The following is a 71,270-nucleotide window of genomic DNA, read 5'->3' as shown; positions in this document are numbered from 1 at the left end:
ATTGGCTGTTTGTATCAAGGAAAAGGATGATGAAAATGTAATAGGCCTGCTGTAATGGAGAACACAGTGTGCATACAAGGTGTTTGCTAAAATGTAGAAGAGAAAATCACAAGTGTATTGTATTGCTACGGGATCTGAAAATGTAGCAGAAATAGAACACGGTTAGCCTCTGTGTCGCTAGAGGAGACGAAGGTGTGTGGGTTTCAACCGTGCGAACTCCAGCTGTGCGAGAGAGGGGTGCCGTGCGAGAGGGGGTGCAAAGGTAGAGAGGGAGTGCGAAGGGTGCAAAGGGTTTCTACTAATCTATTATAATCAGATGTAGTGCAACACATGATAGATTAGATGAAAGCCTAGATGTCAGCTAATTAGTGGTGGGCTGCTCTTCTATGTTTATTAGCCCGACCGATCCTTAGGTTTTCTCTTCTCTTTTAATATTAAATTTTAATATTAATACAAAATATTAAATATTAAATACAAGTGTATTTGTCAAGATCATTTGGATCAATTGGCAACATCTTAATTTTTCATATTGGTTTCACAATTCATCTCATATCATTTCTGAAAACAAACGAAGCCTAAAAAATCGAAGGATCAAATCTTTCTTTCCTCTATATATATATATATATATATATATATATAAATAAAGGATACAAGTGTATTTGCAATATATAAGTATATTTATAAAATATTAATTTTTTTAAAATATTATAAATATATAATATTATATTAATATTTTGATTTTAGGATAACTAATCCATCGAAACCTCATATTAACTTGAACTTGACAATGGTTCAATGGCATTTAGGCTCCCTCCAATCAAAAGAATTAGCAAACACAGAGCCACCGACAATTTTCAAATAAATGAACCTCCTTTGCGGCGGGCATTGTGGTGGAACCAAGCCGCAACAAACAACGTTATTTCAAGAGAGTTAAAAGCTTTACACTATACATTATCAATTTAAATCTTATAAATCATATTATATCACTTGAATAGTATATAGTGTAAAGATTTTTAAATAAACCTTAAAATATATATACTTATTTATTAAGAAAATATGATATTAGATATTAGATATTAGATAAGGAATTAGAAAATATTTTAGCCGCAAATGAATTACATAAAAGTAAACTTACAATCTGATGTAGTTTAATGTAGTATGTTAGATTGTAAAATTACTTTTATTATAAAGTAGATCTAACGGATTCTATAAAATTACCTCAGTTTTTGAGTTTATTTTGTATAATCTATTTGTATCTATAGCAGTTTTCAAATTAGAAATATCTAAGGCTATTTTGGTTACACAAAACTAAATTATCTCATTTTATCTCATCTTATATAATTATTACGATTTTCTCAAATTTTCATATAAAATATAATAAATAATTTAATTTTTTTAAATTTTAAAATAAAAATAATTTTAAAAAAATAATATTATAATAATATTTTATTTAACTTTCAATAAAATATCTTATCTTATCTCATCTACACTGCTTAACGAAATGAAATCCTAATATTGTGGGCCTCAACACGGTGTCGTTTTGATGTAAGAACCAAATTAAATACCGTTCCACGTAAACATAACTGCAAATGAAGTCGCATCCTGCAACCTTCTCCTCATTTCGTATACCCTAATCTCCTCTCTCGAGCTGGACCAACCGTACACCGTCTCATCTGCAGCCGACTCTCTTCGCTGGAGCCTCCAGTTTGCTCACTGTGTGGATTTCTTGGGCATGTACCAATCATTTCTTCTATTTCTGTCGTGCTGAATGTTGATTGCTGTTGCTGGTTCAATGGTTATTGGGCTTCTGGAATCTAAATTGGATGTTGTTGTGTATGTATGGTTGGCGTTTGGGCATTTTCCTAGCAATGATTGGGGGAGGTTTAATTTATTAATCAAAGGAGGTCGAAGCACATTTTTCCATGACTGAGTGACCCGACTTGAAATGGGTTGTAAGAAAACATTGTGTTTGAGGAGATGAAGCCAAACTATGGGGGTTTTTTTTTCGTTATGGTTCTCATAAAATGAAGTCAAACCTTGGGTTTTCTGTGTGCAAAATGAAGTCACTGTGCTTTTCTTCTTTTATGTGTGGTTTGGTTGGAGTTTTGCTGGTTTGTGATACACTCTCATGAATTTAACCAAGAAAATCAGATGGAACAAATAAAATCAGATGGAAAATGAGAGAAAAAAATGAAGAATCGAAGGAAAAATCTGGAACTTGTATTGACTGAACTCTTTGAGGGAGCTCAAACCTGCTGAAACAAGAATGCAATTCAAGAAACTTCTTACTTGCCCTTCCATTTTCCGCCCAAGCCTTATTTATACTACAATCAGAAACTCAATTACTTGTAAACAGTTACAACTACCATTGGCAGACGCCTGGGTCTAACTTCTATGTACAAGAAGGAAAATGCTATTTATAATTACAATTTTACACAGAATCATACGTGCTGATTGCGAGAAAATAAAAGATTTGAGAAAGTATTCTGTTGAGTTTGACATCATGTTTTACTTTGCCATGTCCCACACAAGATGTCATCACTTTCTTTGGGTCCATCACACTCCATGGCTTCTTTGTGGATTTTCAATATCCTGAAACAAAAAGGAAAAAAATTCCACTTTTTTAGAAGTTAACAGTTCCTCACTTTTGGAGAATAGGACTATAGGAGCCATTCTGCTCAAGTTGAAGTTTAAGGGCTAATTTGACCCTTCTCTCACATTCCGAAACCATTTTAATTCTACAACATTAGTGGCACATCGAACTCTAGGCATTCTCTTAGTCAAGAATCATAAGATGTTGCATATTGCAAACATAGTAATATATAACAGTATGTTTATATGCCCCACAATCCCTTTCATGCTCATAGGCATCCGTTCATTCTTTTCTGCTGTAAAGTATTCAATTTATAGTACATGCCAGTTAGGATCTTCCCATCAGACAACCATCATTTTGATATTGCAGTTCAAAACATTTCGAAAGTCAAAAGTATCTTTGAACCTCCAATAACAATCATATACCCTGGTAAAAAAAAAAAATAACAGTAACATACCAAACTCCAACTACTCATGAGCTGTTATGAGCTGTTTGGTGATTCTTGGGCAAACTCCAACCACCCCACATATATACCTTAATAGTCTTCTCCATTTCCTTCCACTGTGTAAACTCAGTGAATTAAATCTTTCTTATTAGCCTTCATAATATCTCAACCTACTCTTTAAATATAATAAAATGCTACAGAGTACAAAAAAGCTGTAAATTATACAAATATAAGTACCTTTTCAAGCCATACTCCCGGTATCCTTATCTCAAGGGTTCAATCCCTTGCACGTGGCCTTGGTGTCCTCAAAGAAAATAATTGCCTATGAAAAAAAATGTTGTGCCTTTTCTTGAGCACATCTGCTCATTGTCAACGCCAAATCAAATAGACAACTTTTTTGGTTGGAAGGATAAGTTAAATGCTATATTCTCTTTGGTGTACATATTTAGTTATGCTTTGTCCCTTGTGATTATCTTACTTTATGAGAGAAAATGTTTCCAATGTTGTTGGTCAAGTTTCAAATCTCCTGACTCTTGGGTTTACCGTTAGCACAATACACTACTTAATTCATTAGTTGTGTGGATGACTTTTTTTTCCTTTGTACAAAAAAAAAGATAGTCACTTTGTGGGAGCTTCTAAAAGGTTCAAAGTATATATACTGTCAAACTCATGTTTTAAAAGCTACACTATCAACATCTCAAAATAAGCTATACTACCCAACTCAAGCTTCTTTATTTTTTGACCGTTGGAATTTTCTCCAGTTTACATGGTAGACCTTTTTGTTTTTCAACTTCACGTCAATAACATTTTCGTATATAGTGTTCTTAGGCACCGCTTGAAAAGGAAACGCCCAATTGAGTATGGGCTTGCAAATTACACATAGATTTTTAATTTTTTTCCTGATTTATTTTAATATTTTTTGAATGCCATTTCAGCTTCTTGTATTTTTTTTTTTTTTTTTTTGTTAAATTGTGATAAGTTGTTATGTGTTGATCTTTTGGTGGTTGGTTATGTTATTATGCAATAACAGATGGAAGGTACGTTGGGTTATAGTATTGGTAAGACACACGGGAGTGGTGATGACTCTAATTCTGGTCCTATAGATGTGGAGGAGCATGAGAGTCTTCCAATGCATTCCTTCTCAAATACACAAAGCCCTCTCTCTTTCCTCCCACAACGATCAGTGGAGTATGATCCAGAAGAAGCAAGGGTGGCAATGGCTAAGTTCTTTATTACATCTGAATTGCCTTTTAGGATTGTGGAGCATGAAGCGTTTGTGGAGCTTGTGGAGAACTTGGAACCTAGGTTCACATTGCCATCACAGGCCACCTTACGAAAAGATTGTATGAACTTGTACAAGGACGAGAAGAGAAAGTTAAAGAATTTGTTGAGGGGCCAAGGGATTTGTCTTACCATTGAAACATGGACATCGGAAGAAACTTTGAACTATTTGTGCATCACTGCACATTTCATTGATTGCAATTGAGAATTTCATAAGAAAATCCTTAAGTTTTGCGTAGTTCTTGACCAGAAGGGTGATACCATTGGGACTATGTTGGAGTCGGTATTGGTAGAGTGGGGATTGATAAAATTTAATAACCATAGTTGATAATGCTTGTTCTAATGACGTTGCCATTAATTATGTGAGAAGGGAGATGCAAGAGAAGAATCGCACCATTTTGGGTGGTGAATTTCTTCAGTTGCGGTGTGCTTCCCATATATTGAATCATATTGTAACCAATAGTTTGAGAGATGTCAATGATTCGGTAACAAGTATTAGGGATGCAGGTAGATATGTGATATCTTCACCGGAATGGTTTGCCAAATTTATGGATTATGCAGATAGGGAAAATATTAACAGGAGGGTGGTCTTAGATGTTCTCACTAGATGGAACTCCATATACTTGATGTTGAATATTTCACAAAAATATCAAAAAGCATTTGAACTATTTGCGTCTGAGGATTCTCAATTCACTAACCCTACATGTGATGATTGGGTAAATACTTGAACTTTTGCGAAGTTGCTGAAAATTTTTTATGATGTTACATTGAATATTTCTGGTTCTCTGTATGTTACTGCCAATACATATTTTCCAAAGTTTTGCATTCTTGAAGACGTATTGAATGATATGTGTAAAAGTAATGATCCTATCATGAATGTCATGGCAACTAATTTGAAAATTAAATATGACAAATATTGGGGAAGCATTGATAGGATCAATTTGATGATATATGTTGCTTTTGTTCTTGACCCATGATACAAGATAATGGCCATGACATTTTGGTTAAAAAGGTACAAAGGAGACGAGTTGGCAGACAAAATAGAGGCGGAGGTGAGACTCCTTTTGAGCCGTTTGATTGAGGAATACAATACATTTCATGGGGTTACTTATGGGAGTTCTGATATGGCTAAAAAAAGGTTCAATGCTACTTCCTTAAATGTTGTTGATGACTCAAGTCCAGTCTCATCTCAGTTTGATTCTCTTTTAAACCAATTCCTTGAGGAGGAGAATCATATGGAGTTCAAATCAGAGTTGGATTGGTATTTGCTAGATGGGCTTGAAGCAAGATCACCTAATTTTGATATTTTAGCTTGGCGGAAGATGAATGCAGTTAGATATCCTATACTTGGAAAGATAGCACGTGATGTGTTAGCCACCCCATTTCCACCTTTGCCTTGGAGTTTGCGTTTAGTGCCAAGGGACTCATCTTGGATCCCTTTAGAAGTTCATTGGATCCAAAGACTGTTGAAGCCCTCATTTGCACCCAAAGTTGGTTAAGAGAGAAGCTAATCAACGCTCGAGAGCTGAAGGAATACTTTGAAGACATTTACCTTGGAGGTTAATTTATATACAAATTTAGTTGAAACTTGAATTTTTTTTTTTTTATTATTCACTTATTCATTTAACTCAATTTCTTCATATTTTTTAGATGATCGTCCTCCTTCATCTTCAGCTTAAGCATTTATTGGCTAAAATTTTGATCAGGACCAAGCAACTGGTGTGAGTACAGTTGATTTGTGTGGTAAAACCAAATATATATTAGTATTTTAAATTGTTTATTATAGTATAGTTGATTTATGCTTTAATTTATTTAAAATAAGTCACAATAACAATATCACATATTGCGTTATAAACTTTGATTTTACATTGCATGTGACCATTGGTAGAAACGAGTGTCTCAAGAAGTAATACACGTGGGCAGATCATGGAGCTGTGGGTGGAATTGAATGTCTCAAGAACGAATATTTCCAATATGAAAAACAGGTATATGAGTATTTCATTTACTCTTTCCATAAACATATGCTGTATGAGTATCTAACAATGTTTTGATTGACAGGATGAAGCTAGAGTGGAATGCTGAACTTTTGGATTTCACTGAGAAACCAGAGGCTGCTTGTGTTGGAGCCATGGAATCTGGGAAGTGACCAAGATCTGCTCGTGTTAGGAGTACCCATTTAATGATTTTGCTAGATTATAGATTTGGATGAGACTTTGGCAAAGTTCGGTAAATTGAGCGTACATAAAATCATTGAAAGAGCCCCACTGCCCTTGTGAAAGGAAACTGTATAGCAATGCTGTTAGATTTGTGACTTCAAGTTGGTTGACAAATTTCCACCAGTTTACTTCTGAAAGAATACTTGGAGAATGCTCCTTTTGACAGGCCAATGCATGGTGCAGTAGTTATGACTGGCCAGTGTACAAAGATTGCCAGCAGCATCCTACTAAAAAATTTCTTATACACAGAGCCTAGGCATGGATACGTGGTAATAGAATTCTTTTGGAAACTTGTTAGTACCACATCTACTGAATCACTTCCATTCGTTAGGCAACTTGAAATTTTAGCATTAATTCGTGTTACTAGCTGCATTATTGTCAATTCGATATGGATGCTTTTAAGTACCAAAGGTCCCTCAGGGTACCAATTATAATGCTACAAACATTTATTGCCCATTCCCTGCATGCATTTTGCATGGTGTTTTGAAACTGGAGAAGCGATGGATCTCAGCTTTAAGAATCGGCCTTAGGAAATGGAGCAACTCAGAAGCCACTGCCTCAAATCATCAGATACCCTGCCAAATTTATTTGATTTTCGTTTGCGATGGTATTTTTGTATATTTCCTGAAAAATCCCTTTATTTAAGAAGAAAAAGTTTCCAAAAAATTAAGGGTTAATTTGGTCTAGTCTGGTCGGTCCCTAGAGGATTTTTGGGATTGGACCGGACCGAATTCATATACGGACTAGACCGGATTGTTGACTATCGGTTCGGTCCGACCATTAGCAAATGCGCCAATTTTTTCACATTCAATCCATTTGGCCCAAGTCCTTACTTTTATCCTATCTTCAGCCTAAATTATTATTAACATACAAAAAATAGGAAAAAAAAAACTTGAAAAATATGCAATATGCCAATAACATCCAAACTCTAAATAATAGAAAATATAGAAAAAAGAGAAAAATAAAATAAAAATTATCCATATCCATTCATAAAAGGTTATCAATTATATTAATAAAATTAAAAACAAAAAATAGAGAAAAAGAAATTTAAAAAAATCTCTAATCATCCAAACTCCAAATAAAAGAAAAAAAAAAGTTAAAAAACCAAGTAAAGTAAATGACACATAAAAATTATTACAATTTACAATCCATTCATCTAGCTATAATCCACCTACTTATAAAGTGATATTACAAATTACAAATGACTAAATAATAATAAAAAAATGTCATAACAGTCTCCAAGTCCAAAACTCCAAGTTTTCCCAACTTTACTGCAAAAACATAGCAAACAAATAATAAATGTCTTAGTTTAAAATTTTATTTTATGCTAACAAAAATAACTAGTATAATAATATATTCTTCTCACTCCATTCATCTACATTGGGTGTAGACATTATATTCGACGCATTCATAGAATTTTCAACATCCCTAACAAGTTCTATACATAAAAGATAAAACAAAAAAAATTATATAAATTTATATAACATATAAATCAATGAATCATTAAAAGATATAAAAGGAAATAAATTTGTTACATATCCATATTTAGCTGCTTCTCAAAATCCTCCACATCATCCATTAAAGTCTTAAGGATAAATGGAGTAGAAGGAAAATGAAGCCAATTCTGTGCACAAATGAGGCCCTTTACATCATCGGAGATAAATTACTTCAAAATGATCAAGTGCACGACCCGCCGTGCTAAATGCAGATTCATAGACCACTGTAGATACCGGTACTACAAGAACATTACGTGCAGCTTTTGAAAGTACGCAATATCTAACGGAATTAACCTTTCACCAATTTAGAATGTCAAAGCTTGCATCTTGTTCCTCATAAGTTTCAACTAGGTATCTATCAACCTCTAACTTGTTTTCCAAAGAGTTTCTCAATTGTAACCGTTGTTTAAATTAGGGGTGTTATCCGCATATTACGAGGTGGGGTAGCCCCTTCCCCGCCCCTGCCCCCACATGGGCAAGGGTGGGGGTTTACCCCCCGGCACCCGCCCCCGCACATGAGGGCAAGGTATCCCATCCGAATGTTAGGGTGTAGGGGCGGACCAAAACACATTTCTAGGCCCAAAATGATCCAAAAACACATGTAATGGGTCAAAACTGGCCCAGAACCTGTTTTTGGAAAATAATAATTTACAATAATACAAATTATATACTACTAAGTTGCAACTAATGATCATAAGTAAACTATTACAATAATACAAATTAAGATAAAACTATTACAAAATTACAAATCCATCTAAAAAATATTACAAGTTATCACATAATTTAAATAAAAGATGATAATACAATAAACTATAACTATTAAGGGACAAGTTGTAGCAACATTACAATTAAGTGAATTAATACAAGAATATCATTTCAATTGGAGGATTGACTTTGACTGTTTGACATTGGAATTTAGGGTGGCCTTGGTGTTGGAGAAGTTAATAAGCTATGCGGTGAGATTGTGAGAACATAAAACTTGAAACATTAATAGGAAAAAAAATTAGAATTAAAAAAATAAACTAAAATACAAAATACAAAAATAAATTAGAAATGTCAAAATTACAAACATTGAAAGTACTAACCAAGATGAGATTGGAATGAAGATGACAATGAGAATGAGATATTCGGACCTTGAGATTAGAATTGAGCATATGACAGTGAGACTATAAAAGCTAAAAAAAGTACAAGAAAAATAATTAGAATTACTAAAAATTATATAAATACAAAAAATAATTAAGGGACAAATTGTACAAACCAATGACAAATGGCAATGGTGGCCAGTGGGTTTAATAGACACGAAGTCATATTGAAATGGAGGTAGACGACGTTTCATGTATCGCTACAACAATTAAATTCGAAATTTATACCAGTTAAATGAATATAAATAAATTAAAATGACAAAATGAAATCCACGATTACCAAATCCAGACTGATCACCACCATCCTCTTTGTTGGCCTCCTCAAAGTCAAGAATATCAAGAACATGAAGGAAGGTCTTGTTGATCCAATTCTGCGTACAAATCAATGCATCTACAGTGGTAGCAGACAATGAACTCCAGAATGGATTCAATATGCGCCTTCCGGTGCTAAAGGCCGACTCTGAGGCTACGGTGCTAATAGAGATGGTCAAAATACTGCAGGCTATCTCTCCAAAGACAGGATACTTCCCGACATTGGTCTTCTACCAAGATAATATATCAAAGACTCGTATAAGTGGGTGAAGGTCCGTTGCCAAGTATCTATCTACCTCTAATTGAGCCTCTACAAGATGATGGACTAGAGGGCTTTGCTCCAATCTCTTACTCCACTCCAACTTACGCCTTTTCCCAACCTCAGATTCTCAAAGAGGGTGTAGGGGGGGGGGGGGTAGGTTCTTAAATATTACCACCCATAAACATGGTAAACTCATCAAACAATCTAGCAATGATTTCCTTAACTCTTGCCGCAATATGCGTTCCCGTGCTCCAATCCCAAGCCATATGCCATGCCATCAATCTTGTACTGGGGGTCAAGAACAACAACCACATATAACAAAATATTCACCCTACTTAAATCTCCCTAATATTTGTCATACTTAACTCTCATCATCAATGTCATCTCCTGCATATGGTCACTTGCTCACATGTTATCCAATTCTTTCTTTACCTTACATATTTGCTGACAGAAATTATTGGATGTAGGGTACAAAGAACCGGATAGCTTCATTGTGACTTTGTAGAAAAACCTCAAAAAGTCTACAAAAGTAACGACAACCTCCCAATCATCATCAGTAGACTTACCTAATCCCTTGTGATCATCAAAATATTTGACATATTGAATGTCTTCATCACCTAGTAATGCAAAGGCCTACTTATATTTCTAGGCCGCCTCCAACATCAAGAAAGTCGAGTTCCATCTTGTAGGAACATCTTGACAAAGGCCATTCTTGGATGTTATACCTATAGCCCTCACAACAATATTAAATTTCTCCAATTTCGCAGGTGAAAATCTCACAAATCTCACAGCAGTTTTAACTTGTGCAACCGAGTCATCAAGATCTTTCAAACCATCATTGACAATTAAATTTAGAATATGTGCAATACATCTCACATGCAAATACTCACCACCTAAGATTATTTTATTTGCATCTCTAAGATAGGTCTTACGATGCTCCAATGTGATATCATTAGATGAGGCATTGCCAACTACAACTGTCACAACCCATGGCAACCCTTACCCCTTTATTGCGGCCTCCAAGGCCTTCTCAACTATCTCACACTTGTGATCGAAATTTGACAAAACTTTTAAAAAATTTTGTTTAATTTCCAATCACAATTAGGGGTGTAACCAGTCCGGTCTAGTTCGGTTTTGGACAAAATCTATGAATGAACCGGTATGTACCGGTTTTGTATTTTTCAAAATCGATTATGCACCGATTACCCTCCTAAACCGGTACTTCCGGTCCGGTCCGGTTTTTCAATTTTTTTAAAATGTAAGTTTCACAATTTGTCATTAAAAATTTGTTTATAAAAAAAATGATTTAAAAAAAATGTTTTATACTTTTATTAATATATTAGACTATATAATAGTATTAATATTAGACTATTGGTATAGTTATAAGTTATATATTAGTATTAGTTATAAACTATATATTTAATATTAGTATTAGTTATAAACTTTTAGTAAAAAACTTGTAGTATTAATTATAAGTATAACTATAGTCATTAGTCTATATTAGACTATTAGTATTAGTTATAAATTTTTAGTGATTTATTATTAACATTTTATGTAATAATTTAAAAATTATAATAAGAAATTATTTCATATATGAATATATATAATTATATATTATATATAAAAATTTCACATAAAAATTTATAATTATACATAATATATAAAACTTATATATATATATATAATATTTTGTATAAAACTTATACATACAATAATACAAATATTATTTTATATATATATTTTTTACCAACCGGTCCGGTCTGGACCGGTTTTCCGATTTTCCAGTTTGAATTTATACCCATAATCACAATCAATAAAATGCATAGTCAAAGACATATAATTATGATTTTGGACGAATGTTCATGTATTGGCGGTGAGACAAACTCTTTAACCCATCGATTGGCCCCTCAACAAATCTTTTATGTTCTATAACTTTTTTCATATCATTTGTCACCGTGTGGTATGAAGATTAAACTTAGGTTCCAAGTACTTACAATATGCTTGGAACTATTTTTCCTCCACAAACTGAAACGATAGCTCATCTATGATGACCGTACAAGCTAAGTGTCTCCTACACTCATCTGAATCATACTTAGTATACCCCTTTAATGTTTCACCCCCACTACTCCTGTAACACCCCGTATTTTAGTGTATTTTTACTGAAGGAATTATTTTTATGGATTCAAAATTTTATTCTCTTATTTTAAAATTATTGGATTTTTAATTGGGTTATTTTTATGATTTTTAGTTTACGAAAATTATTTTCGAAGTGCTTTCTTTAAATTAATTATTGTTATGTGTTTAAATTTCTTCTCGAATTAAATTAACTTATTATTGGGTTTAATTATTTATTTTCATGTTAATCACTGTGTTTGAAATATTTTATTTCACTAGCTGTTTTAAAATCGTTTCCGTTGGATCATTTTCGTGACCCAAGTTATGAGGATCGGATCTCATTTCTTTTCCCTCTATTTTTTCTTTCCTCTCCTTTTCTTTTCTCCTTCTTTTCTTTTCCTTATTTCTCCTTCGGTTTCCTTCCCGCGCGCGAGGCCCGTTCCCCCTCCCTCTCTCTTCCGTCCTTTCCTTCTTCACCACCCAGCGCCGCCGTGCGTCGGCGGTGGTCGACACCGCCCAGCCCGCTAGCTTCCCCAACCACCGGCGACGCTACCCCTTCGATCTCAACTCCATTCGCGCTGCCGTTAGCCACCACGAGCCCACTGAAGCCGCGGCACTCTTTCTGCCGCTGTGCCGCCGTCGCACCACCATTGGCCACCATCTTCTCACCACATCATCCTCGACCTCTTGGCAACCCATTGGACCCAACCCCAGCTCCGATCCGCCACCGGTGAAGCTCCACCATCTACATTTTTTATTTAGGTATTTTGGTCTTCTACCGCCCATTGCGCCGCCACCCACGGCCAACCTTCACCACCACTAGCTTCACCGACCTCCTTAGGCCCTACCCTATCAATCTTGAGTCTTCGTTTGCACCCGTTGAAAAGTTGGATATTATGACCCACGGCCACAGTGTATTTTACACTGTGGTGTTGCTCAGACGTCGCCTTTTTCAGCTTTGTGATCCTTCGAAAATTGCTATATAGCGCTGTAAGTATTTCTCCAAAGAATTCTTGTGAATTTAATGTATTTTTGCACTAACGCATTTCACTGTATTTAATCTGCTGATTGGTTTTACTGGACTGAGTCCGAGGAGTACGGGAGTCAGATGGATTGTTGATTGGAGTTGTTTGGTTGGATTTGATTGGTTTGGTTATTGGTGGTTGTGGATTAGTGTTGGTACATGTACATCTCATTATTTCATGCATGATCATGTTTGTAAGGAAAACTGGGTTTTCGTGTATTGCATTTATGTTCATGTGTTTATGAAAACTGGGTTTTCATGTGAGAATGGAATTTGGGTGCGTATGTATCACGACCCCAAGCCGAGATGGGACATTATCTCGGTGAAGCTCCTCTGGTTACTCGGGAGCGGAATATACTGAGTAACGTCCCCTGGATTGTCGCCGGGCGACAATGGGATTGGACGAGAGATTCGTGCCGACTCCGTGGTCCTTCTGCTGGCGGGGACTAGAGGATGTCTGGCCACGTACGCGCTGGGCGCAGAACTGGGCATCGCTCGTTGCGTAGTGTGGGTGCTTGGCCATGTACGCGCCGGGCGCGGAACTGAGCACCGCTACGAAGCCAGGATGTGCGGATGGTCCATAGGGGAGGCCATGGTGCATAGGGTAATAACGGATTAATTGGCTATTTTCTGAGAAAATAGTGTGCGTTAGATTTTGTGTAAATCATTTTCTGGGAAAATATTTTACAGATTATTTTTGGGCCAAATGGGATTTTGGCGTGTGTTGGAGAAATTATCATTTTCGGAGAAAATGATGTTTTGAGGAAAATGCATATTTCATCATATGCATGCATGTTGGTTGCATTAAATGCATTTTATTTCCTGAGAATTATTTGAGTTATACTTACCTGCGGTACCATTATGTGGTAACGCAGATTTTGATGCAGAGGAGGAGGAGGAGGAGGAGGGCGAGCCTGAGGAAACGGCTCCGCCCGAGGAGTGATCTGGGATCACTGGCTTTGTTATTTTATTTTACTCATTTGTATTTGGGACATGTGTTAAACTTTATTTTGGGATGACTGTATAAATGCTTTTAAACCTCTTCTGATATTTAGATTGTATTTTAAATTCTGGTACTTAGTTGACTATCCGCTGCGTTATTTTATTTGTATAATGTTGCATGTACACACACTGGCACTTCGTTGGGATGTGTGACCGTGTTGTCACCATCCTGGCGTCTCGATCCCTGTGTATTTATGTAAGGGGGATTGGGGGCGCCACAACTCTCATCCGATTTTTTTTTTTAAGTCTAATCTTTAGTCTAGATTGACTCTTCTCTTGTAAAGATTTCAATATTGGACTCTATTTGCATTGTTCTTCTAAGTGAGCCTTTAATTGGGATGTACCATGCCTCCTATAGTGATTTCTATACACTTTACCATAATAGTTACACTTAACTTGTGGGTTATTGGGATCACCACCCTCTAGTTTGGTGAAGTGAGTCCAAACTATTGAAACCGATTTCTTGCTTTGTTGGGGCAAGGGGGCAGTGGTACTGGTAGGCCCAGTAGGGTTAGTGGCAGGTGTAGGGGTAGGGTCCATAAGGTTAATGGCAGGTGTAGGAGTAGGATTAGGAGTTGGGGTAGGGGTATGATAGCTAGCACTAAAATTTGACTGATTTTTCATTCCTCAAAACTCACAAAAATCTGAAATGAAGCAAAGATCATTACAACAATTAAAACCATGCACAAATCATCCAAAACAATTTGGAGTTTCGAAAATAGGTCAAGGTTTCGATATGAAACCCCAAAACAGAACGGGGTTTCAATATCGAAACCCAAAAATAGATCGTGAAACAACATCGTTTCACATAACTCAATTTATATTTTGCTTGCCATTGGACCTAAACGGTGCTATTTAGGTCCAATTTACACTAAATGACGCCGTTTCTTTAATGAGTAAGAGCCATTTTTTTAATTCTTCTCTCTTTTTGACACATAAATTAATAAAAAAAATGACTTAAATTAGTAAAATTAACTCATTAAAAAAAATAATTAATTATAATTATATTTATAATGTTAATTGCTAATTTGTTATTAACTTAAAGTATGTAACTATATTATGATAGTTAATGCATTATGGGCTATATTAAACTTTTTACATTTTTTTATATGATTAATAAATAATTGCCATTGACTATACATATGTTTTATACGTACTTGCAACTTAGGTATTTTACAAACACCTTATCTAATAACTTTAGTTAGATCATAGATGTAGATATTATTAATTAGTTAATGGTGATAGGTTAGTTAATTGATAGCATATTTGTAATTACATATTTAACATTTTATATTGTCAATGGTGATAAATTAGATAAAAATGGTAGAAAAACCCAATCCCAAGACTGGATTGAAAATTGAAAATTTTACATTGGATGAACCAAAACTGACTGATCTCAACTTCGATCCGAACTCCTTACTCCCCTACAAAAAACCAACATAAAAAAAAAAAAAAAAAAAAAAAAAAAAAAAAAAAAAAAAAAAGAGTCCATTTCAAAATCCTCCTATCTATTCATGGTAATTTAATGGAATGAGGGATAGCAGGCTACCCAAAGTGTACCATCAGAGAAAGGTACGAGAGCGTTCAGGTAACACTAATCTTGGTAATTACGAATAATTTCAATTGTATAAAGATATATTTTGATTAAAGGAAACTTTTTATGTATGTCCATAGTATAAATGATGTGACACTCATCTTATTACAAAATATTATACTATTAAAATTTCCTACGTAAGTATTAAATTTTAATGACATGACATATAGGATGAGGATGAAAATACCATGTATTTGTACTCTAGAACTACCTAAAAATTCTTTGGATCAAAAGAATTTTTTGTAAATAACTCGTCTACTAATGCTACCAAACCCTTAACATCTGAACTAGGAAATACATTTAACTAGATCCAACAACCTGTGAAGCCCAACAAGCTGAGGCTCTCCGTTGCCATTCTTGAAGGAGATTCAGAGATTGAACAAAATGGACATGCAATGCAAGATCCCAAACGCATGAACGGCAACTCTTCCCCCATTATTCATTCATTCCATCCACTCCCTCTTAGAAGCAAACCCCAAACGCTGAGGCTCTCTTTTTTGTTTTCCATTTTCATCTTATTGGCTTCATTTCCAAGGCATTCCAAGCCACTTTGTTAGGAATGAAAAATGCCAACCCTAATTTTTCTACTGATGCAGATCCAAGTAATAAAACGGAGCTCGAAAATTATTGCATAACTATTCACCATTCCTAGTTAATTGTATGTCTGAATCATGAACGTCGATGCCTGAGCTCTTACAAAAGTGTTCTTGGTGAAAGGGATCATCAGCACCATGTACAGAACTCAACCTAGGAGAGAAGTTCCAGCCTGTCATCTGTTCTGGCTCACGGTCATTGGATCTCATACTGGCGTCTTCTTTAAACTTCATGAAGTACATGGATGACCAGTAATCTTTTGCCAAATTCTTGAGGGGAGAAAAGCATACTCAGACATGATACCAAGCTAAAGGAAACCAGCAAAATTGCATTAACCTGGGTAAAATAACATACCATTTTTATCAATTGCATCAGCTCATTTAACGCATTACTGAAGAGAGTAGGGTGCGCCAGATCAGCAGTGGTCAAAATTTCTTGTCGGCTTCGGTGAGAAATGTTTACCTCCATTGCCGCACCTATATTTGTATGTAAAAAATATAGATAAAGGAAGAATTTTCCGATAAGCTTCTAAGGTAAAATGGGATATGATTTGCTGAGCTGAACAGAACCTAGAGAATCTTGATCTTGCACTGACATAGTGCCATAAAGTTTATTTGCTCTCGAATAGAGACATGATTGTGATGAACCTATGTTATTATATAGTTCAAACAAAAACAAAAACTATGCTTCAACCATCAATCACTAATTTATAAAGGACAAGCTTTCTTATGGCATGAAATTATAAGTAAAAAATGACATTGAAAATGGGGGTGAAATATGCTCATATGCCCAGTCTCATAAGAAGTAAGACAAAGGAAACTTTGTTGCTGTGCTATGACTGACTTAGATTCAGGACCCTATGGACCCTCTATTAACTTTTCATTCCATCACCATTAACAGAAAACACATGACCCAATCACAGACTGCCACATATCAACCTAATTTTGTCTTACAAAAAAATATTATTTTTTTAAATAAGAAACATTTTTTTCTAAAAAAAATTGATGTCTAGTTTTTTAAAAATCATAAAATTAATAAAAAAACTTGAACCCCCCGTGGTGTAGATGCAGCCACCATGTGGGAGCAATGGGAGGGCCAGTTTCCCAGTTTTGGCCACCCCATGGGATGGTCTTCTAAGTTTTTTCTTTTTCAAATATAACAAATTAGTTTTTTATTAGAAAATATTTCTTATTTTGAAAAACATTTAATTTAATTCTTTTAAGAAAAGAATTAAATTAAATGTTGTGGTTTGTAATTGGGCCATATGTTTTCCATTAACGTTGATGGACAGAAAATTAACGGAGGGCCCTATTTCTAATAACTCGTACCACAGGGAGTTATTGTTGAAATAAATTGCATAAAAAATCAACGAAGGGTACTAAATCGAAGTTATGGCAGAGAGGATGTTTGAGAAAAATTTTCTAAGACAAATCAAACATCCACAAGCCTGGGGTGTGATGCCCATACTAGGTAGTAATTGTTAGTGGTTTGTATAGGATCCCCTATTGCTTGGAAGGGTAAAGTTCTTGCCATTTATAATGATTTCAATGGGGCCCCAATTGTACCATTGACTAGTTCTAGTGGAGTATGTCCTAAATGTGGCTCGGTCCTCTCTTGGAGCGTTAGAGATAGAGAAGGGGGGTTGCCATACTTTAAAGATAAACATTTCAAGTACCGAGATGCTAGAATTGCACTACTGAAAAGAAAGGAAGACAAGTACCACAACAGCTGGACACACATGAGTAGGACTAGAAACAAACTACACAAGCTTGGCATGTTTATCTGACTAGCAAGCTTAAACATTCTCTTTATTTGTCTTTTCTCGAGTTGCTGGACAGTATCAAGTTGATCTCAGTGGTAGGTTGTTGGGGATCAGTTCCTATATCTCAATCCGAGTAGTAGGTTACTCAAGTAACCTTTTTTTTATAGGCAAGGTTACTCGAGTAACCTTGAACAAGTTTTCGAAGAGTTAGGCCTTTTTATTACCAAATAATGTGTTCTTGTGTGAGGAAAATACCATGAAGCATTTCTTTGTCAAGCAATCTATTGCAAGGATATTAGGCATTATATATTTTATTTATATCATGCCGGAACAGAAAAAGACAAAAAGAACAAGTAGTTACAGTTCTCCAGATGTAAGAACATCTCTCCTGGCGAAACTACCACATGAACATCATTCTTGATTGAGTCACTCTACTCTATTGAGGTCCCTATAATTGAGTCATTTACAACCCAAAAGAAGCCATATGAACAGATGTATTCAGAGATTACTGAAGATTGGGTTAATTCATATTAGTATGTAATGTAGGAGCTAATACTGTAGATGGAATATCTCTGGCCACATACCTGCAACTATGTACTTGTCAATAATATGTCGCGCCATATATATCCTTCTTACAGAGTCATCTAGAGATATTTTACCAAGCTCATGCACCTCATCATAGAAATGCACACTCTCCCCGGCCAAACAACTGCAAATAAGAAGAAAACAAAAAGTTAAAAAAAAAAATTAAAATTTTATTTCTTTTCCAATTCTTTCTAAAGAAAAAGGGCCAGGCAATATCTTGCAGTTTCTAAAGCTCCTTCTTTTTCTACATGGAGTTACTTAGAAAATGACAAGTTCCTCTTTTCATGTAGCTCTAATGAGCCTAAAAAATAATTTCCACACAAAGGTATACCCAAAAAGTTTATTACAGGAGAAATACAACACCTGTCTGCAAATGCCGTGAAGGACTGGCGAAATCTTTTGTCTAGAAGAAGCTTATCCAATGGTTCATTAGGATCTATGACTTGAGCTGGTTCCCTCTGCTGTAGAAGTCCACTGTCAGGTATACCCAGAGCCTCGCCCATTGACCCAAACTCTCGAGACTCCCTTTTCCTTAAGCTGATTTGTGAGAGTAGAGGTTGTGAACTTGACATAGAGAAGAAAGCTAGCACTAAAATACTTGCCTGTAGAATATACCTGAGAAATGTTAGCAAGTACACATGAGCTGAAGACAATAATAAATTAAAACCTCAATATGAAAAATGCATAAGGAAGAAGAGATAAGAATCAATAAAGCATACCATAATCAAAAGGAGAAATCTGGAGGCAACCTGAAGCCATGAGATATCATCACGAATTTCATTCAAGACGTAAGCAGCGACCCATAATCCTGGAAGTGATAAACAGCACAGATGAAGGCCAAGAAAAAGGTGAGATATCTTGACCTAATCAAATTTCTATATGCTATATTACAACATCAGGAAGGGTAGTACATGGGACGTGTACAAGAGAAATGCAAGAAATAGATTCAACAGGCATTAACCTATTTTCAGCTGGTTACGAATTTATCAAGGAAAGTTTACAGAACTTTGTTCTATCTTTCATGGTGTCATACATGCACTTATCCTCTAACCTGCATAATGGCCAGACAAGGCAGTAACAAACTCACTGCCAATACCTTCCCCCCCAACACCCCCCCCCCCTTCTTTTTCGCTTCCTCTCCCACTTTTTTTCACAGTTGAGTAGTGGAAACGGGAAAGATGATGGAGACTACAACATATGCTCTTAAAAGCCTAGCTTCCTTATAGGATATCTAGAGGCAGATCCATTTGCATAGTTGCCAACATCCATTATTGGCTTCTCCATTGAATTTTTGCAGGTAATTTCCCCGAAACTAAACCCCAAACAGGGCAAATAAATAAATATGTCAACCAATGAATATTGAGCAAATCAAGAAAAATTAAAGAGCCTAGTAGAACTAGAGAAAAGTGTACCGATGGAAGATGCTGAGACAAGTATTCCTCGCCAGAGGTCTCTGAGTTCATCAAACCTGAAGTCTATATGCCGAACAGCCCCAGTGAATCCAACTAAAGCTGAAACATATGATGTGTGGAGTGAAATGACTGGAATGATCCAGTGAGCCCCCATATGGCACCTAGGATTTAGAGGCTGCTTCATATGGATAACTACAGCAAAGGTCAGTAATCTTTTCAGAAACTAGATATTGTAATGAGCAAGAAGAATGAAAAGCTATGTAATAATGGCCAGTTCATAAGAGCTCCAGGATGGAAACTATGAGATGTATAGACAAGAACTTCAGTTGCCAAGACATCTCAAGCCATATAGGCAGGAGAAAACTTAAAATAACTTGCATGAATATAATGAAGTAAAATAACCCCAGATTGTTCAGCGAAAACAGTGTTATAATTTAAACGGCAGAATATAACTTGGAAGACATTTGTGTTAACAGGAAAACATAGGGCTTAATAATTGTCACTCAAGGACATTTTTGATGAATTTTGTTGTGCACACCTTGCTCATCAAGAAGCTTCAGGGATAAAATGTGTCATTTTTCTTGAGAATTGTGTTCCCCTGCTACACAACCCATCATATATAATTTTTGTAATTTTTTTCCCTTGTTGATAAGCATATTATGAAATTTATGAGAACACAATTAAAAAAAAAAATGTCCTAGAACATCAAGCTTGGAGCTCCATCCAGAAGTATGGCGAAAAGGCAAAAGAAAAAGTTCCAAAGTGTTGGAACTAGTGCTCTCAGTGACAGATTACATAATAATGTTATTCCAAAGCTAATGGTTTCAATGGGCTTCATTCTCAATGATTACCTTGTATCTATCTCTCCCTCTTAATTAGGTGTTTCCAGTTGTATTCTTCCCATGTAATTGGGCTGTGCCTATTCTTCTATTAGCATGAATAAATTCTTTTAGTTATAGAAAAAATTAATGTTCTTTCAATGCCTCTACCTCATAAAAGTGTTTGCTATATACAAATCAAACCCCAGAAAACAATGCTAAGAAATGTGCATCAAGCCTTGGCTGTTGTAAGCATAAATATGAAAATTTTATAAGAAAGAACAATTGAGGTCAGTGGTAATATAAGCTGCTACAGAGTTCAAAAATGCAAAAGGAAACTAGAAGAAGAAACCGGAGGACACTCAAGACAGATTATGTTAAGGAATACTGGAAGAAGGAATCGCAAAAGGGCAGTCAGAGCCAAACACAGCAAATACAATTTCAGCAGTATTAGAATTCATATAATATATATATTTTTCATTATAGGAGAACATGACAAGATAAGTGTCCAAATATATAAATTTAATCACTTTAGGGAATCTTACATGCAGCCCCAGCAATCCATGGCAATAGAATAAGTGGAAGAATTATATAAGATCTTATTGGTGGTAAACGCCTCCTGAAATATCACTAGCAATAATTAGAGCCTTTTTCTGATAAAAAAAATAGTTACACATAAACAAATTACTACAGCTTTGATGAAGTAGCGCAGCAAAATATGACGGCTAAAAATTTATTCGCCAGACAAGAACAAGTCATGGCTTGAAGTCCTTGGGTAAGACACAATGTCATCTCTGTAGCCTAGTCCACATAAGTTAATTTTGTGGACATGATTATTGTTTTTATCTCACAGAACAATCGACCAGCATGATAGACCCCAAAGAATCCTAAACCCAACCCAAAGTTTCTGTGATAAACAATATGCTCAATGAGTTGAACTTTCATGTGAACAGAGCCGTGAGGAGCAACATGCGGTTTCTGAACACGTTGTGTTAAGGGAAAACAATGTGGTGGCGGTTGTAACCTTCAATGAACTGCTAGGAAGTTAACGTTTATGCCTGTAATGGATGGTACTAGGAAGTTTATTGTGGTATTCACTACTTAGTGGATGGAGAAGAAGAGGGTAAAAATCTGTCATTTGGCAAAACTCTTGTGTTATTTTCTCCAACTCCAAGTACTTTTTAACAAATTTTTTTATAGGTTTAACAATTGTTTTTTCCTCCAACCCTAAGTGGAGACTATGTTTACTTAATTTCTGTCAAAACTCTTACTAGGATCTATTATTGCAATTGTAAGGCCCAAGCCACATCTGGGCCCATACTAGAAAATGACTAGTTAAGGTTATAGTTGGAGTCTCGTAGATTCATTATAAAGGGTGAGAACTTATCCTTCTCATGTAGTGTGGCATCCCATTCACAACCTTCCCGGCCAAGTCCATTCTTGGTGCCACAGATCAAACCCCAAACCACATTGCTTGAGAAGGAGAAGTTATTGCATTTTATAATTTATCCAAGGGACGCTAGTTGTAACCTTGACTAGTCATTCTAGTATATGAGCCCCATATGTGGCTTGGGGTTTCCAAGAGGGCCTCCAAAGGATCTTGGCTTTGGTTTTAAATGGGTGGATAGGACCGAGAGGGGCGATTACAGGCAGTAGATCATTGACTCAAGGGCCAAGTTACCACCTGAAGGCAAGGTTTGTTGAGTTGCAGTCAAGTATTAACTACGGAAGTAAGTTGAAGCCTTTACTTAACTTGACAAATATGTAATATAGTTGGAAGGCCTGCGTCAAACGACAGCTTAGCAGCAAACCAAATCCAAGGGGGCCTTCAAACCAGACTGAAAGCAAAAAGATAACTCGAAATTAATCCTCTGAAGAAAAAAAACATTTGCCAAAAATACAAAACTGAAAGCTAAATAAGTGAGTTAAAAGCTCCTTGACGATGAAATAAGCGGTGACTAACCTGCCCAAACATAGCAAGACTGCCACCAATGCCTCTTCTTGAATTTGAGGAAATTGACGGACATCTGCATGGAAAAAGGGGCCAACTGTATGGTAACAATTGCAAAACTAAAATGCCAACTACAGTAACTTTTTGGTGATAAATTCATCAACAACATAGTTACGATAACAAAGAAATATATAGTCTACCACAATCGACAACAGAAGGTTGAAGCTAGCAAAAACTTGGATTACTGGAATCCAGAAGCCACTGTTTTTTGTCCGAGGAACTTTGTGAACCACAAAGGGTAAAATGAACCGTGAGAGAAGCCTGAAACAATAAACAAAGTAACGATATAGCTTATGGATCCATAACAACAAGGTTACTTCGGAAACGAGGCCAATAAATTCCCAATCTTCGGTCTAAACCCGAAATAAATTAGACATTTCATCAAACAGACACACTGCAAGTAGGACGGCCGCGAAGACTCCACGTCCCACGAGTCGAGTTAAAATAAAGGAAAAAAAAAAAACAAAGAAAGAAGAAGATGCATAAAACGTACAAGATCATAGATAGCATGGATATGGCAATAGCCAAGTAGTCAGTAGCACAGCCTCCTTCCACTGCACAGCTTGCCATTTTCCTTGGTAAAATTAAGACGTTTAAGCCGCTGAATCAAAAGTCGGTAATTCAGGCATTAGAGCAATGAGTCTAGGCGTGACATCCATGGTTAAAGTCATGGAAGAGGAAGCGTCATCGATTTCTGAGTCCATTTCCAATTTTCCACGTGGTGTTTGACTGAAAGGAAACCCGAGTGAGAAAATTTGGTGGGGAAGTCATGGATTTTGCCAAAGTTAAGAACCTAATTAGTCATTCAAATTGGACACATGGCCCAATCATAGCATTGATAAGGGGCCCACCGGACACTGATTTTTGTGACAAGTTTTCGTCCTTTTTGGGTCAAACTAAATTGTGAAGATAAAGATTTTCTTTTTCCCAATTATGTTTCGAGTGGTTGTCTCGCAATATATTTTATAATAAATATATTTTTATAAAAGAATATTATTTTTATAAGATATTTTATAAAAATATTCTCTATTTTTAAAACATAATTATGTCATATATAGTAAAAAATGACGTATATTTATTATTTTTCTTATATTTCTAGTACATAAAAATATAAAAACAAAACAAAGACATTTCAAAATAGAACTAAAATATTCTATAATGACAAAAAAAAAAAAAAAAAAACAATCTACGACTTCTACAAGGTAATATTTGCAGTTTTGTAAATTGGGTTTCTTTACTATATATATATATATATATATATATATATATATATATTTTTTTTTTTTTGTTTTTTGGTTTTTTTTTTCGAGGTCAAAAAAGAAGATATGCATTAGTTAAATAAGGTTGTGGCTATCAGCCACTATAAGTGAGAAAACACAAGGAGCAATACAATCTATGTCAATAAGTTCAGTTTCCCTCAATACAAGTACCTCCCGAGCCAGCTTGTGTGCGACACAGTTGATCTCTCTCACTTAACATGATGGATCTTTCAAGCATAGATAGCCATCAATTGGAGAAAGTCAGTGATGATACAGCTCAACTGCCCATCATGGGGAGTTGGGGATGAGGCCGCTTGAACAATCACTCGGGAATCACCTTCAAAGACCAAGAAATTTAAGCCAAGGTCCTTGCAAAATGCAGTAGCCTCAAGCAACCCACGAGCTTCAGCTATGGAAGGTTCAATACAGTAATGCAATGGTTTCATCGGGCTGGCCAGAACAAAACCACTAGAATCTCTAATAATGATCCCAACACCAATCTTATTTGAGTCTGTTTGAACAGCCACATCTCAGTTAATCTTAAGCCAATTATCAACAGGGGCTTGCCATTGCAAAGGAAGAGGGGGAGGGAGGGAGGGATGGGTAGAGGAGGGATGCATAACTTCAAGAAAATATTCTTGGGCTCGGACAGCATTATGGTAAATGGAAGATGGTGGCAAAAAAGTGCCCTTATAAAGAAGGGAATTCCTCCTGAACCAAAGCATCCGAGATAAGATAGCAAACAAGATCAAATCTTGTTGCACAGTCGGCTGCATAGCTGCTCAAACACTTGACCAAAATCATTGGTTGTGATAGCAGCTTTCTAGAAGGATTTTGATGCAATGACCAAACATCTCTTGCTTAGGGGCACGACCACAATATATGACCCGGAGCTTCCTCTTCAAACAAACTGGACATAGAGAGTCAGCTGCTATTCTTTTATGAAACAAATTTTGCTTCGTAGGTAAGGCATCAGCACAGGCCCTTCAGAGAAATACTTTAACTGTATTAGTGGTTGGTAAAGACCAAAGTGTCTTCCAAATTGCCCCTTGTTGGTCTTCCCAAGAAGTACCACCATTTGACCAAGCAAGTAGTTGTTTTTGCAGATGATAGACACTTCTTACTGAAAATTGACCAATAGAAGTACCTCTCCATATCAGCTTATCTGGCTTGGATAACATGCTGACAAGGAGTTCAACAATGGCTTGAAAATCCTCTTCATTAATAATCAAGTGTAGAAGATCTAGGTTCCACCAGCCTCAATGAGCTCAACAACCTTAGCATGTTCATCTACAACTGAAATAGGGGATTGAACCTTACATGAGTAGTCTTGTGTCATGCCAAATACTGATTTGAGTCCCATCACCAACTTTCCAAATGAGACCCTCCTTCAGCAGATAAAGAGATTGATAAATGCTCCTCTAGATGTAGGAAGGTCTAGACCCTAATCTGGCTTGTAAAATTGAAGAGGTTGAAAAATATTCGGCCTTAAAGATCCTACTTGATAGTGAAGTAGGAAATTCAAGGAACCTCCAAGCTTGTTTGGCTAAAAGAGCAAGGTTGAAACAGTGTAAGTCTCGAAACCCCAACCACCTGCAGCTTTCCCATAGCTTAATAATTTCTAGTTCTTCCAATGAATTCTATTGTGAGTCTTGGTGGCCCCACAAAAAAATTAGCAAACATAGAATTTAGCTTGTTGCATAGGTAAAGAGGGAGCAAAAACACACTCATACAGTATGTTGGGATGGCCTGAAAGACAACTTTGATTGGATTTCCTTCCTAGCCTATGAGAGAAAGTTATTCTTCCAGTTACTAAGTCTCTTACCAACTCTATCAACAATACCATTAAAGGCAGCCACCCTGGATCAACCAATTAAAGAGGGAAAGCTTAAATATTTATCTATGTTTGTAGTAGTTTTCAATCATGCCACCTCCTTGAGATATGTTTTAGTTGTTGGCTTAGTGTTCTTACCGAAAGACAAGGAAGTTTTATCTCTGTTAAGCTGCTGTCTAGAGGCACTTTCATAGATGCCCAAGATTCGGTTTAAAGAGGCCCATTCTTCCATTGTAGCTCTACAAAAATACAGATGGCTCATACTTATCTGACCTTTGGCAATTGGCACCCTAGTAAGAAGACCATGATGTTCTATAGCTTACAACTGAGAGCTCAACACCTCAACATAGAGAATGAAGAGATATGGGGATAAATGGCATCCTTCTCTTAAACCTCTATGTGGTTAGAATCTTGCATGAGGGACCCCATTCACCAGAACAGAAAAGGAAGAAGTAGTAATGCATTTTAAGATTAGGTTTGTCCAACTAGGTGCAAAACCTAGTTTGAGAAGCACAGCTCTTATAAAATCTCATTCCACCATATCATTTTTTTATTTATAAGTAATCAAAGATATATTAATAAAGATAGGCAAAGCCCAAGTACACAAGATAGTATACAAGAGATAAGACCTATCTAGGTCGAAGTAAGGGAAACTAGAAAGTTATGAAAAGTCATGCCATTAAAATCTAAAGCAATGACACATAGAAATAAAGTACGGAAAAAAAAAAAACGTTCTAAGTTCCTCTGAGGACCGCTCTTTGTTTTCGAAAGTCCGATCGTTGCGCTCTTGCCATATACACCACATAATATAGATCGGGATCATATTCCACACCGCCTTGATTTGTTGAACTCCTCTTGGAAGTGTTTAGCTGGCCAATAGATCTACCACCGTTGCAGGCATAACAACGGCTAACTCTATCCGGCTAAATACTTCAATGCACAAGACTCTAGTAGTCTCGCAATGTAGCAAAAGGTGATTCATTGTCTCGCTAGATCTCTTGCACATGCAACACCAGTCTAGAATGACTAAATGGCGCTTCCTCAGATTGTCGGTAGTTAGAATCTTCCCTAACTCTGTTGTCCAAGTAAAGAAGATCGCTTTCGGAGGCGCCTTATTTTTCCAAATTCTCCTCCATGGGAACGGGGTATTGGCGACTTGGGAAAAGGACTTATAAAAGGATCGAATTGAAAAATGCCCTTACCCGTAGGAGTCCACCACAGCCTATCGACTTGCTGTCCATTCAGCTTCATAGAATAAAGAAAGTTAAAAAACGCCTCAAAGGTTTCCACTTCCCAGTCTTGCACCTCTCTACTAAATATGACGTTTCACTGTACTTGGTCCCCTGTTAGAAGCATAACGTCCTCTATTGAAACTTCCTGGTTGCATGCCAACTAAAAAATAACTGGAAATGTATCCTTTAGGGCCTAATTCCCAAACCATATGTCCTTCCAAAACTTAATGCGAAACCCCTCCCCAACACTAATTTAGAAAGGCTACTAAAATTCCCCCACCCCTTCCTAATGTGTTTCCAAACTCCCATACCTCTAGCCCCGTACACCTCTTCAGTACACCATTCCCCCCCCCCCCCCACATGCTTCCATATTTACAGTCAATCACCAGCTTCTATAAGGCTTCTGTCTTGTTATTATACCTCCATAACCACTTTTCAAACAGGGCCCGATTGAAAGTTCTCAGATTTTTTATACCCAAACCACCAGATGAGAGTGGTGTACACACCTTATCTCAGCTGACCAGGTGAAATTTGAATTCATTCCCTAGCCCACCTCATAAGAAATCATGGTACAATTTATCAATCTGAGCCGCTACCTTGACAGGCAGCTGAAACAAAGATAGAAAGTATGTAGGTAAGGTAGAAATGGTGCTCTTGATAAGAGTCAAATGGCCACCTCCCAACAACTACAATATTTTCCACCCTGCCAATTTACTTCCTATATTCTCTATGACTGAATTCCATATGGATGAGGCCCTTGTTGCAGCCCCCAACGGTAATCTTAGATAGGTAATAGGAAGAGAGGCTACCTTGCACCCAAGAATACTAGCTAGCTGCCTAGTATTACTCACGTTCCCCACTGGCACTAACTCCGACTTGTCAAAATTCACTTTCAAGGCTGATGCTGCTTCAAAGCATAGCAACAAAGCCCTCAACTGGTTTTGATCTGCCTCACAGAATATGAGTGTATCATCTGTAAAAAGTAAATGAGACAAAATAATACACCTATTGGGATCACCAATTGGAAATCCAATCACAAATACGTGCGTAACTGCCGCCGATGCCATCCTACTCAAAGCCTCCAAAATAATAACAAAGAGAAGTGGGGACAAAGGATCTCCTTGCCTTAGATCTCGAGAGCTACTGAAGAAGCCGGTAGGACAACCATTAATCAATACTGAGTATCTGGCTGTGGAAATGCACAAACTAATCCAATTACGCCACCTAGGCCCAAAGCCACATCTCCCCAACAAATACAGGAGGAAATCCCAATTGACATGGTCATATGCCTTTTCCATATCTAACTTACAAATAATACCTGTGGAGCCAGTCTTTAATCTGCTATCCAGGCCCTCGTTCGCTATAAGGACTTAATCCAAAATTTGTCGCCCCTTAATAAATGCATTTTGTGGTTTCAAAATAATCTTGTCCAAAACCGCCCCCAGTCTGTTAGCAAGGACCTTGGATATAATTTTATACATCCCATTCACAAGACTAATGGGTCAAAAATCCTTAACCTCCACCGCTCTCGTCTTCTTTGGAATCAACGCAATAAAAGTAGCATATAGGATTTTCTGAAACTTTCCAACCAAGAATACTTCCTGAAACACATTCATAATGTCCACTTTCACCACCTCCAAGCAAGATTGGAAGAAACCCATCGAGAAACCATCTCGGCCAAGAGCTTTGTCTTTACTCATACATTTGACTACATCATACACTTTCGCCTCCTCAAAAGGCCTATCCAACCAAGAGGCTTCTTGAGGCACAATAGTGTAAAAAACAAGACCATCCAGCTTTGGCCTCCATCCCACATGCTCTGTTAACAGTTGATCATAGAAGTCCACCACATGATCACGAATCACAAGGGCCTCCTTACATTCCATACCATTAATGTTCAACATATAAATGGTATTGGTTCTTCTATGAGAGTTAGCAACTCTGTGGAAGAACATAGTACTCCAATCCCCTTCTTTCAACCACAAAGCTCAACTTCTGGTGCCAAGAAATTTCCTCTAAGGATAGTGTTCTTTCTAATTCTGCCACCAATTCTGACTTGCGCAATATCTCATCCGGTGAAAGGGCTCTAGCCTCCAATAACTATTCAAACTGTTGTAACTCCTCCACTATGGATTTTTTTCACCCCCCAATATCTCCAAAGGATTGTGAATTCCAAAGCTTAAGGTCATTTTTCAAAGCTTTTAGCTTACAAGCTAGGATGTATGAGGGATTACTATGGAACTGATAAGAAGACCACCATTGCCTAACCCTATGCACAAAACCTTCACTTTTCAACCACATGTTTTCAAACTTAAAGTATCGACGCCTGCTTCGAATGCCACCACAATCCAACAATATAGGAAAATGGTCCGAGCAAAGACATGGCAGCCTCTTTTATCACACTTCCAGATAGTGCACCTCCCATTCGGGTGAAATTAGGAATCTGTCTAGCCGTGACCATGTCTGATTATTTGACCAAGTGAAGGAACCCCCTAGTAGAGAAATATCCATCAAGTTTAAATCAAAGATACAATCTGAGAACTCTGTCATTGCTGGGCATAGCCTACTCTCTCCCGATCGTTCACTAGGAAATCTTATTACGTTAAAATCCCCTCCTATACACTAAGGAAGCTCCCACCAACTATTTAACCCAGCGAGTTCCTCCCATAAGAGACGTTTGTCGTCGTCTACAATTGGATCGTATAAACTTGCAAAAGCCCACACAAAGTTATCTGCCACGCTCTTGAAAGAGCATGCCACTATATACTCCCCCACAAACTCCTCCATTTTCTCAACAACTATTTTATCCCACATCACTATAATTCCACCTGAAGCCCCATTCGAAGCTAGATAAACTCAATCCGCATAAGTGCAACTCCAAATGCTTCGAATTAAACTTCGAGATACACTTTTCAATTTAGTTTCTTGCAAATATACTATATCCACCCTCCATTCTCGCAACAAGTTTTTTATGCGAAGCCGCTTATTCACCTCATTTAACCCTCGGACGTTCCAAGACACAATTTTCGGCTTCATAAAGGATAAGCATACCCTTTTCCTTTGGATCTTTCATGGCTTGAGCTTCCTTCATAATTCAAAGACCAAGTTAGGCACTTGAGCTCCTACTATTTTTTCGACCCTGATTTCTTAGACTGTGTATGACTCGCTTCAATTGTAGTAAGTAGAGCCATAAACTGCTCTTCATAGCCCCATATTCCATGCCTATCCAGCGATGCAAATCCTTCACCTTTTGAAACACCTAATCCATAACATTTGGCTCATTTGGTAGCACACGGTTTAACGGTATTGGTTCCCCATCACTGGAAGCCCACTGCAAATTAGGAGTCGCCCTTTCTTCCTCCCTAAATAAATCCTTGCCCTCCCATGCAACCACTACATTACTAATGGGAGATAAAGTCTCAAGGACCATCATTACCTCACTTTGAGAAAGCTCATCATCAATCACCTCCGCCCCTGCCCCTTTAGTCCTTGGATGAGCTTCAAAACTGAGACTTCCCACGACTATACTATCTAGATGATCCTCAGGATGGCCATGGGCCTCCGTTTGGGGAGGAGACTCTCCCACCATGCAAATCGGCACCTTCTGGTTGGTTCAAGCCACCGCAGCACCACATAGTGGAGGAGACTCCTCCTCTTCCACTATTTGGCTTACTATAAGCCTCCCATCGCAAGAAGAAACCATACAGCTCCGAGCCTCTGCTACTAGCGAAGGCATCACCATCGTTTCTGCGGCCGTCACTTTACCGGCAGTCGTTGGAGGGGGACTGAGATAGACCCCGAGACCTATTGCGCGCTTCCCCAAGACCTCATCCTCCACTATCGGCAGTTTCTGGTTTACTAGCAACCATCGCAGTTGTGGCCGCATTAGCCACTGCCCCAGGAAGTTGATGCCACTGCTCTATCTAGTTTTTCTTTAGTGAATTGACCATTTGTTCTGTTGTTGGACCAGGTAAACTAACCCTTGTGAAATCCCAGATCATGGAGATGACAGTCATGTAAAACATCAACAAATAGATCCATCTGTTTGTCACTTCTTCGAGCACCATCAACCTTCTCATCGTGAAATAATATCTCATTGAAATCACCAACACATAGCCACTTATGAGGATCCAAAGTATGCAGGTGCCTTAGGATTTAATATCCCTCAATTCTTTTATTAGTTTCAGGATGTCCATAGGAGCAAGTTAGCATCCATGGAACATTAGTGGTAGAAGAGATAATCCGAGAATTAATGTGCCTCTGTGAGTAACTTTGAATGTCCAGTGAGATACTATCTTTCCACGGCAAAGCAAGCCCACCCCCATGTCCAATACACTCAACATCAAAGAGGCCTTGAAAACATAGCCAATGCTTCACCTTATCCATCCTAGTTTTATGTATCTTTGTTTCCATAAAAAAACAAGATACTAGGTTGTTTAGTTTTAACCAAAAGGTTAAGATCATGAACTGTCTGAGGGTTGTCAAGCCCCCGACAATTCTAATTTAAAAGCTTCATGGCTCCCGATGGGGTTGTTTGCCAGCCTCCGCCAATGGATACAACTTCAAGTTAGCCATTTTGTGTCTCCTAGTAAGTCTTAGTGTATTAGGGTCAAGGGGGGCACAGACCCTTGGGGGTTTCCTCTTGCGAGGGTTAGTGGTAGGTACAGAAGAGGATGAGACCTCAGCATTCACAATCCTCATAATCTATCGTTTCCACTTGGTAAGGGACATGGGAGAGCCCTCTACTGAATCATTGAGACTAGCACAGGAGGTAACATTCTCTTTGCCAACAAGAGCAACATTGAGACTAGGAGTGGGATGAGTTGGGCTCAGGGATGGAGGGGATGGGATGAGATTAACAGAATGATCAGGGGATGCAACAGTATATAAAGGTGGGGATGTGGCAGGTTGGATAGGTACTTGTTTAAGGGAGAAACCCTATAGAGTCAATGGGTATGGAGGCATGGTCTGTCCTGTGGTATTGTTTGGTGAAGGATCCCCCAGAGAGTCAGAAACAGAATGCTTTGATGGGCTGCCAATGAACTGGCCAACACTAGATCGTGCAGAGGAGGCAAATGCTGGCAACCAAGATCCATATTGCCTGGAAGGGGTGACACTTATGGAGGAAGAGACAATCTTTTGCATGCAACCATAACTACCATGCATGATAATACCACAGGAGAAGCAAAACCTTGGGAGACGCTCATAAAGGAAAGGCACAAAGACCTTCTGGTCTTGCAAAACGGGCATTGTCCCTCGCAATGACTTCCTCAAGTCAATCTCGACTAGAACCCTCAGAAACTTTCCGCAACCATGACTCGAAGCATCAACATCAACATGAATAACTCTCCCAATCATTGATCCTAATTGAGACCCAATAGTGGTATTCATGCAAGCCAAAGGAAGGTTATGGAGTTGGACCATAAGTGATTGGAATGAAAAGGAAGAAGACGGGAAGGCGTGAGGCCATCAAAAAATAGTTGACAGATAAGGTGTTGGTCGAACAACCATAGTTGACCCTCCCATACCTTCTGAAGATTAACATGAGAAGATAATTTAAAGATGAATAAATTATCCCCCATATTTGTAACTGTTAGATCCTGAATAAATTTCCAAACTTTAGACATAGTATTGTATTTCGTCATCAGTTACAACAATGCCCCCTTTCTTAGTATCCATAAGACAGAGTGTGCCACAAAATTGTAACATCTTCCACCATTGAGCCTTAGTAGTTCAACAAAGAGGAAAAGAAAAGGAAAAAAAAAAAAAAAAAAAAAAAAAAAAAACACAGAAGCAACTTGACTAGCAAGACGAAACACCTTCCACTCTGTGGTGAAGGGAGAAATTCCTCCTCATAGGCCTTATGAAACCATGAGAGGAAACACGAACAAACGATTAAAAATGGTTACTGGGAATCACCCATAATCGTCAAATCAAAAACAGTTTTTGGGTTCTTTGGAACGGCAGAGTAAGTATATATCTACAAATCATTAATTGGAAAGAAACCGACTAAAAAATGTGGCGAAGTTGACTATTTCAAATTATGCATTTCTTTTCTCCAAGGAAAATGAAAGGTGTTCCTTTCCTAGGCTAAGCAAGCTAAATAATTTCGTGTGAGTAAACTTCTCATTTGAGAGAAATGGGAGAAAGGAGATTGGATTCCACCATCACAAAGACCTAAGAACTGCAGTTCTGTTCTAATTTGAAGGGTGTGAACAGAAAAATGTCCCCATATGAAGGATAAAAATGTGATTTAAGTTAGGTTAGTGCTTTAACATTGGCTTAAATGATTTGATATTTGTTGCATTACAACACGCATTTTAGACTAAGATGGTTGTGCATGAATTTACATATACAAGACAAGTCCATTGGTAAAAATTTCAATGTGTACCACATATTTACACCACACTACACAGGAATGCATCTTGACCAGCTTTGGATATGCTTATCCAATGTAGTGTAAATCAGATGGGATTTGTCTCATGATTTCTCAGATGTGTTTGATGTGTATCTCCACAAAATTCCGCCAATCAGATTGTTCACTGCATGAGAAGCCATTGGAACGATGACGCTGGAAGACACAATCGTGGCATAACCATATACAAGTCCAACAAAAGATGCCCTGAAATATGTCAAACAGAATAGGATTGATTGGAGCCAAAGGTTGAGCAATAGACATCAAACCAAACATTCAGAACTTCTTTTTTGAGATTCTACTAATAAGAATTCTTTTTACTTAAAGCACAATGAGAGTGGATTTTTCTTCTTCTTCTTCTAATTCATTGCTGGAGGTTCAAAGACTGTTAAAGTTGTTCGCTTATATTATTGGTGGAGAATGAGATGAGCGAATGCTTCATGCTTTAAATTGGCCTAAATGGAGAACTGAACTTGTCACATCATCTTTAACAGTCAGACCAAATGTAAGACGGTAAAAATAGAAGAAATGGCCAAACGAGCATACTGAATATTACAGGGATTAATGAAGAGGATATGTTTAGCCTATTTAAATAAACCAGACAGTCAACCAGCAAGACTTAATTTTGCAAAATGAATCTCCATCAAGTCAAGGAGATAAGTACCAGACTGCAAAGGAGTACTTTCGACCACTGCCCAAGTGTAGAACACCAAAAACTGCAGCAACCAGCAAGATACTCTTCCAATCGAATCCCAAAAGTGGTAGAAGTGCACCGCGGAAAAGCAGTTCCTAGCCAAACAAGATATGCAACTACAATCTCAATAAACTACAATTAAAAAAGAAACACAGACACACGCACAAACATCAAGTAAATGGAAATAGTTTACCATGCTTGTTACCTCACTAATACCGGGAAGAAATGCAACGATTATGTAATCCAAAAGCAGAAGTGAAGAAAGGACCTGCATTAGAAGTAGGATGGTGTGGAATTCACCAAAGCAGTTGCGGATCAATACAAACTTGTAGCCACTAGCCACAACAAATCCTAAAAACAGTGGACATGAATAAGGTCTGACTTAAGATCAGCGCTCAACCAATATAGTCACTTTTTTTGGGGGGCGAGGAGTGTGAGTGGATGAGCCTAAGAATTCCATATACATTTTTCCTTAACTATTTAAGATATAGTTCAAGTTATGCTGACAGTTACAGAGATGATCATTTACAAAAAACAAAATTACTGACATGCACATGTGAAGCTTGGACAAGTCCCTCTGGGGACAAAAAAAGTACAGCTACCTGCTGATTAGCTGCTTCACTAGACTCAGCAAAATCTGGCCACGTTTTCAGTAGTAGATATCTGCACGATGATACGAGTACAACTAATCCAGTAACCAACTCAAGATGCCACATCTCAAAACCAACTGCACAAGGGGAAAACATGACACCCTTTAAATTAATGAACTTTCAATTCCAGTCTGCAAGTATAAAAGAAAAATAATAAATATTGGAAAGGTAATTACATAACTATGACACTGTCTGCACTGTTATCAGGGAGAAAAAAATCAATAAACAACCTGGGAGATCTACATTTCAATATATATCTTGTTCACTTTGGAGAGTTAAAAAAAGATTACATTAATATAGTAAGTTCTCTTTCCAAAATCATCTAAAAATTAGTTTTCAGATCTTTGAACAAGGAAAGTTCTGTGTTTCCAAATTCTACACAAATGGTGTCAACTTTTGCATTGTTCCATTAGAGGATAATGAATGAGCATAAGAAGAATTGAAGTGAAGCTGCCTTAAGGGGCAATTTGAACTGCACTGGACATAACCTGACCAGTGATCAGAATATGAATCTTTCCTCATTTTCATCATCCTATGCTGTCTCTGTATTTATCAACTTATTCATTCATGTTTTCTAAGCAATATAAACCTGCCCCACTTCAAACCCACACCTTTTACTGCATAAGCCAGGTCCTTGTGTTGGTTGATGTTCTCTTCATAACTAGCATTACTTCTGGTTAAGATGAGGAATCAAATGTCAGGCTTAGCCATGAAAGTGAAGGCTACTACTTGCACAACTGGACATATTAAATTAAAGCTAGATATTGCACCTAAACAATGTCAAAAATTGCAAAAGTTTCAATGAAAGACTTGCAATAAGAAGTGAACACAAAATTTATACATGACACTTCTGTAGAACAGTCAAGGATTGGCAATCCTTCCAATGATGCAACATGAGATACCTGCAAGTCGCAATTAAGGAATAACAATCAAAACACAGATGATCGGAAAATTTAAGCATAATTTTGCCCATCAATTTGTTTATCTTGGTTATATTGAAATTGAGAGTACTCGTTTACTTCAAAGCAACAAGTCCTAACTAAAACCAATAAGCATTCTGAGTAACAAAGTTTTAATTCATAATACAATTGTAATGACTGATGTTTGGTGTCTGGTATGAACATAAATAGCCGATAGTCTATATTAGTGAAAGTCCTATGGAGGCTGCTGCTTTTTTTTTTTTAATCAAACAGCATAATGGAAGACACGGCATAGCCAGATAGAAGAATGCATTGTGTATCACAAAGAAGAGCATGAAGAGAAGCGGAACTAGCTAAAGCATGTTTAGATTATCAAAAAATATTTTGTCCTGCTTCAATTTCAGACTTTTGACAGAAGAAGGAATCCAAACGGTAAAAAGAGGATGAAGTGAAAACCTTTGATTCAAACGTCAAAACGAGAAAAATGACTAGGTGGCCACCAAGATTCCAAGGGAATAGCTCTTGGACAAAAGTATAGCACAACACGAAGGTAGTGACACAAGAAAGTAAGACTACCTGCCGAATTATAATACCCAGAGCTGCTATTAATCCTGAAGTGACAGTGCATGCCTGAAGCACAGTACTCCTGGAAGGAATTGTTGAAGAATTCTGTGCAGCTGAATTTTCAAAAGAGGAAACCATGCTGTCAACTTGAACATTTGTGGGAGTATTATCTGCTTCACTCTTTGGTGGTTGTACATCATCTCTTCTCGATTTCCTTACCGAATTCCGACTAGCAAAAGCCCTTGTGTTTAGTCTAAAACCCTGCAAAAAAGAACTATGCTGGTGTAAGACAATAGAAAACGAAAATCTAGTATTTGCTCTAATTTTAAAGATCACATTACAGAATGAGAATCTCACCCTGAACAATTTAGAAGGTAGAACCTTTTGCACACCATAAAGATGAAGGAGCTCCCCACCTGATCACATGTAATCACATTTGACAATCATGAGATATAATTTCTACTTGATAAATCAAAGCACCCAAAATAAACGAAAAAATAACATACAGATAACTGTTGCTTTGTCTAAAAAGAAATATATGTTCGCAATATGTTAGTCGGTGAATGAACCAACCACTGAAGGTAGAACTTCGACAAGGTAAGAGGGTTGCAGAGACGTGGTTTGTTGTGCTCCTCCAACAGTTTATAGTGCGCAAAGTCATCGTAGATAACTGCTCCAAATTCCAAACTTGAGAACGTGAGTATCTGTCTCTATGTTCCAGCTACTAATTCAATTACAAGGAGAAAATAAATAGGTGGAGAAACTAAAAGTAACTGGAAATCAGAAAAACCGAACCTTTTTTGGGTTCCGCTTGGAAAGTGCGCAGCTTTTGTTGTTCTGTCGGGACGTGAAACTGGAACTATGGAATGCCCCTAAGAAATGGCCGATGAATGGGGAAACTGAATTCTGATAGAAATGGACTTCAATTGGCTGTTACGGCAAATTTTCTGTCCTTTCTATTTTTTTTTTTCCCTCTCTATCGGGTCCTGGGAATGAATCCACAAAGTCGAACACTTTTGTTTCTTTTTGTTTTTATTATTGATTATCTGATTTATAAAATTAAAATTTTAAAATTTATTTTCTAGATCAAATCATGTCACGCAGATAAAATATGATATAAATATTTTCAAATAGTCATTCTTTCAATATTTTTAATTATTGAACTAACAAAATTCTAAACTATATCATATGAACTAATTTGAAAAGTAATTTTATATACAACTGTGAAGTGTATAAATACCACATAATCGTTTTTAAAAATAGTGAAATTTAATATTAAAAAATTAATTTTTTTATATAAATTCCATGTTTTATTCATTTTTTTTAAAGCGATTATACAACAATTACACAATTCACGATTGCAAATATCTTTTCTCTTATTTTTAATGTTTTAATGTTGATAAGTAAGAGCGTTCATGGCTCGACGAACACACGACTTCCAGATGGGAAGGAAGTGGATCTAACACAACTTCAAAGAACAAAACGAAAGTATCTATTTATTGAACAGAAGTGTTATTCTTCATCCTAGATGGTTAAAAGAGAAACTATAAAAATAGATGATGATTGCCACTCAGATTCGATGCTCATATACTGTACGTCATAGCACATTATCTAAAAGCTGAAAGACTTGGATTCCCTGAACCCTAAAAAGTGATTGCAGAGAGTCATTACGGTAATGAAACCATTTATACATAAACATGTTAACCACAGGTATAAAGAATGGGGGAATAAATGAGTATCCTATGATACAATTTGCAGGTGCAGAGGATAAAAATTGTGGTGTTTCCAACGCATATAGACCGATCACAGACTTCATCACAAAACGGTTCCCAAAAGCCATATATGCATAAGGAGGCAATAAGCCATAAGGCCTAGCCTTGCTCGGGGCTGACTCATCAAAACACGACCCCCAGAGACCCTGCATGCATGGATTCGAAAGACTTAGAATGAATCAAGTCGTTATGCACCCATAGCATTAACACCTATTCAACACAGCAATGGAAGTAAACAATAATGGAGGTATTGGTTGCAGGGGCTACTAAACGGTAGCAACTTGAATCTTAGCCCTGGTTGAAGAAATTGACTGCACGCACGTTTTCTAATAGAATCAACCAGTTAATGATTCTATTAAGAAATCATGTGCGTGCGGTCAGTTTCCTTATTCCGACCCCGACCCCCCAGTTTTTCCCCATAACAAATTTGGGCAGAAAATGCAGTACATTACCATATTCCATCAACACGATCTGCTATCAACTTTCCTTGTTTGGGAATGAGACCTGATGTGTTCAGAGACTTGAATACATGACCTGGAAAAGAAAGTTATGAGTTTTCTGAAAGGTTTAAACTTACTTTTTGGATGATATTATAAAGAACGCAAACCTTTGTCCTCATCAGTTCCCTCGTTGCCCTCGTTGTTTATCAGACGTTCAGATTCCCCGCCAATATTGATTGCAAGATGGTCGGTTGAACCCTTTCTCACAGTTCGCACCTGGGCAGCTAGGGGGACAGGAGATACTGTATTCTGTCCAATTGGGCCCTGCATTACACCATTGGAAATCAGCAATTTTCGCCTCTATATTTTAAAAGGTTTTGAGCCATCTATTTTTTTCCTCTTTTAAGTCACCAATATCACATGAATAAGATGATAAGTGAAACAACGTTGCTGTAAGCAGATCAACAAAATGGACATAGCATTACTTCTCTGCCTGAACAACGTGTTTTTTTCTTTTTCTTTTAATATTAATCTTGAATTTTAAAATTCAGTTTGGAGTGAGTTTGACATTTTAATGGAGAGTTGACATTGTCAAGATCACCTCAACCCATCTCAAACCAATTAATGATGGAACCCACTACTTTTTCAACTTCCCATAAAAATTAAATTCATCTCAACTTACTTCATATATTCAAACACATAACTCAACATACTTACATTTAAACACTTCTCAAAAGAACCTACAAAACACTACTATTCATAGATCAACTCAAATTATCTGAGATCACCTCAGCATTCAAATGCAGCCCGTGGTCACATTGATAAGCAGAAAAGATAAAATATAGGGAGTACAAAAATTGTATAACATAGATTGATTGATCTAATTTGTCTAGGAGATGCAGGTTGATAGACGCTTCTGCAACCAACAAAATTACGCTTGATTTAACTTATTAAAAAAAGTTCTGCTTAATTTTTTTAATTATAGAAAAAGTATGCTTAATTTTTACTTTTATATATATATATAAGAATGCTTAATTTTTATCCGTGCAGTTTTGTGGTGTACATGATTTTCTTTTCCCCGGATCACAAAAAAGTACGGATAGAAGAAAGTAATAGTGGAAAATCATATAAAGATATTTACCACGTCTTCAATTTCAGATATCTCTGACCCTGTAGGCAACGGTAGTGCTTCAAAGATGCTCCTTTCCTGAACAATGTTGGGGTCGGCATTCCCACCTTGAACTGAATCTTCAAGTAATTTAACCTTGATTGACAATTCCTCTACGACATTTTGGCTCGCCAGTAACTCTGTGGCAAGCTCCTGAGCTTTTGATTTTGAATTTTCAGATTCTAAAAGCATGGCCACGACCTGCTTTTCTAACAAAGACAGAAGTCCTTTCGCTCCAGGATATTTTTGCTCGCCTAAATCACTAACTTTGAACATACCTATAATTTTCTCCAATCCAAATATGAGCTCAGACAATTCGTTATTCATTTTTTCCAAGTCTTGTCCATCTCTAATGTGCTTTTCAACTTCCCCCTTCAGATGCTCAATTTCAAGAACCTGTGTTGTAAGGTTAGACTGTAGCCTTGTTCTGTCATGAGATAAAAATTTTACTTCTTGCTGCAACTCAGTAACACTATCAATGATGTGAAAGAGCTTCTTTATATGAGCCGAGTTATGCGGGTCTAGGTCTCCTACTTCTGAGACTGCGATAGGGATTTCTATGTCTCTAATTTTTTCAAACAGTATTTTCACTTGGGATGCTGACAGGGGAGAGTCTTCTGCCTCTGAAGCAACAAACAAGAACAACAAACAAATCAGAAGAAACCAGAGCTAATAATACCAACAAAAATACATTTATGCAGCAAGATCCCATCAAATTTTTTTACCTTGTTCTTTAATTAATATAGAATTGTATAAAGAGGAAACTTCTGCCTCTCTTTCCTTTATCTTTTCCTCTTTTGTTTGATAATCCTCTAGATTAAGCCTCAGCTCACTGCATGAATTTTGCAATACATCCACATCAGTCACCAACTCGGCAACCCTATTTTGGTTTAGATCCCTTTCTTCTATAGCTTTTTCAAAACCTTTTCTGCTTTCTTTCAATTTAGTCTGCAATTCTTCAATTGTAGCTGCCGCCATGTTACTTGTGCTCTCAAACTGTTTAATCAAGGCTTGTACTTTTCTAGCAGCAAGTAACAACTTGTCAGCGGCTTCAACATATTTGCTGCCATCAAGCCTTTCCAGTTGCTCTACTGTGGCATCTCCCTCGCTTCCTATCATTTCCAGGGACAAACCATGGTTGAATGTCTCAAGCTCAGGGACATGGCTGAGATCCAATAGATTGTTCTTCACCTCAAATTGCAGTTCCCTGGTAACGGTAGTACAAACAGACAGTAAAGTGGAAACATCGTTGTCCAGTATGCCTACACTAGTCTCCTGTTCTTGTTTATACATTTCCAGATCCTTTGTTTTCTGTCTCAAAGATTCAATGTGCTCAAATAGAACTACTACTCCATTCTCTGCTGTCTGCAATTTTCTCAACAAAGATGCAATAAACTCATCTACAACTGAGGAGAAACCTTCAAACTTATCTGCAAGAATTTTGTTTCTCCACTGGAACCCTTCCACGGTATTTCTAAAATATGAAGAAATATTGTCACTATCTGCACCCGCCAGGCTGTAATGGATTTCAACACCAGCAATATTGTCAATGCTATCCGAGAAAGGTTTTGTAAAACGTGAATTATCCTGGAATAAATAAAACATTATAATTAGAGAAAAGGTGAAAAGATTAGAGGGTAAGAATGAGATTCTCCCTTGTAAGAATGTGATAAGGGGTAAGGGTCTTGGCTTCAAAACCCACTGGATGGGTGTGTAACTAAAATATCAAAAAGGGGTGCATTTGACAAGATGAGTTCTTGGATCTACAGAAACACGCATGTAAGTTTACCTCCATAAGCTGGTGACTTTGCATCTCTTCTAAGTCCATAGAAACAAAACGGTCCCTTATGTTATTAATAATAAGATCCATAGATTTCAAGCTCTCAAATTTCTTCTCAAAGCATTCTTTTACTTTGGATGAAAGAGTCTCATCTTTCATAATCACTTGAAGATCATTAAAGTGTCCAGCAAGTTCTACAGATCTGGTCTCTAAGCTGCCACTAGTCCCAGCCAACTCTTCCAGGGTTGCACTTAACTTGGAATTAAGCAACAACGCCTCCTCTTCAGCATCTTTCTTTTCGCCTTTAAGTACTGAAATATCATTCTCTGCCCTCCAAAGCGCATCTTCCTGTGATTTTATACTTGCATATGCATCTTCTAGCTTATTAGCCAAGGACCCAACTTCCTCTTGCAGCTTCTTTACCTCATTCTCTAAATTGGTTCTACCCGCTTGTACATCGTTATTTTGCTCAGTCAGCAGAACAACATTGCTCTCTACCTGAGATAGTGAATGTTCAAGTGCCTTTATAGTTTTGTAGGCCTCTGTTAGTTTAGTGGTCTGAATAGCAACTTCCTCTTTCTCTTTATCTAGCTCCATCTCTGTAGCAGCTCTACTTACTTGAGCCTCTTCCTTCTCTTTGAAGAGCACGGAAATATTATTTTCTGCCAGTGATAATGCCTCTTCAAGTGACTTCATAGTTGCAGAAGCCTCAGCAAACTTGCTAGTCTGAGAAAACGCTTCTTCCATTGCTTTCTCCAATTCTTGTTCAACATTTGTCCTGCCAACTTCCATTTCCCTCTTTTCTTCAGAGAGTCGAGAAACACTGTTCTCTGCAACTGACAATGCATCTTCCAGTGATTTCACAGTTGCTTTGGCTTCCTCTAACTTACTAGCCAGAGTACTGGCATCCTCTTTTGCCTTACTCAACTCTTGATCTGCATGTGTCTTAGCATCCAGACATTCATTAATGTACCCAGCAAGCCAGATAACCTTTTCTACAGGGCCCTCAAAAACTGATTCAATGGGAAGAACAATTCCATCAATACATTCAACTACTCTTTGTAACAGTTTATTGCTCTCCAGTAAGAATTGCTCGAATTGATCTCGTTGATCTTTCATAGCAACAAGATCAGCCTCCAACTTTGGGATGCACTCTACATCAGAAGATAATCTATTGATCTGGTCTCTGCAGTCAGCAACTGCAGATTCTTGCTGCTGTAAGTCAAGCTTCAACTTCTCGATTTCTGAGTCTTTTTCATCCAGAAGATTTTTCATATTTTCCCGATCTTGAACCAGTCCCTTGCCTTTCTTAACGGCCATGGATAACCTCTCCCTCAGCAAAGCAGACTTCTCTTCCGATCTTTCAATAACCTTCTGGAGAGAGCCCTTTTCCTCTTTCAATGCTACAAGTTCTTCAGATACTAACTTTATCTCATTCGACAGTTTATTAACCTCTAATCTCACCACCATATCCTCTTCAAGTAACTTCTCACACAGCATCAACTCTTGATCCCTTACATATAAGAGACTTTGAACTCTTTGAAATAATTCTGTGTTAACATGGGAAGAATCCAAAGCCACACTGCTCTGTTCTTTTATCTTCTCAAAGCATTTGTGAATGATCGCAGAATTGTCAGACTGATACACCCCTTCTTCATTTTCCATTTCGCTTCCAGAAAACTCAAGTAACATTTTAATTATCCAATCTTTGTCCAGTGAGACTTTATGCTCCTTTTCAACAATCTCTTCATATTTGCTCATCAGATTAGCCAACTCCATTCGAAGAAACTCCTTTTCCTCTAATGCTTCAGAAAGTGAAGCGCTTATACGGTTCTTCTCCAATGAAACTTTTTCGTCAATCCATTCATATTTGCACATCAGGTCAGCTACCTCCGTTTGAAGATAATCCTTTTCCTGTAATGCTGCCAAAAGTGATGCGCTTAAGCGGGCAATCTCACTGTGTGCATCTTCCCTTGTTTTAACAATTTCATCATGCAAAGTATTTACTTCATCCTTCACCTGATAAAATGACTCCCTAAGGTAACTCCCTCGAGCTTCCCAGTCAGACGATGAAATGGTTTCTGGTAGATCAGTAAAGGAAAATGCGTCTTTCACGATTTGGAATTCCATTGAAACATCTTCCAGTGATTTTTTCTCGTCCACAAGCCATCTAAATCTCTCTATAATATCCATCGATTGAAGTTCCTCAGGTACAGCAGCCTGGGACAAAATTTCTTCAAGTTTGTCAAGGATGGAATTCCTTTGCAAAAGTGATTCCTGCAGAGATGAGACCAGATTTTCACTTCTGACCAACTCCCCTTTACTTAGTTCCGCAGCCACCAATGAACTTGACTTCTCTTGCAATTCAGTTAAACATTTATCGAGCTCACTTGTTCTCTCAGCCAACGACTGCTTCAACGAGTCCCTCTGTTGTACCAACGCCTTTCCTTTCGTCACAGCCATAGAAAGCTTCTCTTTCGTATTAGCACACCTAAACTTTTCCTGCTCAAGTTCCATTTTTGTCTTTGCAAGTTCCTCATTCACCGACTCAAAAACCACTTTATTTTTATCAAGTTGAGCCACCAATTTCCCATTTTCATCTTCTAGACGGCGTACTTTCTCAAACAAATCTTCTTCCTTTCTTTTCAGCTCAAGCAACTCGTCACGGGCAGTGACACTGATAGTCCCATACTCAGTAACCCTGGCATTGAGATATTCAATCTCTTGGTCCTTCGAAAAAAGAACGGCATGAAGCTCCCTCACTGTCGCCTCAGTTTGCAACCGTTCTTCTGAGGCGGCTTTAACAAACTGTGAGCAGTCCTTCACCATTTCAAGCAAAGGGTTGTCACCCACCAAATGGTTTTCCATACCCGGCAACAACAGCTGCTTGTTAGTCAGTGCCTTAAGCTGATGATGAAGCCCAGCAACGTCTTCAGTAAAAGCCTCTCTCTCGTTCTGCATCTTCAACAACACAATGAATCACCAAAACCAAACCAATACTGATTCTTGAAAAAGAAGTAAAATTTCTAGTAGAATGACAAAAGGAGCTTTTTTCTTAACCTCGTATTCCCGAGCAATTCTTTCTCTCTCGTGAAGCATCTTATCCAGCGTTTCCCGCAGGTTTTCCAGCTCACTGTCCACCACATAACCAACCTGCGTCCCGTTTTCCATTTCTTGAACTCCACTCTCGTGCACGCCATTCATCATCTCCGAACTCTCTTCGGTCCCTACCGCCACCACTGCTTCCCTGTTATCAGCATTTGCAGTAGATAACTCGTCCGGGCAGTCAACGAACATATCCTCTTTCCCGGCTTCCCCAAAATCGTGCTCGGCACGATTTATTGGTGACGACACCGATTCCTGCAATTGGCGTTTACTTAGCATACATGAGATCGAAACCCCCTGATCTTTCAACTAATTTTGCTAATTTGGGTTACCTGGTTAACCGGTTCGATGAGGTCGTTTGAATCCCCGCGCTCGACCGCAACCTCGGTTTCTGGTGCATACCCATTCGACTCTTCGGGTACCATGACATGATTATGCTCCGAATCCAATGCTTCAGTAGCTGGGCCAAAGTCCCCAGAACCTTCCATTACCTGCTCCGAGTTCTGCTTCTCAGACATGTCGACTGCTCATAACCGAATTGGGCCGGAAATCAGATCCGAAAATCAAAGAGTGAGTAGGGATCCGACTCCTAAACCTGAATCCATTCCCAAGAGCTACGATTCTAGAAAAGGAAACCCTAGAAATGGATACAGAAATCTGGGCGCTGTTGGTGATATTAATGGATTATCGATTTGACCCGTGAATGAAAACGTTGCCCAATGCTCCGTAAAACAAACGGCAATCGGCGGCGAGCTCACGAATGGCTTCGAGTGGAATCGGAGTAGGAGAGGTTCAATCTGAAACTGGACAGAGCGAAGCAGAGTAAAATTAACGTTTTTATTTTTCAATTTAATTCTTTTAACTGAATTTAAAATTGTTTTTTTTTTTTTTTAATGAAATTGTATTTAAAATTGTTGTGGTAGCGTGTAAAGCGTTACATCTTTTCCGTTGGTGCGTGCGACAGGTGTTGACTCTCGAAACCAAAATCTGAGTGACAAAACTATCTATCTCGAAAAAAAAAAAAGTGTGACAAAACTATCAGTACGCCAACGGTGGAAAACGGCCAGTTTGCTCGTGGCAGCTAGTACTAAAATTTTAACATATTCGTGAACTCGGTAAGTTGTTTAAAAGTGAAATACTATTCATTATCTTAATTTTTATTATTTTATTATTATTTTATATTATATTATTAGATGAGTAGAAATTATTCATTATATTTTATTTGTGAATCTATTATTTAATAACACATCATGAGATAATGAAAATTTAGATGATAAATAAATTTATTCTATTGTAGGATTGTACAGAAATTGATGAGACCGACCATCGTCGGCGTGGACCGGTTGTCGGAGTTCAAAACCGATCGAAACCAATAGAGAAATGGTTGATTTGTGCTAAATTTAATGAAATCGGCGTCAACTGGTTAGGTCTTAATTTGAATTAGTTCAAATCACAAAGTCGGCCGGTAATATATATCTATTCTATGATTAAAAGTCTCTATCGGTTAGAAACAGTGATAAATAGTAACTTTTATTCATCCGTTTTTTATTGTTTTACCCGTTTTGTCCTGTTGTTAAATGCATAAGTTATGTGCATTTTGCTTTTATTTTAGGGGTATAATTGTCTTTTGGTGCGTAGTTAGCAGCTTTAGACATCGTTTGTTTTTACAGATGAGATGAGTAAAGATGAAAATTGAAAATTGAATAAAATATTATTAGAATATATTTTTTTAATATTATTTTTATTTTAGGATTTGAAAAAGTTGAATTGCTTATTTTATTTTGTATAAGAATTTGAGAAAGTTTTAATGATTAAATGAGATGAATTGAGATTAGTGTTTTTTTTTTGTCTCTTTCAGTCTTCTTTCTCCACCGTTGGATCAAATTTAGGATCCCCAAATAGCTTCCACCTTTTTTCTCCTCACTTTCCTCTTCTACCTTTCTCTCTTCTCTCCCACACCGACAGCCTTTCCCCTCTTTCCTAATCTCTTCCCTTTCAGCTTCCTAGCCACCGTGGCTAGCCTCAGCCGTCGCGCTACCACCAGCAGCCTGGTAGGACCCCATGTTTGGTGGCCCATAGCCAAGCCACTAGCCATGTCAAGACAAGGCTGGACAGCCCCACGGGCATGCCATGGATCCTACCTTAACATGTCCAGAATGCCTAGTGAGGCTGGTGACCAGGCCAGCACGCTCAGCCTGCCCAACTTGGGTAGCTTGCGCACAGCGTGCGCTGCAGTTCCACCTGCACGTCTAGCGCGCGTAGCCCAGCACAGGCCAGTGCCCAGGTCATGCTTGGGCCATGTCAGCCACATGCCAGCAGCCTTGCCAGCAATGTCAGCCATGCCCATGGCCTGTGCCATAGGCCAGCCTAGCCCACCCATGGGCTCATGCATGTCATTGGCCAATTTGGCCCATGCCAACTATGTTATTGCATATTATTTATTTTAATTTAATTATTTATTTTTCAATGGACCTATTGGGGGTTTCCAAGTTCTAATCCTTATAAATAGGACCATTAGTATTTGTATTTACATCTTTTGGCAAATTCTCTAGAGGAGGATTATTTTGTTTACGAGATCAACAATCGGTGCTAGGTACTTGGGCTTTTTAGGTGCAAAACCTAAATAGAGAGGATCACACCTTGCAATTCTTGAATAGGTGTGGTTCATTTATCTTGTTCTTGCAACTTGGTGTAATTCGTGAATCCAAGTTGTTGTTATCTTTGTTTTTATCAAGTTATCAATTCATGAGGTTTATTTCAACTATTGTGCAATCCGTGAATCATTAGTTGATTTGTTACCTTTTGTTCATTCAAGTTCTTAAGTATTTTACTTTATTCTCGAGTGTTCATCATTTTGTTCTTGGTGTTCATTCTTCCATTGCTCATTTGATCCTTCTATACCCTCATTCTCGACCACTAAAGTGTTTGCCACTTTCCATAAATTCTTTCCATCATCCAACTTGCCCTAGCCGAAGTCCACTTCCCATACTTGGCTTCCATCTATATTCGACCACCATAATATTTCCTCATTCCATTTTGCCTTGGCCATATACAACACTTACTATATTCGTTCACATCATAAAATATAGTCACATCATAAACCCTTCCATCCACAAAACCCTAGCCGTCCACCTCAAGACCCTACAAGGTAATTCTTTCCTTTTATGAGTCTTGCCTCCATCATCCATTGACCTAGCCGTCCATCAAGAGTCCCTTTTTGGCAACTTCCTTAATTCAAGAAAAGTTGACTCAATCCAATCTCATCCCCTAATTCTAGGAACTTCTCTAGAATCACTCCATCCCTCCAATCACTCATCCAATTCCTTAAATCTCTCAACTCCTTCTATAGACCTAGTCAACCAAAGCTCTCCAGAAGCAATACATACGGGTGTTGTGGAGTACTTTCGAGGGTTTTTATCGGAGGACATGGAAACGAAAGTGCTTGATTTGCATGCCTTACTGACTTCAGAAGTGTCATTGGTTGAAAATGATGAGTTGTGTAAGTTGCCCACGGAAAAGGAAGTGCATGCGGAAGTGCATGCAGTAGTATTTTCCATTCCGTAGCAAAGCAACCCTGGTCTTGATGGGTTTGGATTGTCTTTCTATATCTCATGTTGGTCTACAATTAAAAATGATGTTCTGGAAGTGGTAAGGGATTTTTTTAGTGGTACCGAGCTCCCATTATTATATGCCTCCTCTTGCATTGTTTTGATTCCGAAGGTAGCAGATCTGAAAAGCTTTGGGAAATTCCGCCCTATAAGTCTTTGTTCAGTGGCTTACAAGATCTTCTCAAAAATCATTGTATCATGGTTGACGGGTATTTTGCCGTGGCTGATTTCTCCTGAACAAGGGGCGTTCATCCCAGGGCACAGTATCTTTGAAAATATATCCATTACTCAAGAGATGGTGCACGGCTTGAAAAAGAAGACCCAGGGAGGGAATGTCATGGTCAAAATTGACATGGCGAAACCATATGATCGGGTGCACTGGGATTTTTTATTCCAAGTGCTTACGGGTTTTGGTTTTTCTCAAAATTTTTGTTGACTGGTTCGTTCGTGCGTGGGTTCCCCATGGTATTTGATAATGATGAATGGCTCATATAAAAGATTTTTTAAGTCAAATAGAGGGCTTCGACAGGATGATCCTCGATCGCCATATCTATTTATTTTGATGCAAGAAGTATTATCTCGTCTCCTTCGACAGAAATTTGAGAACATATGCATTGGAAAATTCTACCATCTGAGGGGGCTCTGATGATTTACATTTTCTATATGCGGATGATGTCCTAGTTTTTTTAAACGAGATGAAGAGATCGATGCAGAATTTAATGAAGACATTTGTTGTGTATGAAAAATGGTTTGGGAAACGAATTAGTAATGCTAAATATACAGTTTTTATTGCTCCACATGTTAGTGTAGCAAGGCGTCGTGGGTTATTAAGGAGCACTGGTTTTAGGGAGGGTTATTTTCCTGTGACTTATTTGGGGCTCCATTGATGGATGGGAGGCTGAAGGCTTGTCATTTGGATACGCTGGTGGCCAAAGTCAGAGCAAAAGTTGCTGGTTGGAAGGCTAGATTATTATCACAAGGGGGTTGGATGGTTTTGTTAAGGCATGTTCTAACTAGCATGGCTTCTCACCTTCTAGCTGTCATGGATGTACCAAAGGTGGTTCTCTCCAAGCTAAATACTATACTTTCCACTTTTTTTTTGGGTGAATATGGAGGCAAAACTAAGACGAAATGGTGTGCTTGGTCTCAGATCAGCAAGCCAACTAGTGAAGGAGGTTTGGGATTGAGGAGTTTCTCGGAGATGCAGTGTGCTATGCATATGAAGCTGGCATGGTCACTTTCGTCAACAACTTATTTGTGGGCAAATATGGAAAGGGAAGGCATTTGTCTTTGGTGGTTCCTACGAGTGCAAGCACTCGATTATGGAGATAAATTATCTCTATTATTCCAGAGGTTTGTGCTCATTCAAAAGTGAAGGTGAAGGAGGGGCAGACATTGTTCTGGTTTGATAGATGGGTGCGGGATGGGCCGTTATGTGATCTGGTTACTTTAGTTGACCAACCTCTTATGAAGATCAGTGATGTTTGGCTTGGTAACCAATGGGATTTCGAGTTACTGGTGCATTTGGTGGGTGAAGAGTTGGCTGATGAGGTTGTAAGGAAAGTCTATGCTGGCAGAACGGGCAAGGATGTTAAGATATGGAGGCCAAATCTGAATGGCCAGTTCTCTTCAGCTAGTGCATGGGAGCTAATACGGGTTAAGGAAGAGCAGTCCCCTTGGATGGATTCAATTTGGAATAAGCGACTGCCTGGGAAGTTTTCAGTGTGCATGTGGAGGCCAAGGTTTAGGTGCCTCTCAGTTGATGACCGAATTCATAGCCGTGGGGTTCATCTAGTCTCAAAATGTGATTGTTGTGGGGTGCCACACATGGAAACTTTGGATCATGTTCTCGCAACTAGTGAGGTGGCTCAATAGGTGTGGACGATGGCTGTGGTAGCACTGGGTGTTCCGTGTATGCCGACGGGAACTTGGTGGAGTCGAGTAACATCATGGTTTTTGTGCGCAAAGAGGTCTACATAGAAGGGCCTCTTATTGGCTTGCACCCTAGCATTTTGACTTGGTGCCTATGGAGAAGACAGTGTAGAGCAAGGATGGAAGGGATTCAAGATAATGTGGTGGGCGTTTGGAGATCTATTCGAACTTTGTTGGGAGCTATAATGATTGATGACAACAACGTTCTTGATTCATTTGATGATTTATGCTTACGGGAATTGGCCATCCCATTGCGTCGGTGCCCTGGTAAACATGCTCAGCTCATAGCTTGACAAAAGCCACATGCTGGATGGTGGAAATTAAATGTGAATGGTAGTTGTAGGGATAATCCAGGTCCGTGTGGTGGTGGTGGAGTGGTGCAAGATCATCGATGAGTGCTAATTGGTGCATTTTCAGAACATTTTGGTGTTGGAACTAACACTGAGGCAGAGATGCGTGCCCTCTTACACGGCGTGAAAATGTGCAAGCAATTGGGTGGCTGTCAAATTGCTTTGGAAAGTGATTTGAAGTTGATAATGGACTGGCTTGGTGCTCGTCATTGTACGTTATGACATTTATGGGATTACTGGGATGAGCTACTTCACAAGTTTGAAGATTTATCCTATCAAGTAGTTCATCAATTTCGAGAGGGAAATCAAGCAGTGAATTTTCTTGCTAGAAGAGGTGAGGCAGGCCAAGTGGGATTTTATTACATGGATGAGTGGTTGCCTGGGCTATTGCGGGGTATTGTCAGATTAGATAAAATGGGATTGCCTACAATCCGAGGGCACACATGGTCGCACTCTTAGATGTTGAGAGTTTTGTTGGTTTTTTGGTGGTTTTGTTGGGTTTGGTTTATTTTTAGTTTCGAAAGTTTCTGTAAGTTTAATTGGTATTGTTCTATGTTTTGGAATTTTATGTTTCATGGTATTCCTTCGCCATAAGGGATAACTTTTAATAAAATTGGGTAGAGATCACTATTAGACATGTGACCTCGACTCTTAAAAAATTGATAAATAAAGAATTTATAAAACTAAATTATTTTATTAAAAATAATAATTAAATATTATCAATGTTTTTATAGGTGAGAATAATAGGCCGAAAGTTGGATTATGGGCTATTTTAACTGGTCCATTCATATTAGCTAATGACTAAGTTTTTGTTGGGTAACTTTTAAGTTACTCATAGTGATGTTTTATTGTTATTCTCTATTTAGATATCAAGAGTATCTCAAATTATCTGTGAATTGTAGTAAAATAGTTTGTAAATAGTAGTAAAATAGTTTGTAAATAGTAGTGAACTGTTTGTGAATAATAATGAAGTAGTATAAAAATATCTGAAAATAGTTGTGTTTCCAAACAAACCACTAACCAAACCTAGTCAATTTAACTTAAATAATAGGTATGATTAACAGGTAGTTCATCCCCATGTTAATTAATATAATTGTAAGCATTACTTTAAAGCTTTTTTTTAGATGGAAGATAGGTTTAGTGGTTGCATTGGTGGTTCGGCTCATATATAATTGAGTATGCAGGAAAATACTAGTCCTTTAGTGCCTTCCTCCAAAGGCAAAAAGAGCCAAAATGGCTAGCAACCAATATCTAGGATGAGATCATTTTACAAAGGTTGAACCTATTGATCCCATTGACTCTAAAGCCCAATGAAATGATTGCTCGATGCTATATGAATGCCATTAGAAAAATGGCACGTCATCAATGTCAAACCACCTTCGGTTTTCTTGTCAAGCCTTTCCCATTAGAGAGAAAAGTCTTGGAAAGGATAAATCAACATCACAATCGGTTATGATGGATGGTAAATGATCTAGTCCTCGAGGGTTAGGAAAATATGATTCTAAAATAATAAGGGTGGTGATTGCCAATTATTTTATCCAGTGTGAATTGCTATTTAGGCTTGTGGAGCATCCGACATTTGTTGAAATGTAAACAAATTTAGGGGCCCTAAAAATTGTAATAGAATTGTGAACAGCATGTATATTGGCCCACTAGGTTAATTTTGAAGATACTTGCAAGGGCTACCTAAAGGTATGATCAAATTTGAAAGTTTTCATGGAATACATGCTGCACTATTCTATTACAACATGATCTACCTTCAGTTCTTCATAACTAAAATCATAACTAAGAAAAATGACACTTCATCAACGTGAAACCACCTTCAATTTTCTTGTCAAGCCTTTCACAATCGTTTATGATGAATGGTAAAGGATCTAGTCCTCAAGGGTTAGGAAAATATGATTCTAAAATAAGAAGGGTGATGATTGCCAATTATTTCATCCAGGGTGAATTGCCATTTAGGCTTGTAGAGCATCTGACATTTGTTGAACTCCTGGGTACTTAGAGAGCCTAGACACACATTGTCATCTCGAATGATCTTGCAAAAAGATTATATAAGTTTATACAATGAAGAGAAGTAAAAGTTGAAGGATTTGTTGAGTGGTCAAAGAGTTTGTTTGACCACAGATATATGGATATCGGTGCAAAACAATAATTATATGTATTACATGTCATTTCATTGATCGAACGTGAGTCTTGAACAAGAAAATCATTATATTTTTTCATATTCCTAATCATAAGGGTGAGACCATTGCTTGGATGTAAGAGTCCAACATGATGGATTGGGAGATTGACTACATTTTTACAATCAGTGTATATAGAGCATCCTTTAATGATATCACTATTGATTATGTGAGGAGGAACATAAAAGATAAGGAGTTCACAATTTGGGGTGCGAGTTTTTACACATGCGATATGCTACACATATTTTAAAGCTTATTGTATGTGATGTTTTAAATTTTTCTAATATTATTTACTGTATCATATATATGTTCAATAAGATTTTTGAAATTTTCCCTAGCAAGCCCTGATACGTTTAAAAAAATGTGCAAAGAAGCTGAACATTAAGTGTGAAAAAATAGTGTGTTTAGATGTTTCAACTAGATGAAACTCAACATATCTAATGCTGAGTGTTGCTGAAAAGTATGAAAAAGCTTTTGTACTTGTGAATATTAAGGAGCCACAACTTTTGACACCAGTGTTTGAGAATAGGCAAATGGCTCGAATATTTATTAAGTTTTTAAATGTTTTTTATGATGCCATCTTAAAAATATTTGGTTCATTAAATGTGACCTTAAATATATTATTTTGGGAACTTTGTACAACTGAACACTTTAAAATGTGTCCGAGTGATGATTATACATCTATTACGAAGCCTAAGTTTGATAAATATTGGGGAAGCATGGATAGGTTGAACATGATTTTTTAAGTAGCTTTTGCCCTTGACCCTTGATATAAAATTAAGTCCATGGCATATTGGTTGAAAATGTTCAAAGAGACTGAATGGGAAGATAGAATTGGGGCCAAAGTGAGGTTGCTCTTGAATCATTTGATTGAGCAATACCACAAGTTTAATGGTCTAAGTAGTGGAAGATCAAATGTGGCCCAAAAGAGTCTCTCAAGTATCATTGGAGAGGATTCGAACTTTGAAGAATTTGATACAATTTCATAGCAATATTTTGAGGAGCAAAACATTTTGGTATTTGGCTCAGAGTTGGATAGGTATTTTTTGGATGAGATTAAACCAAAAACACCCGAGTTTTGGATTTTGACTTGGTGGAAGAAGAACTCATTTAGATATCTGATCATTGTAGAGATTGCACATGAATTATTGGCCATCCCTATTTCTGTTGCTGCGTCCGAGTTTGAATTTAGCACCAATGGACGTGCATTGAACCCATATCGAAGCTCATTAACTCCGGAGACTGTACAAGCATTAATTTGTACTCAAAATTAGTTGGGTCATAATTTAATTAATATTCGGGAGGTGGAGGAGCATGTAGAAGACATTGAAATTAAAGGTAAATATTTTTATATGTTAATTTTGATTTTTTATTACTAATTGATTCATTTAACTTTATCTCTTAATTTTTTTTTCCTTCTTATGGTAACCCAACTCCTTCAACTTTAGCAACTTAAGCATTTTTCCTGTTGAGCTAGTGGTTCATCCCATATGACATACAACTTGTTCTCAAAGGTATATAGTTTCAGACTAAAGCGTTTCTGTTTATTAGTTTCCTAAATTTCACTTCTTGAATAGTTCTTTGTTGGTATTTTCAGGGATTATCTATTTATCATTTGTAGTAGGTCCTATCCAAATGCTAAAGCTTTACGGTATTCCTCACTTGGTGAGTAAATTTTCTTTTCCTTCATAAAACTTATCAATATATTTTTTACTTTAATTGTAATTCTCTTCTGTGAATCCACTGTTATTTACAGATTTCGTGATGTGGCTGGACTTTGTAACCTACTTACATCACCAAGGTTATCTTTCCTTAGATGGTTTTTTTATCATTGGTTGATAAGATTATACATACAAATTAAAGAAATTAATTTAAGAATGAATATTACGTGCTAAACGATGTGCATGCTTTCAATCCATTACTGTCTAGCTAAAGCCCTATGCGGGGATGGTGAGAACAATGCTAGTTTATGAATTCTATTTATATTTATGGTCATATATCATTATATATTTTGATCACTTGCATACTTTTTGTTTGTGATCCTTCACTCTCTCTCTTATAGCATGGTTTGCTATAAAATGTATCAAGTGGGGGGAACCTTGTACTTTATCTTACCTGAAATGTATCAAGTGTTTAGTACCAACATCCTCTTTGTATTACAGATTTGCTTTGGTTAATGTTTTCTTCTTGATAATTAATTCGTCAGGACACAATTTATGATGATATGAAAACGAAGCCTGTGAAGGAAGCAAGACTAGGCGAAAATCGAGCTGCAATTTTTGTATACGGTAACCAATAGCTATATTTCTTTTCTTTTCTTTTCTTTTATGTAATGAATTCTGCATGGTAATTGACTTAATTTTAAACGTGAACTCATGCATATATGTATATGCAGCCACCGAGGGACTGGATAACATGGTGTTCATTTAACACAGTGAGCCTTGTAACCTATTTTTACGGGTAATATGAATTTCAACTTGACGAAATTCGCCGCCACCACTCTCACAAACTAGTTTTCGACTTTCAAGGTAAAAACTAGCAGAAAGCCACTAATACAGGTTGTCATTATTTATACATTTCTTGGTAACAAGATTTGTTGAAATTCGGTGTAAGAAATTCCTGGCATTATGTTTTGTCCTTGTTGAGGACAAATAAGTACATCCAAGTGATTATGCTGAGATAGTTTGTGGAACTGCATTATACATGGCTCCAAAAGCTCTTCAATTCCAAAGATATGATGCAAAGGTAAGATCTTTGCTAAATCTCATCCTTTTATTCTAAATTATGAATAACTTAGATTCTGGGCTTGACTATAGGTTGACTTGACATGTGGAGTCTTGCTGCAATTCTTTTCGAGCTTTGAATGGCTATCCTCCTTTGGGTGATAAGTTGTTGGCAATCATGTATTCTTGTGATGCTCCCATTTGACATGATCAAATGCTTCTACAAGAACCAGAGCAAGAAGAACTTCTAACTTGCATTGAGATTGATGATCAGTTCTCGGTGGGTCTTGTGAAGCTTCGTGTGAGAGTACTTCAATAAAGTGAAAAAGTTTCTTGCAAAATTGATGTTTTGCATTGTAATGTAAATAATGTAATATGTAGTATGCATTGTATTGTGTGTGTGTGTTGAAGTCTATTGTTATTTATGTTGCTTTATAAAAATTTGAATGGGAAATAAAAGTCTAAATATGCCTATAAAAGTATTCATTATACAAAAAATGCCTATAAAAAAAAAATAGAAAGGACTGCCTTGCTCGAGCAAGAACATTGGTCTTGCTTGATGATTCCGAACATACTTTCTTCTAATTCGAGATCCCCAACAAGAGCATTAACCTTGCTCAAGAATGTAGAGAAAGAGCATCGAGCAAAAGCATTGGTCTTGGAATGGATTGTGCGTTGATGCTAAACTCCTAATGGCTTTTTTGGTTTTTGACTTCTCTTGGTCGTGTCTCATCTAGCATGATTCCAAGGAAATAATGTGTTCCTTCTGCAAGTTGAAAGCTGCCTTTGGGCATCTTCATTTCCCAGATCATCTGGGTTCTTCCACACCGTGCTTGATTTGTCCCTAGAAATCCTATAACATACTAGTTTGCATGTACTCAACACCTTTATATCTCCCCTTCTTGTAGCTTTCACTCTCTTGTGTTTCCTCTCAATCCCTTGATGATTCATGGGTGAAGCCCTTGATTGATTAAGGGCAGGTTTGGGGGGTTGAGATGAGATGCAATTTTTGAGATTTTTGTGAATAGTATTAAGATGAAATAAGTTGAAATTTTTGAAATGGTTTTACAAAAAGTTTGTGGGTCCCATTTAAATATGTTTGGATGTAAAGTAAGCTGAGATTTCTGAAATTATCTTGGGATAATAGTCGTGGGTCCCACCATTTCATCCTCTCGAGGCCTGTGTCTTCATTGCCTTGCTCTTTCACCTTCGTATATTTCCATTTTCACCCCAGACGTAAAACGCACCTCCTCCCTCAACAGCAGCTTCATCTTGCAGCACCGACAAGACGGACCGAGGAATCTTCCAAGCGGAGTTTCGAGACGACCACTGCTCCTGCACATCTCAACTGTGGGTAAGTTTCGTCTCTGCGGGGGTTCTTTGTTTATTAAAAATTAGCAGTTCAAGTTTAGGGTTTCAATTTCTACTTTGGACCACTTCATGGGAGGGTTCCCCGTTTCGAACAAACATTTTCTAGTCAATAGGATATATTGATCGATGATTTTCAAGATTTGTTTCCTCTGATAATAATGTTTTTCCCTTCAAACAATGGATTTCATTTCAAATGGCTTGGTCGATTAAATGATTTGAATGATTTTGTCGATTTGAATATTTTTTGCTTCGATAAAAAAAACTGATTTGGTAAAAGATTTCTATCCTCTAGTTTCGAATCTGTGTTCATGCGGTTCCCAGGTTGGTGAATATCATTTTCTTGAATTTTGTGAATCTTGTTTGTTCTTGATTTTTTGATGATTTTTGTCCTCTACGTCCACTAATTTTCTAGGGATTTCCATCTCCATTTCATGACCTCCCTAGTTCGATGCACACATAACAACGCTTGTAGGAATTATTTTGTGTTGATTTCTAAAGCACCACCCTTATTTTCTTTGGCATGTGCTGTTTCTATTTCGATTAGAAAAATTATTTTCCGTCGATTGTTCATATGCTTCTATTGTAATAAAAACTGTCCCAAAAACCATGAAAATGAAACAACACTTGTTCCAAACCTGTGACTTCATACATATATGATGCAAATGACTTTACTGGCAGTTCATTTGTCAATGTATTTTGTTATGAGTAATCACATACATTGAGGGAAATATTGTTCCACCAAATAGTTTGGACAGTTTGGACACAAATTTTTCATTTCGGTCCTTGGAAGGAAGCTTATGTTGGACAGATTCTTGAAGTACTTGTTGTGATAAGAAAATACAAAAAAGCTGTTTGCAAAAAACTCATGTTATTTGTTACTAGTGCTGCCTATGTTATTTGAAATTGTTGTGGAAAGTCGGGGGTGTTTGTTTACTGCCTATTTTTTTTTTTATTTGCAAGATATATGGAAAGTAGTAGCGGAGTGAGCATATCTACTACTTACAGTATGAGACCAAAAGATGTGATGATCCATGGACGAAGACCACTTTGTTATTGTGGCATTCCCTCCAAATTGCCGACGTTCGCGAAGCCCAATAGTTTTGGCCAGAGGTTTTTTAACTGTCGACATTATAAGGCTCAAAAGTAGTGTGAATTTTTCGAATGGCTTGATCTTGCATGGAATCAACCGGATTGTTGTAAGTGCACGTTAGAGTTAGCAGAATGAAGGAATGAAAGGATCGCAGATCAATGTGCAAAAATAGAACATCAAAGATTCCAAGCTATGAAGAACAAGTACAAATGTGCCTTGATTGGGTCTTGGGTTTTATTTATTGTCTTATTAGTTTGTTTTAAATTTTCTAAAGTTAATGATAATGTAAACCGTTTAATGCTACATTAATGTCAAAACTTATCCACTATGGTAGTGTACTCTTCATTGGGTCGGACTCTTCTAATACTTCTTTTGTTGTCTATTAGTAGTGTTGCTTGTTGGAAACTCCATGCTTATTTAATTCAGCCCATGCTCTATATTTTACTTGTCATCTGCTCCCATTTACATTAGGTTCTTAACTGAAGCAAACAACCAAATATGTTTACAAAAAAATGATAGACAATAACATTGTTAAACGTGATTTTTAAAGTTTTTTTAAAAATAATCCGATCATAGACGTGGAATCAAGACAAACCACTTAAAATTGAACATGCAATTACCAAGAATTAGAAAATATGCAATACACATTCATCCCCCATTCCGGTTCTCCCACATAGGAATCGCAATCCCATCTCTTTGTGCAGCCATAGCTCCGGCTGACTCATGGGACATGTCTACCACTTCTTCTGTCGAGCCCACGTCCTCTCCCCCAGGCATATTTTCCCCATTGAATTGAAGCCCCAATGCATGCTGAATGAACTTAACATTCAGCGTCACCGTTTTAATCAGGTCGTGCACTGTACAACATGCAGTCACGATCATCCCTTGCCTGTTTAGGCGATATCGAGGCATTGCTTCCAATATATGAAACCGGTTTTTCAACAACGCGAATGTGCGCTCGATAACATTGCGCAGCGATGAATGACGAAAGTTAAAATAATCTTTATAACCTCGGAATTGACGGGCACCATAACGAGCAGATATATGATACCTCTCTCGTGGATATGGCGGCATAAACTTCTCAATGCAAGGACATGTTGAATCAACAAGATAATAATATTCTGCATAACATGGAAGTATACTGAAGTTACAACTTGTACAAATGTCCCTGGAATGTATGGCAGAAAATTCATCAACGATTTTTCTGTAACTAGCTTCCAATTCCAATTTACATATCACGTACCTGGATCTGGCCATGGAAATCCATTTCGCGCTCGACTCAGGGCATCCAGAAAAACTTGTGCATCATGGGCTATGCCTTCCCATCCAGTATACACAAATGTGAACTTCATATCGAAGCCACATAAGCATAAAACATTTTGTGCAATCCGATTATAACGATTTCTATATGCATTTGAAAGATGAGCTGGTGCAGCAGCTGAAATCATTGTGCCGTCCAATGCACCAAGACATTTCTACAATCACATATATCAGAAAATACATCTCAGTATTGAATATAGAGTTTATGTCCACATTCTAGGTCCTAAAATGAGAGATACATAAAATAATCTAGTAATAGTTGATCGACTAATTTTTTCAGATAACATTTAATATTTAATAAATATTATTAGATTCAATTTATAATATTTGTTGATTATTAACTTCTATAAAAGAAATCATTGCATTCAATTTGGCAAGAAATCTGACAGAATGAGTAATGTGAAATGTGGAGTGCTCAAGTTTGGAAAGAATAAAATTGATTAATAAAAATTTATTTTTTATTTGTACAAATTTTATATTTATTCATATTTTTTAAATAATTATAAAATATTTACGCACGAAGTATCATTTATCTTCTATTCTATTCCATTCCACTTCACCAAAAGCAAAGAAAACTTCAAATTAATCACCATGAAATAAGCATTTATGCATTAAAAAAATCCAGTAAATTCATTACCTCAAACCATAAATAATTGTGACGGTTACCCGCAATGTAAAAATGGATCCCATGATTGTGTGTCGGCCTAATCATAGTCTGGCCTAGCTCATCTAGCGATCGCATGACCGTCTTTATATGTCGGTTAATAGTTTCACTAGAATGTTGGAATCGGTCCCATACGATTCCTTGACCTTGTGCATGGCTAACGAGAAGGCAAAACATGCCTACTGATTCCCCTACTCACACCCTCTTTGTCGGGTCCATAATTAATGACCCCCGTAGCAGGTCGCATACATACCAGAATGCAGGCACTTCCATTCAAAACATCTCTTTGCAACTCGCCGGGTTTCCATTCTACACTGCTTGAATATACTGATCCCCCCGTAGACCTATATTGTGGCGGGAGATTGGAACCCGACGTGCCCATAATTCAGATGTTGAGTGCATCATATAATTCATTAACCTCTTGCATTGTCGCTTCATCTCCACTATCCACTAGAAGGATATGTCAGCATAGACTCGTTCGCCTCGCTGTTATGAGTCATACTTGAGCAAGAATTGTCCGTCTCACTGTTGGTCCCAATCGATGGGGTTTCTGCAGAGCTACTCTCATGGTCCATTCTGAATATGGAAAAAAATAAAAAACATCAACAAAATATTAACAAGGCCTGAACAAATATGAAAATACAGGATCAATTAATGCATTTTATAAGTTATGCTTCTAAATTATCTTACTAGAAGTTGGAAGAAAAAACAACTTTGATTGCCAATAGAGGTCAGTTGCTCTCTAAATTCCTTTTCCCCTAAATACTATCCTGCAAACAATACCACTTTTGAATAAAACGTATTTCAATAGGTCTATCTCCTCAAGACCATGAGATTAGAATCAAATATTTATTTCAGCATAGATTTTCAAATTAATAATATAGCATTGAAGAAATTATGTCGATAGACTATAGGTAAAGAAACAAGTTTAGACAAATTATGGAAAAATAAATAATATTAGTTTTAAAAAAAAACCATCTACTGCATTCCAAAAATGAATTAGACCAATTAGTTTGTACAGTATAACCCACGAGTCCATAAAAACATCACAATATTTCGTTGCATCTGGTGTTTAATCTTTGAGTAGGAAAAATCGTGTGTGTCCCAAACATTACATTTCTCGGAAACATTACATTTTAATACCCTACAGTTACAACACAGCAGCACTTACAACGCAACAACAGTTGTAAATGCAGTAGCAGTGACTCAACATAGCCAGTAACATAGACAATTGAATCACTGCATTCCACAGGCAAACAAAACTTGGTTTATTCAAAATGTGTGTGGAAAAAAATGTAATCTTTTTTGGGAAAAAGAAAAAAGGAAAAAATGCATTTGGTGCATTTTTATGACTGAATTGATTTAAATCGATTACTAGAAGGATTGATCACCATCAACAACTACCGGCACAATCTGTGCATGGCCAATGCTTATCATTTCGCATTGAGGGGAACCCTAGATAGAAAGGCATCTGGACAGCAACACTTAACATAAAAGCTTTTGCCTAAAAACCAACTAAGATGAAAAGAATGATGACAATATATAGTTGTACGCAATATAAAATGGAATATAGTACATCTTAAACAACCAGACAGCAACATCAAATATAATGACTCAACACAGACACCATCATCTGAAACATTACAATGCAGTAGCACCAAACAAACCATCTAAATAGCAGTAGCACCAAACAAACATTACACTACACCAACATGTTCTAATATTACACTCCACCAACAGTTCTAATAAGCACTCGAAGGCAACATCTACAATGCAGCAGCACCAGCACCATTCAAACCATCTAAACAGACTCACCACAACTAGAAACAACTCCATCAGTGACTCAACACCAGCACCAACATGTACTCAGGAATAAGCAGCAGCAGTAGCACCAAACAAAGTGACTCAGCACCATCAGAAACAACTCCAAAAACAGCCAGTAACCAGGAGCAGTCTCATCTAGTTAGCACCAACGCCAGTAGCAAACAATAGTCTAAACACACCCCAAAACCACCAGAAACAACTCCAAGATAGAGTGAGCACCAATACAAAATAACTCCAAAACAAACTAGCAATAACAAGTAGCAGGAAATAACATCTTAACAGACTCAGCACCAGGTTTCTACAACTCCAAAATAGACTCACCACCACGAAAAATACTCCAAAACAGTAACTGAGCAGTATAATGACAAACACTTGAACCATAAAATAACCATCAAAATTGTTAATATACTCGACATAGCAAGTACAATTACCAGAATCCAGCTAGTTCATTAGCCTAAAATTACCTCATTAGCGGTTTATGAAATGTCAGAATTAAAATTCAGGAAATGAAAAAATCCATGATTAATTGATAAGAGAGTTAATAAGATAATTGCTAAACCCTAAAGGTGATTAGCAAGGAAAACCATTCTAGCAGTCAGGAGTGGCAAATCACATCCGGTGTCACCATCAATTCAGACTCCAAGCCCACTGACTCCTGTGCTCATCGGAGATAGAAATGAAGACTTTTGTGCTCAATAAATGGTCGAAGGCCTTGTTAAATTGGTCAAGAGGTAAGGGAGGTTGTACTTCCTCCAACAACCTCATAGAACAACCTCATAGAATGCATCTGGAGATCAAACGCTCCATCAGACTCTATGCTAGTACCTTTGCTGCGCTTCCTTGACCTGTTTGACTCCATCACCTCCTCAACAGCCTGACGTCTCACTTCGGCACTACGTTTAATTTCATCAAGGGTCTCGCTCATTTGTTGTTGACGGGCTGAGTTTTGGAATGTCGACGACGTCCTCTGTCGTCTGCGAGATCCGTAGCATAGGAGGCAAAAAATGGTGTGGATGAATGCAGGGGAACCCCCGATTTTGGGAGGGGGGTTCCTGATTAGTCACTGGTTGGCTACGAGTTAGCATATCCTCCTCAAGCAAGCACTCATCATCACTATCTGGGGCGGGATCGATCGACGCCCAGCCCATTGTCCCAGTGGTTACTGAACAATAAAAAATTACACAAAGTTGTTCATACTTTGGACATCCATGTGTCTTGTAATGTTTCCATGATGAACAAACCTAACAAGAGAAATTGACAATAAAGACAATCATAAAATGTATTCGGAAAGGTAATTATAGATGTTTACCAATAATTTAGATCATACCCTTATAGCATTTGCCCAGTGTTCCTCACTAGCAACTGGTGTCTTCCTCTTTGGGGTCCCACCCCAACCCGGTTTGTTTCATAAGATCGGTAAATTCGCATTGTCTTCTCTTTAGCCGAGCAATTTTCCCTTTCACTTGATCACAATTGAATTTTTTTGGGGCAATAGCAGACAGTCATTCAATGAGCCTGACATTATTAGCAGTTGTAATCCTTCCTCCTCTCAATCTATCTATGAGGGTGTCTTGGTACAAGAGGTCAACTAGGACATCCTCAAAGCCATCACTCCATAAATCCCGATCACGTGGGGTTTTGATCGTATCATTGTCCATATGCTTCTAATATATGCTCAAACGAGGACGATGATTATTGAAACCAAATATAAAACGCTGAAATGGCTTGGACCACATTCAGCATGCAGTTTTCTTTATGGACAGTTTTCCTTTAAGGTAGAATGAACCAACACCCGAAACACAATTTACATGGAAATAATGTAAAAATTCTAGCTCATGCATGGGAAGATGTTCTACTAAGTATTGGTATATTCCTGAACCCCCAACACAGTCAATAGTAGAGCTTATGGCTGGAAATAATGTAAAAACGTTGAAGATGATAATTAATAGTTTTATTTGTGAATATTTTTTTTTTTAAAAGTTTACCTCTTTGGAAACTGATTTCCTAAAATTCAACGAACGGAAATGTAGCTAGCGATGTTAATAATGGCTCAGCCAAAATTTATGGTATAAGTTATTATGTATATAGCAGAAGAGAAGATACCTGTCGAGAGGATGAAGTCGAAGCACACCTCAAGTAGTAACGCTACAAGAAAGACCGAGGAATCAAGAAGTAGCCCTTAAACAAACAATAAACAAAAAAGGGGGGCTTCTCGATACTCACCTGGTATGACCGAGTCTTCGAACTCGTGGTGGTGCAGTTGTGGAGGCAACGACGGGCAAATTTGTGGATAACGGTGCGAGGGTTGATTCGCTTCATACGGGTGCCTTCCTCTCTATCAACCATTGCTCTTTTATACACCATTGTTGTCTATTCTAAAAGAGACATCCAAGTGGTTTTCCTATGCAACTATTGTTGCCCATGCGAGGTCTAATTTTGCGCAGCAGAGGTCAGATCAACCTAAATTCATTGCACAGAACAGCTAGGTTCGAGATTCGGCTTCGTCAGGGTTAACAATACCTTGCTTGATTGACATGAAAATGTTCAGAGATTCGCACGACAGCATGACGCAGAGGGAACTTAGGGGTTGTGAAGTTGCTTACCTCAAACGATCAAGATGAGCTTAGTGGTGAGTACTCTCACTGGATGCCATGAGAAACGTCAGATTTGCGTGGGTCAGGCCATTTGACACCGAAGGCTTGAAAATGCACCGATCGATAAATGGGGTTTCTTTGTTTGACAACCTGTGTGTTTTGGGAGGATTTCTGAAAAGGCGGATGATTTTGGGTTTGGGGATTTTAGATATGTCTCGAACGGGTTAGAAATACTGAATTTTTCTATGGAGGAAGTGTGCTAGCTTGAGCCTTTGGTAATGGAGGAGTCATGTTTGTTTGGGGGACGATACAAGTGTGCTATGGAGGAAGGGTAATGGCACTGTACTCACGTTGGGGGGGGGAGTAATGTGGGAGGGGGACAGACGCTGCATGTTCTGCGCAATAGGTCTTGTCTATAAACAGTGTTGAGATATTTTTAGAAATTAGGAGAGATTTCTGAGAAATCTTGAAGTGATTATTTGGAAAGTATGTCTCATCTTAGTTAAAGAATTGAGATGAGAAATCTCATCCCAACTAAGTGCCCAAACCTGCCCAGTCAACCTAGTTGAACACAAAACCCACACATGTGATGCTGATCATGCTCATGTTTAGAATCTACGACCGATCCCCTCGAACAACTAGTGGATTTTCAACAAAAGACATGGATGATCACACTGCACCAAGAAATCACAGTAAAAACCTTAGGGGTACTACTTGCCCATGTAGGGGCAGGAGTGGCCCCTTCTTGCACCCCACCTCGCAGGGGTAGAGGGTGGGGTTTGTGAAATTACCATTTGTCGAAACCTTATAGGAAGATGTAGATTTTATCATATATTTTATTTTCCCCCTCCCCCAGAATATGCCCTTATCCACCGCCACTAAAAAATAGTAAAATACACAATAAAAAAAATTCTTTACAAAGTAATATAGAACAAATTGGAGAGAGAGAGAGAGAGAGAGAGAGAGAGGGGTAGGCTCTGACCGTCTAAGAGAATAAGAGAAGCCAAGGAGGAGATGCCGAGGAGGAGGATGAGAAGAAGAGGATGGCAAGGCAGAGAGGCTTTGAGAAAATTTTGGAGAGAGAGAGAGAGAGAGGATGGGAAGAGAGATTGGGGTCGGAGGGGAGGGGTTAACTTAACCCATTGAAACGATATCATTTTTATAACGAATTTATATATATATAACAGTTCCGCATTGCAGCAGTTTTTTTCTCTCTCTTAGCTCACTCCAAATGACTTTTTCTCTGTGACCCTTGACCATTGAAGCCCATTGATTCTGCAACCATCGCCCCTGGTATTTTTTAATAATGTTAAACAAGAACAACTATTTTGCATCTGCTTCATCGACCTTGGTATCTTATGGTGAAAATTTTCACCATAGTTTCCTTTCCTATAGCACAACATTGCCATAGGAAACCCCTTTTTCTAAGGGAAAAGCTTCCAGCCGGACGGGTATCAAACCTATTTTTGCACCACCCAATAGATGAATGACACGTAGGCAATGAAGGAAAAAGTTCAATGAACTCGCATGCATGCAGTCGGATCTCTTTTCTTCTGAAATTTCCCTCCCGTGCACATGGTGTCTATCTCCCTCATAACTGCACATCGTTTTGCAGTGAACCAAAATCCACGCCCCTTCCTCCACTTGATGCGACCCCCTCGCCGACGCGAATAGGCCACTCGACACCGACGCGACTCGACGCGAGGCGACGCCCTCAGCCTGTACACGCCGGAAGACCCACACGATGCAACGGCCTCACGCCGAATCGTTCTCCCTCCCTCCCCCATCACTCTACGCGACCCACCACAGCTCATGCCCATACTTTGTCGACGCGACCCACCACGACTCACTCAAGTCGACACACGCGGACATGACCCACCACGACTCACGACGGAAGCCCCACTCGACGAGACGCCCACCTCCTGCACTCATCTTCAAAGCCGATGGAAGGTAAATCACAATATCCCCAATAATTTTTTTTTTTGAATTTTGGCTGTTCTGCGTTAGAAATGTAGGTTTTTTTTTTTCAAAAATTTTCATTTTATTTCGGCTTCTCTGTGTTAGAAATTTGGGGTTTTTTTCAAATTTTTTGAATTTGTTCGAATTTAAAAGATAAACTCATATAAGGCCCCTCTATTATTAAAGGGGTTTCAGATTAAGTTGTTTGTAATGGACCTGATTGCAAATGGCTGATGTATCAAGGAAGGTGATGGGAAACAGGGAATATGGTCACTGCAATGAGCAAGCAAAATGCACACCAGTTGTTTGTCAAATTGCTAAAAGGAAATTTCACTATGAATTGAAATAGTATGCTGCACCCCTTCTGTTGCAATGAGCAAGCAGAATGCACACCAATTTTTTTTTCATGGGTTTCTATAGATTTACACTTTCATGGGTCAAAACTCTGCATTCACCACTTTGCAAGTTGCGAAAGCTGATGATTAAGCACTGTAGTAAGGCTATTGCCAGTTTCAATCTGATAAAAATGCTTCATAACGAGTCAGAGCTAACAGCACCAGGTTTAATTCTAGCAACCTTGTTAGAAAGAATAAATGATTTTTTTATAGGGAAAAGTTGAATGATCTTTGTGAGTCATGTTGTCCCTCTCAGTGCCTTAGTTCCCTGGCTCTTGTACACTCCTCGAAAAGCAGTCATGCATCGGAACGCATATCCAATATCATTGCAATGAGCCAACTTTGATATAAATTTAGTTTTAATTTTTAAAATAAGCATGTTCTTCATATCACTTGTTGGAGTTGTTAATATATCCCAGTCGTGAAGAAAAACCACTAAGCAAGGATCTCCAAATAGCCGGCCATGTATCTTTTCTTTTAGATTTGTAGTCTTGTCTTCCTACTTTTACTTATTTTTATTCTCTTCTCTGCAGCAATATGAAAAGTAGTGAAGGAGACACTATATCTAGCTTACAAAGACCGATGTGTTATTGCGGCATTCCATCCAAAATGCGAATGTCAGGCAACCCAAAAAGTTTTAGTCGACGGTTTTTCAATTGTCCAAATTATAAGGATAAAAAACAGTGTGACTTTTTCGAATGAGTTGATCTTCTAATGGAACAACCGGATTGTTGTAAACGTACGTTAGAATTAACACAACGAAGAAATGAAAGAATAGCAGCTGAACGTGCAAGAATTGAACACATCAAATTCCAATCAATGAAGAAGAAGTACAAATGTGTCTTGATTGCATCTTGGATTCTATTTATTACGTTATTTCTTACTCTGAAGTTATATGAGCCTTCATGCTTTATAAATCGTTTAATGCTACATTAAGATGTACTTGATTAATCAGGACATGTTGTATTTATTTTATGGATCAATTTTTGTAAAAGACTATATTTTATGGGATCAGTGAATGTACTTGGTTTTTTATTTCTGATTCTTTTGGATATTTTCTGGAAGTGTTGGTGTGAACTAAGGGAACATAGTGTATGAAATATGGTCAACATATTTTCTGGAAGAATGAATGTACTTCATTCAATTTCTGCATTACAGCCAACATATGGCTACGGACACATCATGTCTACAAACAGCCAACATATGAGTACAAAAAATATCATGCCTACATACAACCAACATACAGCCACTATACAACCACCATATGGCTACAAAAAATCACTTCTAGTAATACACCCAACATATGGCTACAAAAAATTTAGTTCTCATTAATTCATCATTAATTGTCTTCTGAAAAGTGAAAATTCCACGATGCTCCATACTCTTCATCTTGTGACGCTGTTGGGAATTGCATATTCCTACAAATGAAGAATTTTCATAGGACAACAATAAGTGACCAAATCAAACATTTAAATATAAAATAAATAAGATAAGATTAGTATTTATACATATCAAATGTTGTTGACATAGTGGCCGGGTCTGGAGGTAATGTAGTTGAACTTCGTTCGCCCATACCACTATAAAAAAAAAAGGAAAAAAAAAAAGAAAAAAAGAAAAAGAAAGATTTCATCAAGTTAAAAGCTTCATATAAGGAACATACGTCATAATTAGAAATATAATTAAATCATTGCAAATACCTGTGTGATGGACATTTTGTTCTAACATGCCATTCTTGTTTACAAATGCTGCATCGTCACTTCTTTGTTGGGACATTTTCTTTTGGATTTTTTTGTCGTAATTTTTTGGGCCTTCCTTTAGAAACAATGATAGGGGGATCTTGCAATAAAAAGTTTGAGACTATTTGACTCTGGACCGCATGTCCCTCTGGGTTATTTATTGTGTCATCATCATCATCACCCATCAAGAGAAGCTCTTGATGAATTGTCTCTATGCCCCGTGATACATGTTCATATTTCTTAATAAAAAGTGACCCCATCTCAGCAACTATATAAAACTGTCTTATCAAACGATGTTTATTCTCAAATGCAGTTGGGATTGTCTCCAATGGCCCTTTATCGACACATATCCCATGTACCATGCGACTCTTTGCATTGATCGTCCACCTATCTAACACATATGATTGCAATACAAGGTTCAAAATATTTTTTCTCATCAAAACTTATAGGATGTGCCGACATGGAAAGCCAATAAATTCAAACTTAAGATATGTGCAAGACACAACATTTTTATCGTTCCCAAGTGTTACTTCATATGCTGGCTTTTCTCTCCCATGAATAGCCACCAAATAAATCTTCCTTCCATCTTCCTCACGTGTTTTGTGTGACTTGAATTGCTGGCTACAAAATAACTCTTTTTGAAAGATCGAAAAGATTTTCTTGTATAGAGCTTGGCCACTTCCTCTTCAATATTGTAACATGTTTTCATAATTGGCCTTGATTTTTTGTCTTCACATCTTTCTCTTTCTCACTTAGATAATGGGCATTCAAAGCTTTATCATATTGATGGACGAAGTCACTTACCATCGTACTTGAACGAACATAATCTTTACAAAACTTGTTCATACTCTCACTTCGTTGAGTTGTGGACATTCCAGCGCAAAATATAGATCTCAAATAAGCAGGCACCCACTTTTCTCTCTTGACATAAATAGTTTTTAACCAACTATTTTCTTCCAACTTGTACTTACCCAACAGTTCAGTCCACTCCAACTCAAACTCCTCAATAGTTACCGTGTCATGAATACAGTGGTTAAAATCATATCTAAATTGTGGAAATCTGTTATAAACATGAGCTAGATGTTCAGGGACTTTTTGTAGGATATGCCATAAGCACAATTTGTGAGTTGTATTGGGCAATACCTTCACGATGGCCTTAGCCATTGACTTGTCATCATCAGTTAATATTGTTGAGGGAGCACGACCAAGCATCTCTTCCAGCCATGTTTTCAATAACCATGTGTAAGACTCAGCTATCTCATTTATCAATAATGCACATCCAAATATCACAGATTGATGATGATGGTTAACTCCAATGAATGGAACAAAGGGCATCTTGTAGCGATTTGTTAGGTACGTAGCGTCAAACGTAACAACATCCCCAAAATATTGATATGCAGTTGTTGATCTACCATCTGCCCAAAAGCAATTTCCCATCGACCCATTCGTATCAACTTGGATCGAATATACAAAACCTGGATTATTACGTTCATTTTCCAAAACGTACTTATATAACTTTTGTGCGTCTCCCTCTTCAAGAACATGCTTCATTCGATTGCCCAAATAATTCTGAATGTCCTTAGGAATGCAACTAATATTATAATCACCTCCATGCTCCTTACTCAACACGGACATTATTTTCCGTGTTGGTATCCCCGACTCATTCAGCGTGTCTATTAAATTTTTTTGCACTGCACTCACCCGTCTATGCCCACGAAGCAAACTCGTACTCCTAGGTGTCAACATCTCATGATTATGTTGGAGTACAAACTTGGACACAATCCATTTTTCTCCATTCTTCTTTATTGTCATCATTGCCTTACAACCACACCTTGTTTCCGGAGCCTCGGGTCTTGCTCTCTCTTTAAGTTTAAGATTATATCGACAGAATCATTCTCTCGAACACACATACTCTACACCAATTAATGATTTGTCTATGCCTGACAACCTAGTATGATTTGTTCGAATACTAAAACCAGTTCGTCTGGAGAAGACTTTATAGCAACTAAGTGCATCCTCTACATCGTCAAACTCTAGCCCTACATATGGCTCCACATATGAAGATGACGTTGTATGGCCTTCCTTGGGCATGTTCGCGTCGAGTTCAACCTCACTATCCTCTTCAATCATCTCAACTTCATTGGCGCTATAATTAGAACTGTCTAAGATCTCAACATGATCTCTTGATGTACTCATCATTCACACAACCTAACATGGCAACGATAGCTCAATAGACAGTCAAAGAAAAGAACTTTCATCAACTATAACATATACCCAAACATTACCAAACTAATCACAAGCTTATTTATGGTTGAAATACATTTTAACCATAAATAAGCCCAACTACTGGGGATGCAAAATTAGGCGATTCTAGCGTCTAAAATGCCAACTACTGGGGATGCAGAATATTATTAGCCAATGCACTCAATGCAAGAATGATATGATAAATATTGTTTCCTTTAACATATTATAATTCAATTCCAATAATCTGTTAAAACAACAATTTGTCAAGAATTTCAAAAATAAAGTCCGAAAAAGGGGGAATCGGGTGGGGAAAAAATTTCAACATTACGTCTAAAATCCCAACTAACTGTATGTAAGCTCATATAAAGCCATGAACATTTCAAAAAAATTGTAAAAAGATGAACTTGAACTTGAGGACCAATGAAAAGTAATCACCCTATCGGGTTTCTCAGAAACGTGGTGCAACGTTTACCTTCCGTGTGGACGTCGCGTCGCGTCGCGTCGGCAGAGTATGGGCGTGAGCCGTGGTGGGTCGCATCGAGTGATGGGGAGGGAGGGAGAACGATTCGGCGTGAGGCCATTGCGTCGTGTGGGTCTTCCGGCGTGTATTGGCTGAGGGCGTCGCCTCGCGTCGAGTCGCGTCAGCATATAGTGGCCGATTTGCGTCAGCGAGGGCGTCGCGTCGAGTGGAGGGAAGGGATGTGGATTTTGGTTCACTGCAAAACTATGTGCAGTTATGAGGGAGACAGACACCATGCGCACGGGAGGGAAATTTCAGAA

The 71,270-nt window shown here is 37.7% G+C and overlaps 5 protein-coding genes and 1 long non-coding RNA gene across 9 annotated transcripts; 1 reads left to right on the top strand and 5 right to left on the bottom strand.

The window, feature by feature from the left end:
• The first annotated feature begins 1,562 nt into the window (after positions 1-1,562).
• Positions 1,563-6,917, top strand: LOC121255829. The gene is made up of 4 exons (XR_005938859.1): positions 1,563-1,734; positions 4,069-5,878; positions 5,970-6,040; positions 6,378-6,917. It is a non-coding gene; the product is annotated as an uncharacterized LOC121255829 (long non-coding RNA).
• Positions 6,918-15,511: 8,594 nt separating this feature from the next.
• LOC121255774 (regulator of G-protein signaling 1) lies at positions 15,512-23,458 on the bottom strand. Its single transcript, XM_041156273.1, has 11 exons — positions 23,158-23,458; positions 22,805-22,925; positions 22,617-22,680; positions 22,407-22,491; positions 21,199-21,272; positions 19,836-20,027; positions 19,143-19,231; positions 18,787-19,025; positions 18,423-18,547; positions 16,431-16,552; positions 15,512-16,345 (listed from the first exon to the last, which is right to left on the bottom strand). The coding sequence occupies exons 1-11, from the start codon at positions 23,232-23,234 to the stop codon at positions 16,118-16,120; spliced, it is 1,416 nt and encodes a 471-aa protein (XP_041012207.1). The 5' UTR covers positions 23,235-23,458; the 3' UTR covers positions 15,512-16,117.
• Positions 23,459-33,238: 9,780 nt separating this feature from the next.
• LOC121256553 lies at positions 33,239-37,154 on the bottom strand. Of its 2 annotated transcripts, none has more exons than XM_041157394.1 (9): positions 37,028-37,154; positions 36,806-36,956; positions 36,590-36,648; positions 36,245-36,493; positions 35,590-35,650; positions 34,701-34,825; positions 34,304-34,366; positions 34,069-34,193; positions 33,239-33,611 (listed from the first exon to the last, which is right to left on the bottom strand). In XM_041157394.1, exons 2-9 carry the CDS (start codon positions 36,891-36,893, stop codon positions 33,470-33,472), a joined length of 912 nt encoding a protein of 303 aa, XP_041013328.1. In that variant the 5' UTR covers positions 36,894-36,956; positions 37,028-37,154; the 3' UTR covers positions 33,239-33,469. The 2 variants fall into 2 exon arrangements, with proteins under 2 accessions (XP_041013328.1, XP_041013326.1); XM_041157392.1 differs by having other exon boundaries at positions 36,806-36,902.
• A 688-nt stretch (positions 37,155-37,842) lies between these two features.
• LOC121253984 (putative leucine-rich repeat-containing protein DDB_G0290503) lies at positions 37,843-45,336 on the bottom strand. Of its 3 annotated transcripts, none has more exons than XM_041153937.1 (8): positions 44,830-45,335; positions 44,453-44,752; positions 41,402-44,353; positions 40,338-41,199; positions 39,586-40,235; positions 38,612-38,768; positions 38,457-38,538; positions 37,843-38,150 (listed from the first exon to the last, which is right to left on the bottom strand). In XM_041153937.1, the coding sequence occupies exons 1-8, from the start codon at positions 45,013-45,015 to the stop codon at positions 38,048-38,050; spliced, it is 5,292 nt and encodes a 1,763-aa protein (XP_041009871.1). In that variant the 5' UTR covers positions 45,016-45,335; the 3' UTR covers positions 37,843-38,047. The 3 variants fall into 3 exon arrangements, 2 of the variants coding, with proteins under 2 accessions (XP_041009871.1, XP_041009872.1); XM_041153938.1 differs by having other exon boundaries at positions 41,402-44,347; XR_005938544.1 differs by lacking the exons at positions 37,843-38,150; positions 38,457-38,538; positions 38,612-38,768 and adding an exon at positions 38,829-39,445 and having other exon boundaries at positions 39,481-40,235; positions 44,830-45,336.
• A 13,066-nt stretch (positions 45,337-58,402) lies between these two features.
• On the bottom strand, positions 58,403-60,120 carry LOC121255150. Its single transcript, XM_041155430.1, has 3 exons — positions 59,992-60,120; positions 58,998-59,229; positions 58,403-58,875 (listed from the first exon to the last, which is right to left on the bottom strand). The coding sequence occupies exons 1-3, from the start codon at positions 60,118-60,120 to the stop codon at positions 58,403-58,405; spliced, it is 834 nt and encodes a 277-aa protein (XP_041011364.1).
• An 8,831-nt stretch (positions 60,121-68,951) lies between these two features.
• LOC121255149 (protein FAR1-RELATED SEQUENCE 5-like) lies at positions 68,952-70,058 on the bottom strand. Its single transcript, XM_041155429.1, has one exon. The coding sequence runs from the start codon at positions 70,056-70,058 to the stop codon at positions 68,952-68,954; it is 1,107 nt and encodes a 368-aa protein (XP_041011363.1).
• Positions 70,059-71,270: the final 1,212 nt, after the last annotated feature.

This window comes from Juglans microcarpa x Juglans regia, chromosome 3D, assembly GCF_004785595.1.
Source record: "Juglans microcarpa x Juglans regia isolate MS1-56 chromosome 3D, Jm3101_v1.0, whole genome shotgun sequence".
Classification (NCBI taxonomy): Eukaryota; Viridiplantae; Streptophyta; class Magnoliopsida; order Fagales; family Juglandaceae; genus Juglans; species Juglans microcarpa x Juglans regia.
Note: the sequence above shows the minus strand (reverse complement) of the source record. Positions and strands in the feature narration are given on the sequence as shown.

Excerpts from the sequence above, each read along its gene's own strand:
- LOC121255774 (XM_041156273.1), bottom strand. The coding sequence starts at position 23,234 with ATGGCAAGCTGTGCAGTGGAAGGAGGCTGTGCTACTGACTACTTGGCT. Across the intron at positions 19,232-19,835 it reads TGTCTCAGCATCTTCCATCG|GATTATGGGTCGCTGCTTAC; the intron begins GTACACTTTTCT and ends TATCACTTCCAG. Across the intron at positions 18,548-18,786 it reads TTCACGGCATTTGCAGACAG|TTGTTTGGCCGGGGAGAGTG; the intron begins GTGTTGTATTTC and ends TCTTATTTGCAG.
- LOC121256553 (XM_041157394.1), bottom strand. The coding sequence starts at position 36,893 with ATGACTTTGCGCACTATAAACTGTTGGAGGAGCACAACAAACCACGTC. Across the intron at positions 36,649-36,805 it reads TCGAAGTTCTACCTTCAGTG|GTGGGGAGCTCCTTCATCTT; the intron begins GTTGGTTCATTC and ends ACATGTGATCAG. Across the intron at positions 34,826-35,589 it reads CTGTTCTACAGAAGTGTCAT|TTGGTTTTGAGATGTGGCAT; the intron begins GTATAAATTTTG and ends CCCCTTGTGCAG.
- LOC121253984 (XM_041153937.1), bottom strand. The coding sequence starts at position 45,015 with ATGTCTGAGAAGCAGAACTCGGAGCAGGTAATGGAAGGTTCTGGGGAC. Across the intron at positions 38,539-38,611 it reads GGGAACTGATGAGGACAAAG|GTCATGTATTCAAGTCTCTG; the intron begins GTTTGCGTTCTT and ends TTTCTTTTCCAG. Across the intron at positions 38,151-38,456 it reads GATCGTGTTGATGGAATATG|GGTCTCTGGGGGTCGTGTTT; the intron begins GTAATGTACTGC and ends CCATGCATGCAG.
- LOC121255150 (XM_041155430.1), bottom strand. The coding sequence starts at position 60,120 with ATGGGCACGTCGGGTTCCAATCTCCCGCCACAATATAGGTCTACGGGG. Across the intron at positions 59,230-59,991 it reads ATGGAAGTGCCTGCATTCTG|AAATGTCTTGGTGCATTGGA; the intron begins GTATGTATGCGA and ends ATGTGATTGTAG. Across the intron at positions 58,876-58,997 it reads ATTTCCATGGCCAGATCCAG|AATATTATTATCTTGTTGAT; the intron begins GTACGTGATATG and ends CATGTTATGCAG.
- LOC121255149 (XM_041155429.1), bottom strand. The coding sequence starts at position 70,058 with ATGACAATAAAGAAGAATGGAGAAAAATGGATTGTGTCCAAGTTTGTA.